The sequence below is a fragment of the Papaver somniferum genome, chromosome 7 (genome assembly GCF_003573695.1).
Source record: "Papaver somniferum cultivar HN1 chromosome 7, ASM357369v1, whole genome shotgun sequence".
In the NCBI taxonomy this organism is placed as follows: domain Eukaryota; kingdom Viridiplantae; phylum Streptophyta; class Magnoliopsida; order Ranunculales; family Papaveraceae; genus Papaver; species Papaver somniferum.
Genome location: NC_039364.1, coordinates 119,506,996 through 119,579,084, shown reverse-complemented (window position 1 = coordinate 119,579,084; position 72,089 = coordinate 119,506,996). Strand labels below are relative to the sequence as shown.

General features: G+C 36.5%; 3 protein-coding genes and 1 pseudogene across 6 annotated transcripts; all 4 read left to right on the top strand.

The window, feature by feature from the left end:
- The first annotated feature begins 38,082 nt into the window (after window positions 1-38,082).
- On the top strand, window positions 38,083-38,961 carry LOC113295124. The gene has a single exon (XM_026543476.1). The coding sequence runs from the start codon at window positions 38,083-38,085 to the stop codon at window positions 38,959-38,961; it is 879 nt and encodes a 292-aa protein (XP_026399261.1).
- A 787-nt stretch (window positions 38,962-39,748) lies between these two features.
- On the top strand, window positions 39,749-43,065 carry LOC113298259 (cysteine-rich receptor-like protein kinase 2). Its single transcript, XM_026546956.1, has 8 exons — window positions 39,749-40,216; window positions 40,552-40,955; window positions 41,052-41,177; window positions 41,263-41,390; window positions 41,491-41,704; window positions 41,865-42,096; window positions 42,184-42,334; window positions 42,437-43,065. Exons 1-8 carry the CDS (start codon window positions 39,825-39,827, stop codon window positions 42,749-42,751), a joined length of 1,962 nt encoding a protein of 653 aa, XP_026402741.1. The 5' UTR covers window positions 39,749-39,824; the 3' UTR covers window positions 42,752-43,065.
- A 5,388-nt stretch (window positions 43,066-48,453) lies between these two features.
- Window positions 48,454-53,594, top strand: LOC113298258 (putative serine/threonine-protein kinase). Of its 4 annotated transcripts, none has more exons than XM_026546954.1 (10): window positions 48,454-48,795; window positions 49,083-49,263; window positions 49,436-50,786; window positions 51,189-51,592; window positions 51,696-51,821; window positions 51,919-52,046; window positions 52,173-52,386; window positions 52,540-52,771; window positions 52,859-52,907; window positions 53,084-53,594. In XM_026546954.1, the coding sequence occupies exons 3-10, from the start codon at window positions 50,260-50,262 to the stop codon at window positions 53,396-53,398; spliced, it is 1,995 nt and encodes a 664-aa protein (XP_026402739.1). In that variant the 5' UTR covers window positions 48,454-48,795; window positions 49,083-49,263; window positions 49,436-50,259; the 3' UTR covers window positions 53,399-53,594. The 4 variants fall into 4 exon arrangements, with proteins under 4 accessions (XP_026402739.1, XP_026402737.1, XP_026402740.1 ...); XM_026546952.1 differs by having other exon boundaries at window positions 48,464-48,795; window positions 52,859-53,009; XM_026546955.1 differs by lacking the exon at window positions 48,454-48,795 and having other exon boundaries at window positions 49,235-49,263; window positions 50,673-50,786; window positions 52,859-53,009.
- Window positions 53,595-53,727: 133 nt separating this feature from the next.
- LOC113298260 lies at window positions 53,728-68,645 on the top strand (annotated as a pseudogene).
- Window positions 68,646-72,089: the final 3,444 nt, after the last annotated feature.

Below are 72,089 nucleotides of genomic sequence, written 5' to 3'. Positions count from 1 at the left end.
CCAGACTTTTAGTAACTCAATCACTTTTTCGATGACAAGAGAGAAGTTTGAGTCTTTCTGATCATTTCCTTGTTTGTTGATGCAGGGTTGAGGTTTGTGCATTTCAGGATTGGTTATCCTTTCTTTGCGCTTCCGAAGGATCCTGGGAGATTGGAAAAGTATGCTTCAGCAACAACGTTCATGGAAGGTTGGAGGTTGTATTGTCTGTTGAAGAGACACGAGGTTCTCAGTCTAGGTCTTTCTCTTTCCAGTAAAGCATGCGCGGTAGTTACTGATTGCTTGGATGCTTCATGAAGTTCTGAGAAAGTATGGAATCGCAGATTCTCCAGCAAGGATATGTAGATTGGGATCATTCTGTTGTGTTCATGCTCTCCTAATGCCTCCATGAATCGACATACATGTTCTCGAGCGTTCCATGTTCCGTTGTAGTGTGGACGTTGGGGAAGTGTAGCTCTTCGGGAGAGGAATATTTTGCGTAGCAACAGGATATGGAAATTGATGACGATGAATCGGTGTCTTGTATTTTAATTAATCCTCTATAAAGCGTTCCAGGACTTCACGGGTGATGAAGCCTGCAGGTTCCTTCGTTGATGGATTGTCTACAGCCTTGTGGACTTCATCATCGTCTACTACATGGATCCGAGTGGCTTCAGGATCAGCAGTCGAAGATGTTTCTTTGACATTTTCTTTCTCTTGAGTTTTCTCTGAAATCTTATCAGTGAGAGTCTTGAGAAAATTGAACAGATCCTTTTGTGTTGCAGCTCTTCTTTCCATTTTCTTTTTACTGTCTCTTCTCTTTTTATTCTCTCATCTCTGCAACTCTATTGTTCTTCCGTAAGTTCTGCTACTATAATTCTTCCCTCTTCAATATTCTTACTTTTTATTCATTCCCATACTCTGTATTCAAATATGCCTCCAAGTGGCCATAAACATGAGAAAAACTTAAAAGACGTCCAAAAAGATCTTGCTGAGAAAGGTTTCACAATTTCTACCATTCCTGGTGAAAGTGCCAAGTCAATTATTTCTATCAAACTTTTATCTGATCAATATTGTGATGATCAATCAATCATAATTTTGCTAGGTCAAATTCTCGCAGGTCTCCCATTCCTCTTTATGACCCAGATATTCCCCTGTTCTATGAAATTCTCGCTCACTCAGGATTTTCGCGAGCTATCTTCCAATTGAGTGGGGATTGCATCCGTCTGATGCTCGAGTTCGTTAACTGTGGTGCTGGTAAAGGATGTCTGTACTCCAAAGAACTTAGGGATCCTAAAAATATCTGAGAAATACACAGTAGCGAGTTTCTTTGAAAATTATGAATTGATATCCATGAAGAAAGAGAATACTCGCTGGGGTATTCGTTTGAAAAGGAAAGATAACATTGATGAAGCTAAAATACTCGTGCAAGACATCGATTGGCATTCTGGTAAGAACACAACTCCTCGCCAATCCAAAGATGATAAATGGTGTGTTTTTCCCTTGATGCTAAAAATACCTTACATTGCTGGGTCAAATGTTTGTAGTTGCAGGAAATCCTACAACACACCCCTTGTATTATCATGACTATGATTTCTAGATCTAAACTTATTTGATATGAAAATAAAGATAAAGATAATGAAAATAGAAAATAAGATACAAGATTTACGTGGTTCGATCAATTTGATCTACATCCACGGGGTTAGGTTTCACTATGATCATTGAATTACATATGAATTACATTGAGACTCCATTAATGAGTATTTGAAGATCTCTCTCTCTCTGGTTTTTGGGGAAGAATAAGAAGATAATAATAATACAAGTTACTTTTCTCTCTTCTACCTTTCTATTTATATAGGATGCTACCTAGTGGATGACAACTCACATATAGTGGAGTACAGCTCATATTATCTCGCACCCAAACTACATTCTCGCAAGCTTCGCTACCTTCTCGCAAACTCTCTCTATAATTTCGCAGGCTCTATCTATAATTTCACAAATTCTTACTGTTGTGCGATATTCGGATCCTACATCTTGCCTCTTTTTCCTTGAATATTGCTTGAAAAGCGATCTTTAAGGAAAAATCCACCTTGTTGTAGTCGTTGGAGGAACGAGCAAAAGAATATTGGACTTGAAAAGTACGTACTTGCCTCTATTCTTTTGTGAAGTTCCGGAATGTTGCGAAGTAAATAAGAAGTATCATCTTTTGAAGTATGCGAAGTATGAAGTATCCTTGAAGAAGTATAAGAAGCATGAAGTATCCTTCCTTGAATGAGAATAATAAGTATAACCTCTATTCATGCGAAATTATTACTCCATTTTTGGTGATTCTTGCCGAGAAGATAAAGAACATAAAATGTTTTCTTGGTAATCCATAGTTTCCTCTGTTCTTTATCTATGAGGGTAGAATCTTTGAGAAAATGTTGAATGTGCGAATTGTTTCTTCATTCTCATATTTCCTGTCTCATGTTTTGTGCTCATGCGATAGTATAATCTCTTCAAGTTGCTTATAATTGTGCGAAATAATTGAGCGAAATGATCATATCGTTCGGAATAATCACATTCTGCGAAATAATCACATTCTGCAAAATTCTGACACATTCTGAATAATCCTACGAAACTCTGAATAATCCTACGAAACTCTGAATAATCCTACGAAACTCTGAATAATCCTATGAAATTCTGTATAATCCTATGAAATTCTATATAATCCTGCGAAATTCTGAAAAATCCTGCGAAATTCTGAATAATTCTACGAAATTCTGTGATATTATTGCGAAGTTCTGCAATATTATTCCGTACAGTTTTGTAAAGTATTTGTGCGAATATAATGCTTATGTGATGATTGTGTTATGAAATGTGTATGCGATGTTTATGCTATGGAATGCTTATGCAATGCTTTTATGATGTGAGTATGATGTTTGTATGATGAGAATGCTTATCTATTGCAATGTATAGCTAATGTTTGCGTTACTTATCTCATTTTGCACGCTAAAATTGATGTAGATTTAAATTGCCTCCATTCTCCATTTCTTTGGCTTTTTCTTTAGTGTATGCATCCCTCTTCGTGTAGTTATTGTTCCTCACAAGTTCTTACTTGTGTTTCATCTTTCCTTTTTCCTGCACTATTAGTATCTCATAACAGTATGATCATAATATCAAGTCTGCGGCATTTTCACTGCCTCAGTTTCATTTCCATGTACATATTCGCAAGCTTGTTTGCTTACATATAATCATTCTCGCAAGCTTACTTGCTTACTCATTTTCTTATGTGGTCTTATTTGACTTCCTAGTTAAAGGTCTTATTTTGCCACCTCTTGTCATTGCGACAAAATCGCAGGACGTCTTTGCACTTTCATGCAAAAACCCATTGATCTTGCCTTAACTTTTTCTTTTGTATTATTGCCTCTTCGGGATTCTTGCGACAATATGACAGGCCTAAAATTCTTGCGAAAATAAAGCCCCATGACATTGCCGTCTTGCGACGAAATCGCAGGACGTCTTCACACTTTCATGTAATGACCCATTGATCTCGTCTTATCTTTTTCTCTAGTATTATTGCCTCTTCAGGATTGTTGCACAAATATGACAAGCCTTAATACCCTTGCGAGTAAAAAGCCTCATGACATTTGCGTCTTAAGACACTTATCAGCTCCCTAATGGAGGGTGCGGCCCTTATCTCCCCCCTGGTTGCCCCTTCAAGGAGGCGTACTTCTACCATACAAGGTTATCTCCTCCCATCCGGTCTTTACAACAACTAGTTGTTTTCGCAGCCTCTTATCCCTTTTACCTATAGGGCTTATGGTTACGAGACTGCACCCTAAGTGGGGTTTTCTTCGGGCCGAGTGCAGTATAAGCCAAGACTTGTCAAGAATGGAAAGGACGCTTCAAACGCCCCTGGCATTCTTGACTCAACCGTGTACCTCGGCGCCTTGATCAGAATGCAGGAAATCCTACAACACACTCCTTATATTATCATGACTATGATTTCTAGATCTAAACTTATTTGATATGAAAATAAAGATAAAGATAATGAAAATAGAAAATAAGACACAAGATTTACGTGGTTCGATCAATTTGATCTACATCCACGGGGTTAGGTTTCACTATGATCATTAAATTACATATGAATTACATTGAGACTCCATTAATGAGTATTTGGAGCTCTCTCTCTCTCTGGTTTTTGGGGAAGAATAAGAAGATAATAATAATAATACAAGTTACTTTTCTCTCTCCTACCTTTCTCTTTATATAGGATGCTACCTAGTGGATGACAGCTCACATATAGTGGAGTACAACTCATATTATCTCGCGCCCAAACTACATTCTCGCAAGCTTCGCTACCTTCTCGCAAACTCTCTCTATAATTTCACAGGCTCTATCTATAATTTCACAAATTCTTACTGTTGTGCGATATTCGGATCCTACAATGTTCTTCCTGAGAATCTCACTACCTATCAACCTTGGGTATTCTCTTGGCCCGAGAAGGAAAAATAGGTATGTTTCTTCCAGTTTCGCTCACTTTATATTTCTTCATTTGTATTTATTCTTTTGTTCGCTGACTCTTGCGACATTTTACAGATCCAAAAACTGAAAGATAGTTATAACAGGACTAGGAAGACTAGTACCTTGTTAGCTCTTCGCTCATACACAGATGAGGTAAGAAATATTCTCTTATGATTTTAAACAGTATACTGTTGCTTCCATTTCTTATTTCTATCTGTGTGTGAAGATTATTGTTGAAATAGAAGAACCTTCCAATGTTGCGAACACTGGTGATAAAGGCAAAGGTGCTCTTCGCAGGGAAAAACCAACTTCTCCTCCTTCAAAGAAAAGAAAAGTCTGTTCTTCCTCTCCTTCAAATATTCCTTCTCATGAAAACTCCGAGAATGATGAGGATAATGATGACCTTGCTGCAAATGAAGATTCTCCATCTGAATCTTCTATGGCTAAGCTCTCTGGCCTCTTTTCTGATTCTTTGCAAGGAATGGGAGATAGTCAATTCGCTAACACCTGTAAAGCTCTCGCTACAATTTGCGATGTTCCTTTGTTGGATGGTGATAATTCTCTTCACGGAGTTTCTAGATCAGTGACTCCCAATTTCCTGCATTCTCTTAATAGTCTGGTATGCTTTCATCCTTTTACTTCTTCATTGTTGTAACTCAACATCTCTTTCTATTTTAATACTTTTTATATTTTCTCGCGGGCTGGAAAAGCTTCTTTCGCTGTTGCCTCAGATCTAGAGAGGAGACGCGAAAATCTTGAAAAGAAGAATCTTCAATTTCGCACAAAGAATGAGGAACTGGAAGCTGAAGTCAAATGTCTTCGCGAGAAAAACAGACAACTAGAAATTGATTCTTCTTCGTATAAGAACAAAATCTCTAGTCTTCATCAAGCTAATAATCAGCTCTATGGTATGTTACTTTTCTCCTTTCCTTTCATTCATTCATCATGTTGTTTTATCTTATTTATTTGATCCTTTTTGCAGACATTTATGATCTTTCTGATGAAGCTACCATTCTTCGTTCATTTCCTAATGCCTTGGATAATGAGACCATTCGTGAGCGTCTTAATAAATCTTTAAATAGTTTCTCAAATGATAAAATTTCATCTCTTTCTCTGAATGAACTAAGATCCAAATTTCGCCTCTTAGAAATTGACCATAGATCTACATTAGGCTTAGCCAACCGATTTAAGCGTCTCCTTCTTAATTCTAAAGATAAAATCAATGAGTTGAGAACCAAAATTAGCAGTCTCATAGATGATAAGGATCGCATCTCTGATCAAGGTGCTAAGTCTTTGGCGAAATTCCAAGAAGCCCTTCTTGAAGTTCAACTTGAACGAGATGAAGCTAACCGCAAGAATACCAAGCTCTGCGAAAGAGAAAACCAAATTCGTTCTCGTCTTCTTATAAATAATGAGGATGAATTCGCTTGGGATGCGAAAATCTTAGACGATGCCAGAAAAGATTTAGGTGTAAATGTTAGTCTCCAAGTTGAGCATACATCCTTGATTAGAGATATGATTTCTGACAGAGAAGGTTATTAACTGTTCTCCAATACTAATCTTTTGTTTCTTATGAATTTTCACCAAGTTATTAATTGATTGCATGTTGCTCGCAGATTCTGAAAGTAGATATCGCAAAAGGATTGAGGAACTTGAAGATGAAAAGGTGGAATTCGCAAAGAATCTTTCTTCTCGCAACGACAAGTATTCTAGATTAAAGAATCAAATCAAGATCACTGTTGCGAACTTTAAGAATGATGATATGCATTTTCGCAATCAAACTATTCAAATGGTTTGTAATGACCATAGTATTCCTCATTCTGATTATCCTTGTCTCTTGGAGGAGATCCCAAAGAACATTCCCAGTCTGATTATTTCTGATAGCGAAGCTGATGATGAAGAATCTGATGGTGATGAAGGTTCTGATGGAGATGAAAGTTCTGATGCAGACGAAGAAGGAAACAAGTCTGATGAAGATGATGAAGGATCAACTAAGAAGTATTCTTTGTTTCTTTCTTTAATCTTCTGTAATACTTGTACATTTATTCCTCCTTTCTGTATATCGAATTCTTTTGGTTTTCCATATTCCTTAATATATGAGTTTCTTTCATTTTGACCTGCATTCATTAAAACAATTCTTCCTTGCAATATGGTTAATCAATATAATCATTAATTTTTTAATTTTTGCGTAAATCTATCATGTGGAGACAAATAACATTTTATAATTTCATTCATTCCCATACTTGCCTCTGGTATTTGTATCCAAATGAGAGATTTTGCAGATTTTTCTTATTTTGTGCCTCAACTTCGCAGTTGTTTATTTATAATTTCGCAATCTTATGCGAAGTGAATTTTGATTCTTTTCAAAATCTCATTCCTGTGTGGTCTTATTTTGCCTTCCTAATTAAAGGTCTTATTATGCCACCTCTTGTCATTGCGACAAAATCGCAGGACGTTCTTGCACTTTCATGCAAAAACCCACTGATCTTGCCTTAACTTTTTCTTCTGTATTATGGCCTCTTCAGGAATGTTGCGACAATATGATAGGCCTAAACATTCTTGCGAAAATAAAGCCCCATGACATTTCCGTCTTGCGACGAAATCGCATGACGTCTTCGCACTTTCATGCGAAAACCCATTGATCTCTTCTTATCTTTTTCTTTTGTATTATTGCCTCTTCAGGATTGTTGCAAAAATATGACAAGCCTTAATACCATTGCGATTAAAAAGCCTCATGACATTTGCGTCTTAAGACACTTATCAGCTCCCTAATGGAGGGTGCCGCCCTTATCTTCCCCCTGGTTTCCCCTTCAAGGAGGCGTACTTCTACCATACAAGGTTAGCTCCTCCAATCCAGTCTTAACAACAACCAGTTGTTTTAGCAGCCTCTTATCCGTTTTACCTATAGGGCTTATGGTTACGAGACTGCACCCTAAGTGGGGTTTTTTTCGGGCCGAGTGCAGTATAAGCCAAGACTTGTCAAGAATGGAAAGGTACACTTCAAACTCCCCTGGCACTCTTGACTCAACCGTGTACCTCGGCGCCTTGATCAGATTCTGCACTCCTTGGGAGAGTTCTTATTACCTTAGTCGCCCAACCTAAATCATATGCTTAAGATGAGAATCCAAGGTGCCTCTCCCGGATGGGCTTTATTGACCCCAAATCTCCATAACTCAGGTTTCGGTGGCGGTGTAGCCTTTCCCTGAGCCATGCAACATGTACCCCCTTATATGACGTACTTTAGGTATTACATTTGCCTCTTGCGAAATTGTATTCGCGAACTAGGGTGTACGCCATAAAGGTTCGCCCCTTTCTCTTTTGTCATTGTTCTCTGATTGTGTTTTATGGAATTCATTATCTCTACGAGATTCTTGCACATCATCATATTGTATTTGCATTTCTCAATCTCAATTTTGTCATTCAATAAAATGTATTTTTGAGAATTTTATTTATTGCGAGAGTGTCGCAACAAATCAATCATTTATACATTACCTTTGCTATCCTCTGCTTCTTTGTTATTTTATGCTACTGTTTCCTTGGTAGCGTTATGTTTACCATTTTTTATTCTGAGCTAGCATTAGTTTCGCAACATCTCTTCTTCTTTTATTTCAATTTCATCCACCATCAACCTCTCACTTCTTTGTGTCTCTTTGATTTTGTGTCGCCAATTTTCCTTCTTTTTTGCTCTTCCTTCGCAAGATTCTATCTCAGTTTCGTAACACCTCTTTCCTTCAACCCAATCTCCTTTTATGATTCCTAAACCGCTGGGGTGAGGGAATTTAATGCACTGGTGGAAAGTTTAAGCTACACCTAGAATCTCATGTAGCCAAGGTAGACCAATTAATGCATTGTAGGGTGATTCTACATCAACAACACATAATAGGATTTCAGAAGATATTCCCTTCAATGGAATTCGCATAGTAACCTCCCCTTTAGGATTGTTGGCAGTACCATTAAAACCATATATCTTATATGTTGATGGTATAAGATCATCATCTCTTCCTCCCATAGTTTTATAAGTATGATAAAATAAGATGTTCACAGAGCTTCCTGTATCGATTAGAATCCTATTAATTGCCCACGAATCTTCAGCTTCAGCTTCATCATCCTCATCTTCTTTTGGTTTTGGATTAATTTCTAATTTTACTACCAATGGATTATCATGTACCTCTTCACCTTCAGGGATTTCTTCTGAGGTAAAAGAAATAATTTGTTTCTGCCATTCCTCTAGTGGCGAGATTTTCGCAATATTCATAATTTCTCTTCCATCGTTATCTCTTGCGAACACTCTACTCAAAACATTGTCATGAAAATCTTCAATTGTCTTGTATGAATGTACGATAGAGTGACAGAATATATTCTTTGCTTTTGCACCAACTTCTATGAAGAATGTTTCCTTCTTTTTCATCGTGTTTATTTTGTGATGTTCTGGTGGTGGTGGAAATGGTTGAGATTGTAGGTGCCTTACCAAAAAGTGGTTTAGTTTTCCTTGATCTATCATTCTCAGAATAATTCATTTTATATTTCTGCAATCATTTGTAGTATGTCCATGAAAATGATGATAGAACAAAACTCATGACTTCTGTGGTTTGGAGGTGGTTCCGTTCCCATGCTCCATGGTGTTGGTATATTCTCCATCAAGATTATAGCTTCCCATATTTTTTCCACACTTGCATTTAGAGGTGGCATCTTGATTTCTTCTCATACTACCTTGTGACCTCCTTGTCCTCTATTATAATTTTGTCTTTGACCTCCATAAGTTTCTTGTGGCTGATCGAGTCTTTGAATCTTGTTATTTCCACCACGATTGTAGAAATTTCTTTCTCCTTCATACTCCTCTTGATCTCGGCTTCCCATAGCCACCAGTTTCTGCTGATTGTTACCCGTCACCTTCTCTTGTTGTACTTGCGAAGTATTCGCCACTGTATTTATTAGCTTCGGTAATAAGCTTGCATTCGCTGTTTGTGAACTGGTGTTCGCAACCGGATATGATTCCATTTCATTTTGCCTTTCCTCTAGAGCAATATATTCTTCCTGAAGTTCCCGCAATTTAGTCATTGTGATTGTATTCTTGACTATGAAAATTTGGATATACAATAGGTTGGTTGCAAACATAGCAATGATAAATGATAAGATAAGATATCTCTCATCTACACGGCCAGCCATTTCGCTACACATAGTCCTCCATCTTTTAGTTAGGTGCTTCAAACTTTCGCCAATCCTTTGTTTTAATCCAAACACGTCTTCAATACCAGGTCGCGAAGAATTATTACTTATATATGCTCCCAGGAATGTAGTCTGCAAATGATTGAAGGATGTTATTATATTCTTTGGTAGACCTTCGAACCATTTTAACGCCTCCCCTGTTAAGCTGGATGCGAAATAATTGCATAATACAACATCATGATTTTTCCATTGCAACATGCACCTCACGTAGGCTTTAATGTGTTGAATTGCACAAGTTGTTCCATCAAAAATGCTGGTTAATGCGGGCAAATTGCATTTCAGTGGTATTCCTCCTAGTTGTACTTCCCTTGTAAATGGAGTTTTCGCAGATTCTTCTATAGCTTCATCCAATTGTCTTCTGCCTACTTCTCCTCTATTATTTAGCATTCCTCTCATTTCTTCTAACTCTTTCAAGAATTGTTTATTTACACCTGAATTTTGATCCATTGGTCTTTTTAATTTCGCCTCCCTTCTTCAGCGTTCATGTATTTCTTCTCTCGCGAAATTTTGCATTTCTTCTCCATTATCCTCATCTCGTCTTCTTCTGCGAGTCTCTTCTTCATCTCTATCTTGAATTCACATATGATTATGTCTCTCATTTTCCCCTTCATGATTTTGTTCATTTCTTATTAATTCCATTTGTTGTCTTTCAGCCATCCTCTGTATTCTATCATACTCTTCATTGATATTACCGTTATTCCGGTTTTGTATACGCCTTCTTTCTCGATTGTCGTGATTGTTCTGGCGATTTGTCTCCTGAAGCTCCTGTTCTTCCATTTCCGCTCTCAATCTTTCCCGTTCGCAAATTAAACGTGCTTGTTCAACATAATGTCTTTCAATTTCTTCTTCAATCGTCTGTTGGTTTCTTTGAGTTTCTCTTTCATGTAAAATTCTCCTTCCTTCCTCTCGATTTCCTTCGCCATCTTGGTCATTTCGTCCCTGACGTTGTCCGTTCTCTTGATTTCTACCATTTTGCCTATCATCAAAAGTTTCATTTTGTGGAACGTAACGATCATCAGTTCTTTCTCTATTTTCACGATATTCTTCATTAGGATTTGATATTTCTTCTTGAATATTGTTTCCAACATTAATTGTGGGTGAGTATCGCCTCATTTCTCTTCTAGTCGATCTTGAATATGATTTTGTAATACTTCTCGATCTTCTACTCTGTAGTCTCATATTTTCCATCCTCAATTCGTGATTTTGCTTTGTTAAATTCGCACGTTCTTTTGCCTCAGCTCTTCTTTCTTCGTGTATTCTTCGTCTCAACGTTTCTAACGCTCCAATTTCCTCATCTACATGAATTATTCCTTCATCTGCTTCTTGATTTCTCTCTCCTATTTACACCCCTCATATGATTTCATTAACACTCAACTCATTTTTATTAATAATCTTAACTTTATTGATGAATCTTTGAATAATCTTACAAGAAAAGATAAAGGAATCAAGAATAACCACTGCTCTAGATTTTCTCTCTCCTATTTACTTATTTCTCACTCAAAAAAGATCTCTCTTTTTCCTTTACAACTGAACGACTATTTATAGGGAAATACATAATGGATGACAGCTAATTTGTCCTTTATTTTCGGATATGGCTTGCTACATTCTCGCAACCTTACAAATGTTAATCTCGCAAACTCTCTAATTTTCGCAGAACCATCACATTTTTCTCATGATTTTAGCTGACGTCGTTTATTATGTCATTTCTGAAATTGTTCTGAGACGTTGTTGTGTTATTGATAATTTCGCTGAGGCATTATTGCTGCGAGATTCTGATCCTACAGGTGTGTTGAAGGTTTCTGCAATATTGGTGAACTGCTGAAGTTGAGTTTTGTGAATAAGTTTTATCGAGTTGTTGACAGATGATAATGATAATCGATGATATTCTGATGTCCTCGATTTATACTTATTTATATTGCAAGAATGATGTACCACCGATCCCTGTAAGTGTGACGGTTTCTTGAGTGAAAGAGTGGGAAAGTGGGAGATCGTGGTAAATTCAGTTCCACGTCGTGTGGAGACTTGACTGATCGTGCACCCACTACTTTGCTAACTCCTTCAACCGTTTACACGACTTACGCACATTTCTCGTTGTGGATGAATCCACGTGTCGTAGACCGCCAGACCAAAACCCTAAGTGATATCCCCCATTTGTGACGTGATTGATTTCTCACGAATCGTGGAGTTTGCAAGGCAGATGTGTATTAGTTAGTCAGTTGTTGACTAATTAGACAATGGGTCTAGGTTTGTTGAATCGAGCATAAGTGGTAAATGCTCAGCGATTCATGGATTGAACATGTAGTTCTCAGAGATGTCAATGAATTACTGACCAGAGCGACTGAGCAAGTATTGCTAAACTCAACGAATTGCTGAATATTAAGAGTTTGATGAGCAACTGAGCAAGTACTGCTCAATTCGACGAATTTGATAATTTTGACGTGCAACTGAGCTGGTGTTGCTCAATTCAACAAAATACTGAATATTGGTAATTTGACGTGCAATTGAGCAAGTGTTGCTCAATTCGAAAAACTACTGATGAATTACTGAATATTGATGGTTGGATCAATACTCGAGCAACTGAGCAAGTATTGCTCAATTTGATGAATTATTTAATGGTGCCATGACCCAATAAAATATTAATCAAAAATATTGGTGAATTACCGAATATTATTAATTTGGATGTTGATTGCTGAATCAACATAATTTTGTGTTTGACATTGCTCAGAATGGTGATTCGTGGAGCGTTTGTTTGAAACCCTAATTTTTGATCAATCCTTCAACAATTGGTGAATTGCTGAAAATTGGTCATGAGTGAAGAGGGACCGACCACATGGGATGATGAGCGTCCATGTGGTGCCCAGTGCTCGAGTGAGCACGCACCAGGGTTCTCAGTCAGTTTGAGGGTTGGTGGAAGAAGGATGATTAAATTCCGGTTTCATCATTTATTGAAATATTGTTGTATTCAGCATTAGATGATAAAAACTAGAGATGAGAGATAAAGACCGACCAAGAGAGCATGGGACCGGTTCTTGGTGATCACGGGACCAGTTGTTAGTCATTTGAAGGATTCCCCAATTGGTTGGAGAGAGTTCGGGCCCAGTATGAGCAATTGAGCAAATTAGGTCAGAATTATGAAAACATGTGGGACCGTCTTTGTACAAGCCCTAGGAATGACTCTGGCCGGTCATGAATGAATGCACATGTTTCCGTGGTGTCCGTGTATCCCTACTGAGAGTTTCAGTATTTTCTGATGCACGTTCGAGCAACATCGTGAATTTTCAGAAGAGTTTCATCTTGACTGAGAATTATCGATTTTTGTTGGAATGAGCATGTATGCTCAATTCATCAATATTTTGAAAATATTAAAATAAAATGTTTTAATATTTAGAATTGTCGTGAGAGGCTAGTTAGTCATGTGACTATGTTGGCTTTTGGTTTTTCGTGATTTGAGCAATATTTGAGAAAATACGAAGAAATCATGAATTTTGCTCAAACCCAGGAGTTTCATGAATTGAGGAAAATAATAATTATGAAAGATTAGGGATTGCAAGGTGTGGGACCGACCATGGATAGGGCATGGCCGGACGGCTAGCTTGTCGGTCCCGCATACCTTTCCCTATTTTATTATTTTTCATGAATCCTTGAAGTTATGGAGAATCCACGAGTTTTTGTTGAAACGGAGGAGTTTCATGAGATTAGGGAATAATAATTATAAAAAGCTAAGGATTGTGAGGTGTGGGACCGACCACGGCTCGGGCATGGCCGGCCGGCTGGGTTGCCCAGTCCCGCACACCTTTCCTTATTTTATAATACTTTTCGTGAATCCACGAAGTTATGGAGAATTCACGAGTTTTGCAAAAACAATGAAAGTTGCTAAAACCAAGGAGTTTCCATGAGTTCATGAAATAACAAAAAACAAAGAAAATAACGAGAGAGGCATGGACCGACCATGGCTACAGCACGGCCTGCCGGCCGGCTGGTGGGCCCATCCTGAGCGCCTCTTATAATTTTATTATTATTTATTATTTTCTCCTGTTCTGCGAAGGATTCCTCATTATTTCATATTTTTGGACGCTCGTTCGTGCATCCGGGTGCCCAGTCGTGCATCATTGTCGAGTACACTCGCACCATTTTTTGTGCGGCTTACTCAGTGATGGTCCAGATGCCCGGTTATTGAGTACTTATTACTAATTTATGAAATTCAGCGGAGAATAATTCATGAAACTGAGTAATAAAAATGAATAGTTGTTTATTATTAATTCATAGGATCAGCTGTGGATTCGACTACGAATTCAGAATAATAAAGTACACATTACCATCCTATGGGATCATGGGTTCGACCATAGAATCAGAGTAATTAAAATTATCTATCATCATTTCATGAGATCAGCTGTGGATTCGATCATGAAGTCGGAATAACGAGATAATGTAGTAGTTTTATTGCCATTCTATGAGATCAAGCCGTGGATTCGATCATGGAATCAGAGCAATTGTTATTGCCATTCCATGAGATCAGCCCGTGGATTCGACCATGGAATAGGAGCAACAATAGATTATTCTGGGAATTCAGTGGTCAATGTCGCGGCAGAATTAATCTATTGCAGAAAGAATATTATCCAGTTAAGGCGTCACATCCGTTCTGAATGGTGTATAGTCAGGGAGTCACGGTGTTGTTTACGACCTGAAGGCGTTAGTGCTCTCAATCTACGGAGAACCACCCGAATCTATACACGGTCTCTCCACATAGTCAGGGAACGGTGAGTGTCACCGATGTCCTGAAGGCGTCCGCCGCCCAACTATTCTTCTATGTGGAGGTGGGTCTCTCTCATGCAGTCAGGGAATAGTGAGTGTCACCGACGTCTTGAAGGCGTTAAGCTCTCAATCTACGGAGAACCGCCCAATTATATTATTCTGCATAGAGGTCATGATGAAATGCCAGGGATCGAATTGCTCAGCTGGTGGGGTTTTTCTAAAACATATTCATCATGGCTTCGTAAAATATGAATCGTTGCATGCCTGAAGGCCGTGTCAAAAACATGCCTCATGATTTTACGGTTTTGCCCTTTGTTGAAAATCCACCATCAACAATAAGATTCATCCGTTGTGGGGGTGGAGGTATAAACATCGTTTATTTTGGGCGTACGCCATCAGACACACTTTATAAGTTCGCCCCACTACACACTCTACACCATCAGGCGCACTTTATACACACACCTCACTCAAACGTAACTTATATTTGCGCCTCATTGAACGCGCGGAAAATATACATCCGTCTCAGCTCAAACATAAGTTATATTTGTGTCTGGTATCGAACGTATTTTTAACTTCCGCTCGACCAACTTTAGTTTTGGTTCGGATTTCAGACCAAATATTAGATTTTTGGTGTTAGTCTACTTTTTACTCTTTACTCAGTCCCACTGTGTTTAGTTTCTTGACCAAATTTTTAGTTTTGGTGGTTCATTGTGGACGCTCTTAAATACCAGTCATCTTCAAAAATTTACAGGTCAAGCCAACATCGTGCTAGAGACTTTGGAATCATTTTTTTTTTAAAGTATTCGCAAGTGCTTCCCATCTTTCTCCACAATATTTCATCTCTAAATCTCATGGTGTCTGAACTTTTTAAGGTCGTTGGTCGTTTGCCGAGACTCAATACGTTTTACCCATAAAAAGTGACCTTGCTCAAACAATCATACTCTTTTAAGGTTAATGGAATACTAGCTAAACTTGAAATGAGGGATCCACTATCATGACAAATTTTTCCTTTAGCCAATTTATTGTTAAATTCTATTATGCGGATAATGATGAGAACTAACTAATTTATATATACATTTTGTTAGTAGTGCCCTGGACCATTCTCATTTAACTGCTTTCCCACCTACCATAGTTGAAAATTTTGTAATCCAATAATGATTACATTGTACACCATAAACTTATTTAGTTTCCAATTTCGAATTGTACAATGTCATGCTATAAAACATCTAGACGTTATCCCGGCAGCCCACGTGGTGTCTTCATTGAATGGATGATTTGTCCAAGTAAAAACCGGAATATACAAGAAGAATCCAATTTCTTGCATACTCCTTTAAAGAGTGTGCAAAAAACAAAACGATTCTACTGGCCGTTATTAAAAACCGTTATCTAAATAACAAAAACATCTTTTATTAATTTTTTTAATTTTAATGCTAATCCAAGAATGGTAACAAGATATATATCATTTCTAATAGTACCTAAAATATATGATCTTTAGTAAAACAGAGAATGGTAAAGTCGGATGAATCTCGATAGGTGCCTTAAAAAATTCGCTCACGAAGAACAATTCTGTAAATGTGCCACGAAAGGTAAATGATCTCTACAGTTCTACTTCTCTAAGGCTGTGTTTAATAGGAATTAATTTCATATAATTAGCCATCTTTCCATGGAAATAACTTGTTTTCCGTCGTTTGGTCAAAAATATGTTTCCATAGAATTGCAATAAAAGCGTGGCCTAAAGTATGTTTTAAACTCAATTCCGTAGAATTCCTTGGAAAGTCTTTCCTTGCCTCCCCCAGGAAACTGATTCCATGGAAACACTTTCCATGGAATTGTTTCCTTTCTATGTATCAAACACAACCTAGATTATTTCCCTAGATAGCAGGTGAGCCAATTGGTTGCTGGAGACTGAAAGCTCTTAGTCCCAAGAGTTCCTTGGATAACAAAAATTCGGTTGCTATTTTAAGAGAATTGATAACTAAAGTGGTCACAGCTTCTTCAGCTTTATGACATTATACCAAAAATAGGAGATTCATCGTATCCACATCAAAAGTCTTAAGACCATTTATATGCATATGATTTGCAATAGTTAGAGAAGCACTTTTTGCAGTCAAAAAATTTGTAGCTGGCACCTCTGCAAAGGATTATGAGTTCAGGCATCAAATCTTCACAGTGCAATTCAAATATCTCAAACTGGAGCATCTCAATCAGATTTTCATAGATGAAGCAATAGGTTTTATGGGTACAAAAATCTCGACTATCCCTGAAAACTGTCGACCAAGATATGGCAATACTGTGAAGGATAGGATAGAAATTGATCTAAAAAAGCCATTACATCGTGGAGGATGGTGGAAGACTGCTAATGGAGGAGAAGAATGGATTAGATATCATCGGAATCTTCAACCAAAGAAGATCTGTGACAAGTGTTTTATTATTGATACAACTCGTGCTTGAATATTTCTTGGCTTTTATATCTCGACAATCTCACCTCAGCTGAATACGAAGAAATTCTAAACAATGAAGCTGATGTCGGTGAAAGTGTTAATGATGAAAGAAGCATGTCTAACCCTATGTAAGAGTTGATGAAAGAAGATGTTGAAACTGAAGAACTCAGACAGTCAAAAAGAATGAGAAACTCAGTTCTCAACCAAGAAACTTCCATGAACCCTCACAACATCCATGCCCTACCCCCAAATACTGCTGCCATTAGTACATCATATGAATACATCTGGAGGAATGGTTAATAATGATTCAGAAACCATGCAAGCTGAACCTACAAATGGACATGAAGGCACTGTGCAGGCAATTTCATCCACGCAAGATGTGAACATGCCAATGATGTCTTGAGAGCTGAAGCAGTAGAATGCAGGGGATTAATGCAACCACTAAAAGTAGCAGAAAAGTTAGGAGTACAATTTGCTTGTTTCGAGATGGACGCACAACTAGTTATTAAGGAAGTCAATGAAAATATTCAATCAGCTGCCTGGGAGAATCATTCAATCATATCAGATATCAAACACATACTGGCAAGGCACCCAAACTGGATTTGCAAATGTATAAGTAGGAAGGTTAATTTACCAGCTGATAAGTTGGCTAAACATGCCAGAGTTTATTCAATTTCTAAATTTTGGTTTGATTGTCCTCCAAGATTTATTGCGGGCGCAATATTGGAGGATATGAACAATGCAGTTACTTTAAATTCTAATTAATAATATCCCCTGTTTTGAATTATTTTATTTTTTTTGCAATACTACTATATATTAAGTTTGCAGTAGTAGTAATATCTTCCCCCACTAAAATTGCTCAAATCGGAAGAATATCAACAGTAAGAAAAAAACTATCTTGTGGAAATACTTAATTAGCGTGATGAACAATCATGATCATCATCACGATTTTGTTAAACGTAAACTAAATAAGAGTTTTCCTTTTATAAAAATACTAGATTTTTGGTAAGATTAGAATTGAAATAAAAATAAAAAAAAAATAATTTTTGTTATTTACATAACCGGCTGTTTAGAACAGCCAATCAAATCATTTTGTTTTGTGCACACTCTTTAAAGGAGTGTGCACTAATACGAGCAGGCGAAAACACCACATTAGAGTGCAAATTTGTGCACCACCGCTCAGGGTGCAAATACCCCGTATTTTTGTTGGTGGTATTTTTATCCATGGTTATTTATCTTTCTTTAACGATAAAATTTTGAATTTGGCTTATCCAACTAGATAGGCAGTATTTTGCCAAGGTGACTTTTCACATACAGACTCTTATTTTTAATGTATTGGTATCATCAAAATTAGTTTAATGAGTCTATTTATTAAGAATATGTTAATGGTGAATTGGAAAAAAGAAATACAAATTTATGAAATTTAGATTATTTTTTTTCGTGAACTCCGCCTTTATAACTTAGATGGAGGAACTATTGTAGATATATAATTAATTACATTGGAAATAAGAGTCTACAATAGCACCACCGTCAAAGTAATTCCGTCTTTTTACGATCCTGAATGCGGTGTAACGATATGCAATCGGCAGCACCACCACCTACAAATAGCACCACCGTCAAAAAGATTGTAATGAAGGGAAAAGTTAAAATTGTGTATCGAGGGATAAATAGGAATGACAGATAGGGAATTTCAATAACATATTTAACTGTGAATCACAATTTAACTTTCTTCCTAAAGGAAGTATGATCATTTTGTTAATAGTTTGTAGCAATATGATGTTTTTGTGAATCAGGTCCTAATAGTGTGACTGTTTTGTACATTTTCCAAGAAAAAACTAGACACACAACCTAATTATAATTGGGGAATTTTATAAAGTACCTTAACTTGGATTATAACGCGTCTGGATACACATCTAAAAATAATTTTTTGACTTCTAAAAGTCAAAAAGAAAAAAAGTTAGTTTGGGGTCAAATTTCAGAACGACTTCAAGAAGCAAAAAGATTGACTTTTTGTGAAGCAAAATATTTTGGCTTCTGACTTCTGTTTCTGGTATCCAAACGCGCTATTAGTAATTTATAAAGTACTCCCACCTTACCATTTCCCTCCGTTTTCTTTTTAATGTCTCAAAGGAAGGTCAAGTGACTCAATTCCTCTCCGAAAACTAAGAAAGTCTGGCACCGGAAGAACATCCCCGGGATAGATAATTTACAAAATAAGAAAGCTTGGACTTTAAGACTTGAAGAGTACTATGATGCTGACCCTTCATTTTTCTTAGCTCACAAGTATGATTTATTGGTTTCCTGTAGTAATCGGTGAAATCCTTTCATCGCAAATGCTCTCAAATAGCACACAAGAAGCACCTGACGGATTAAGAGCTATCAAGAAATGGCAGATAATTTGATTTTTCTTCTTAAGGTCGAGATCATCCTTCGGTTTAATGACGAGGCTACCACGATCATTGTAATTTAGTAGGAATTTATAACTATATAAGTCGGAAATTCCATGTTCCAAATCACGGTCTTTAATGTATTGTAGTACTAGAATAGCAAGTTTGTTGTAGGGCCTATGGCACATAGATGTGCGGCTCAATTAGGTAGTTAGGATTTTCCCATAGTTGTATATAAAGCATACTTTGCTATGTAATACGGTAGATGCCTATCAATAGAATTCCTCTTGTCATTTCTCATATTCTTTGTCTTCTCTCTGTTTTTCCCTCAAAACGTTATCAAGCACGAAGCTTCACCGCCGAGATAATGTTGGGTTTTGTTCATTCTTCTTATTTCTTTGGATCGCAAGGCACGAACTCATCTTTTTTGCATGGTTCTTCAGTTCTTCTTGGATTTTCTGGTTTCAATAGAATACCCCATATTAAGAGGTATGTCTAAAAGATTTCTATTAAAAAAAAATGTCTGTCGTGTATATGATTGATCTCTTCTACATGTTCAATTAATCATTTATCCATATGCTTACTTTGATGTGTGTCCTTATATGATTTGATTAGTAGGCATATGTTTGTACTTATACAATTGATTGATTAGCTTGTTGGTCTCTCGAATTTTTGATTTTTAACATGTCTTTTCTGTTTTGATGATCGTGTATACATATTATTATGGATCTGTTTTGTCCGTCAAAATAAAATAATAATAATAAAATTTGATTGAAATCTATATTATTTTACTATATATATATATATATATATATATATAATTGAATGTCGCCCTTAGATTTGCTATGTGTATTTTTTTTATTCCATTGTTTTTATTTGACCGAGATGATATAACATACCATGTATGCTGATATACTTTTTGCTGTAAGATATATATATATGATCATCATATTTAAATATTATTTTCCTGATAGTGGTGTATCTTTGTCTGTTTTTTTTTGTGATCTATATTAACAGATTGTAGTTAGTACTGTATAGTTGTGTTGTTGTACTATTATTGATGTAATATCTTTTCTTATATTTTAATTTATTTATTTATGTATTATTATATATATATATATGTATATGCAGACATTATGTCCAACATGATTACTATGTATCCATAAAATGGCTCCCATATATATATATATATGCTCAAAGCCCTGTTTTTTTTAACCAGTGGAAAGATGATAAAATCTTAACGCATGTCTCTGATTGATTGAATTTCTTCTCCTTCTTTGCATTAAATTAAATGTCTAATCGTTTTTTTGGAAAGAAATAATAGAAAAAAAAAAACTGATTTTTCTTTTAAAACTGTTTATAACGTATGAATGTGTTTTTATTGTTTGTTTATTTACATTTATTTCATTTAATTATACGTTTGTCTTAATTACTAATTATATTTTCCTTAATTATGTTAATTGGTGTGTAAATTTTATATGGGCATAAATGCCGTAATTACTACCCTTATTTGCTTTGTACCATTACAAGTTTTATACATATTTTATTTTATTTTTTAATTTCTTTTTATTTCTACATTTTTTTCCCTTCCGCATTCACCGGTCCGGTCCACTCGGTCCAACCCATACCGGTCCAATCCAACTCGATCTATCATGTTCCGGCCCGACCCAATCTGGTCCCTGTTCCTGTTGTCCCGCTCTGGTTCCTGATTCCTGTCCTACCGACCAGTTCTGATCCAGTTCAGTCAGCCGAGTCGAGTCTGTTCCAGCACCTGTTCTGTTCCAGCGTGGTCTTGGTTTTCTGGATGTGCACGATCAAGGGTGTTCCGGTTCTGTCTATGTATGGTGGGAACCAAAGCTTGAGGTATGTAACTAATGGAACATCTATTGGGCTTTTGTTTTTGGAATATTCTTTTGTCTTAGATAAGTTCATATTATATAAAGGGTCAATTTCAATCTTGAATTTGATATTGGCTATGGTTGAATGATTATTTATTTATTTTTGTTTGTTCAATTGGTTGTACCAACTCGATTCTAATGTATTCATTTGAGGTTTAAAAGTACCTGAGAACCATTGTTGTATACATGATATTTTCTCCCTAAATTTGAATGTTCTGTGGGATGTAATCCACTTGCTCGACTATTAACGAGTCCATATTTTCAAAAAATACGTTGAAAATAAAATTACATGTATTCTAATTTTTCTGGAAGAACCCACAAAAATTAATGAGTCCATATTTTCAAAAGATACGTTGAAAATAAAATTACATGTATTCTAATTTTTGTTATATGAGTCAGAAAATTTCCATTTTATGTACTTCATCCATGATACTAACGAACCAGTATATGTTAAAGTATGACAACAAGAGAACTATCTTGAGTAATCTATTCAACCTAAAGTAAGTGGTTGACATGTATAGTGAGATTCTCTTGGCCTATTGAGATAAAGAAATTTCTCAAATTAAGCTAAATGTAGAAAAATTAGAAATGGAAAGAACCCCGAAGTAATAAGGGTTAGACGTAATGACTCATATAAAGCATGAGAAAATGGACATATATATCATGGGATGAAGCTAAAATGTAATTCTAGCTTCCATCATGAATGAAAGAGTTGGAAATGCACCTGGTTATAGGTGTTGGTATATACAATGTAATGTGTGAAACATAGTAGCAACCAATTTTCACATCAACTTAAATGGCAACAAGAACTTTGCCTAGCCAATTGACTATTTAATTGAACTAGATCAAATGTCTGCTCTGTTGGAATGGAAAGTACATCATTCCCACGAGACATAAATTCTCTAAAGCATTTGGGATATATCTGGATGAGATGTAACATATATTCATTCTAAAGTAATTGAGTTGAATCCAGCTTTTGTTACATAATAAGACCACACCACTTATTAAATCTCTCAAGACTCAATGTCTAAGCTCTCTAAAGGATAATCACATCTTGTTAAGTGCAAAGGGTATTCATGCGTGAACTATTACCTACCTTTTGGAAAACTGAGAATGGAGTTGATTGCATCTAAATATTATTTTTATTTAATGTGGAAGGAAGCATATTCTTAGAAAATTAATATGTCAATCTAATGAAATGCAAATCACTGGACTTGAACTACTTAATCCATTTTAACCCCAGCAATGAATCGATTGGGATTGATTCATAAAGACTTTGACATAACCATAAGGCACATTGGTTGTGACACGATGTTCCGTTTTGAAAGTACTAACATGGACATCACTTCATTTGAGTGTACAAGACAATGAACTAGTAGAATGCGAAGTTACGACAACTATCACAATCAGTGATTTCTAAAGTTACTAGATTTGCACTTCCTCTACCCATTATGCTTTAAAGTAAGAAAGCACGTCACTCATCTTATAAAGTCTTTGTTTAGTAAAACATGATTGAGACCATCCTGTTTTACTTAGATGCAAATGGAAAATAACTCATTCTTCAAAGAAATAAAGTGTTGTTAGTGAACATATATCCATGCAGAATGCGAACCATTCAAGTAATTTATGGATCTGGTGGATGATTCGACGCGTTGAATCAATTATTACTCACAACAAACGATGCGTTTAATTTGTGTAAAAACCCTAGCACATATTACACAATGCAAAGTGCAAAGGCTCACCACCCTTGTTAATGCTATACAATTTACATCAAAAAGAATTGATGAATATTGCGTATTTAATAGGATCAATATAGAGCATCTTATACCCAATGGTCTCGCGGAGGCTACCATCAAAGGTTACAGATGGTGCCTAAGAATAGGTTATGCGTACCAACCTATCTTTTATTTCTTTGGGGATATGCAATATTACACGCATCTTACTTAATTCGTTTTTAGAACCCAATATTAGTCAACCTTTTATGCGTACCAGTTGGTAGCTGGATTTAAGCCTTACATTCGTGTTCTTACGCATTTTTGGTTGCACTATATATGTGTCATTAAGAATCCACATCGTACTATGATGGGTCTTCAAAATTGTTAAGTAGTTATGTTGGAAATTAGTTCCCAACAATTATCCGCACTTTAAAACTTTTGGCAGGAGATCCCTTACCGCTAGATTTGCGGGTTATCATTTTTATGAGACAGTCTTCCCGTCGTTAGGGGGAGATAAGAAAAAGTATTTTCTAAGGGAACGACATGAATTGTTGTGGTGTGTTCCCACTGTGTCTCATATTGATTCTTGTACCCCACAAAATGTAAATGTGAAGTGACAAAGAATAATCGATTTTAAAATGTATATTGATGTCGCTAAAGTGATGAGATCACACATACCAGCTGCAAACCTACCTGCAAGGTTACAAATTCTCAATAAAGTATATACACCATAGACTAAGGTGTTGCAACTACACTCAGTGGAAGTGTGGTTGAGGCCGTGGCTCCATAAAGGAAGTTGCAGAGGCCACTTGGTTCGATCAATCCTCGCCTAGAAAGGAATTAGGTGAGTAAGGCACAACTTATTTATATCATCAGAAATCATCTCATAAGATTGTCTCTGAATATGTCTATGAATCAAACTGGAGGACGCTCCGAAGTTTTAAATGATTCTAGAGAACAATGAAATCCTGACGGATTATGAGAATGCACATGAGTCAATGGAAGGATCATGTGTGCACAGTGATGATATAATCCATAAATAGTTGCTCCAGAAGTATAGCACAAAGAGATCGAACCATGCTTTATTTTCATTAATTTCAAATAAATGGCATATTTGGCCTAACAATCCAGGTAGAACTTAGCTCTTTGGCAGATATACGGGTATTTGGTGTGGTAGTGCTAACCAACCAAGTGTAAAGCCTATGGGACATACATGATTATTTGTCATAGAGCACGGTGGGAAGAATGAAGTCTCAAATCTAGTATCAAGACTCTCCTAGTGGCGCAAGGTTTCTCACAAAGCCTTGGAATTGTCCTCTTATAATGATCGTTAAAGCGTTCCGCTACTTAGTTAGCTTGGTAATTTCAAAAGGACTTGAAATGCAGCATATGTATGTGGTTATTACGTATCTCTGAAAGAATCAAGAGATAGAAGATATTTACAAAAGTACTTGATAGCCTTTTGTTTCCCAAATCAAGTGACTCTAAACCACAGAGTGCGTTAACAGTTAGATAGAACGCTCACTTATAGATTGAAGCAATCAGGCGGATGTGGTATACTCGTCTAAGTGACTATTTGATTTGGAGGGGATAAACAAGTAAGTTATTTGTACTTGCGTATTCACAAGAAAGTTCCTGATTTGGAATTGTATCTATCTATGTTGATGGTACAAACATGATGGGTACTCTTGATGTAATAGGAGACATTAAAAGCTATTTAAAATCCGAATTTGAGATGAGAAAGCTCGACCGAATACTGAGGTTGTGGTATATTATTCCACCAGTTTGTATATGTTCATTGTCAGGCAATTTAACAAGGACATGCATACTGCTAGCACTCCCATGATTAGTCGAGTTTCAAATGTACATAAATGACCAATTCGTCTAAAGGAAGATGACGAAGTTGTTTCGGGAGATGAACTTTCCTTATCTAAGTATAATAGACGCATTATTGTACTTAACATAATGTACTCGGCCAAATGTTACATCCTCAGTGAACTTGTTAGCTTGATATAGCTCAGCGCCAACGCAACGTTATTGGAATGGTATAGTTAATGTAATCATGTACTTAAAAGTAACCATTTCCATAGATTTGTTTTATCCCTTCAAAGACATAAAAATGAATGCTAATGAAAGTGCAATCCAAAAGTTGTTGATTATGAAGGAACAATAATCTCTTCTCCAACGAAAGTAATCAGGGGGAGATATGGTAGACTATTTTCTAAGTCATTACCAATATTCAGTTTCGAAAAATACATGACTAAAGGAACTGTCTGGAACAACTCTGAAATTAATTAGGGGAGATGCCGAAATCAGGGGGAGGATCCAAGGATATGATGTCGACATATTTTACTTCAAAATTGAAGATGTGTTGTACTCTTTTTCCCTTCGATTGAGAATAGTTTTTCCCAAAGAGTTTTGTTACTCGACAAGGTTTTTTTTAGCGAGACAACACTAAAAGCATCAAGTATGTTGAACGTTGAATGCATAAAGATCACAATGATATTACTGAAAATATCTGAATCAAAGAAGTGAAACGTGATAGTCTGTTAAGCAACATAACTTCCAGAATCAACAACAAGGTCATATAAACATTCAAGTCACCAAAGTAAAGTGTGATAAACTTCTTCTGACTGCATTAGACTAATGAAAATTTTCCGGCATCAGGGGGAGCATCTAATGGTTTGTTGAAATCTTTTCCTTCACCGAGGTTACTTTTTCCCACAGGGTTTTGTTGCTCGGAAAGGTTTTTAATGAGACAACTACAAACACCGGGAAGTAATTTCCCAACTAAGGATATTGTATTTCCCACAAGGATTTCCTGCCTTAGGAGTTGTGAAGCAACTAATCAACTTCAACGGAACAAAGTGATCATCTACAACAGATCACCTTTACTTGCATCTGTCATGTTGTACTCTTTTCCCTTCGTCAAGGTTTTATCCCACTGGGTTTTCCTCGTCAAGGTTTTAATGAGGCAACATATTCGAGTCCAACTATGTTCTAAGTTTTCTTAATATTGTACTCTTTTTATTTAGTTCAGGTTTTGTCCCTCTGGATTTCCATGGCGAAGTTTTAACGAGGCAATTAACTTAGACTCATCGATCTTTGAAGATCGTATTGCATGTGATGAACTACATGTAAAGTAACAGACAACATGTGAAGTACTACATATGAAGAGTTGTACCAAGATTTTATCCCACTAGATTTTTCTTTGTCAAAGTTTTAATGAGGCAATTGATTTTGACACAAGTCATCAAGGAGAGGACGACATTTGAAGAATTACATTCGAAGCACTGCGTATGAAGTTCTATTGAACCGCACAAGGGGGAGTGTTGTAGGGCCTATGGCACATAGATGTGCGGCCCAATTAAGTAGTTAGGGTTTTCCCATGGTTGTATATAAAGCATACTTTGCTATGTAATACGGTAGATGCCTATCAATAGAATTCCTCTTGTCATTTCTCATATTCTTTGTCTTCTCTCTGTTTTTCCCTCAAAAAAGTTTTGTTTTTCTTCTTCTAGAAGAGTTCTATCTAATTAAACGAACCTCGGATCATAATATAAATGAAGTGGAGACGTCAAAGGCCTAATAGTTTAGCCACCAGGTAAGACTGTCACAGTGACACGGAATGTGATGGCAGCCGGCCTACCTATGAACCCTGATTTTGGGCATACTGAAATCTTACTAGGCATACTGCATAAAGACAAAAAAAGGTTGTGAAATAGCAAAATCAGATTACCCCTTAACCCAAATTTTTTTTAATGGCAAATCTTCCCTTTACGTATTAGTGTTAGTAATAATGATTAGTGATTAAATATTTTGTTTAGTGATTAAGATAATTTTCAGAATTATAAAGGTTGTTTAGATGATTTTTTGGATCATGGTTCGGCGAAACAGGTTGAGGTTTGGCTCACATCTATGAGTCGAATCTACCAATTGATGAACGGTTCGGCTCACTGAATCTGTTTACTGCATGCGCCGAACCTATAATTTTCAATTCCAACCCTTTTGCTAGACACTAGTTCGGCTTATATGAAAGTTTCATAGTAAGCCGAATAACATCCTGAATAGCTCGGAAAAAAAATAATTACTGGTTCGACTTATATTTCGAAAATCGTATGAGCCGAACATCAATTTGTTATTTTTTGGGTTAAAATATTGTTATTGGTTCGGCACATATTGAGAATATCGTAATGGCCAAACCTCGTAAATGTGCTAGGTTCGGCACATATTATGATTATTGAATACGCCGAACCCCTATGCATCTCTATCTGTGACTAGGTTCGGCTTGAAATTTCATGAAATTTCATGCCGAACTGTTCATATACACTTACAGGAAGCTTTGTGAAGAACAGTTCGGCTAAAAACGCAACTCAATTTTGAGCCGAATCCAACACTGTAACCGTCATTTAATCGATGAAAAACAACAAATAGGAGATTGGGTTTGTAAAACTTGCTTTCTTATCCTCATTTCCGGAGTTGGAGATGCAGTTGGTTCAATTTCTGGTTCAATTGGTGGTTGATTTTCAGTTTCTACACCTTCTTCTTCAATTGGTTCTTCTTCTTCAATTGATGGATTAAAAGACGATTTGGTTTGCCTAGTCCCTGTTTTTCTTTGTACGAGTCATTATGTGATTGAGTTTAATCGACGATCAAATTTTTACGAATCGACAATTAATCACGATGATGAATTTTTTTTTTTTCGCAGGAGGGGGAAGAGTTCAGCTAGAGGAGGAGGAAGAAGAAGAGATGGTAAGGGAAACTGATTTTGATTTTTTAGAAAACTGATTTTAGATTTTTGTATTAAGGGTATATAGGTAATTGAACTACCCATAGGATACCCCTTATAAGGTCACCCAAGATGGGACTATTGTTTTGTATGCCTAGAAAGATTTAGGTATGCCCAAAATCAGGATCCTGCCTATCCCAACCTCACAATTGGCATACTGTATAGAATTGGAGGGGGACGGAATACTTGGTACAGCCGGCCCATCGCCTTCGCAGATCTTATTTTCATACTTCACCTATACAAAGCCTTCCTTGGTGATCCTATGTGCATTGTTTGTTTGTCATTTTGCATCTGTGTTTCCTCCAAAAAAAAAAAAAAAAATACCTAATTTGCATTATCCCTTTTTAAAACCCCCTTTCTGTTATAACGGCCGTGACCTTCTTCCCTATGATACCATCGACTATTCACATCAGTTCTTCACTTCCGTGGTATCTCTTGTGCTGCACCCGCCGGTTAATCTACATCCAAACTCCATCAAAATAAACAGTATCTTTAATAGATTTTTTTGATGTTTCTGACAGAAATTTGTCTCTCTCAACAACTAACCCTTATACTACTATCAATTTTCAAAACTCAATTTTGATTTTTCAGAATTTATGTTAGGGGAGAAGGTTGATTGCGATTCAGTTGGCAGAAAAAGAGGAAAAAGAGAGAAATGTTATTGTCAAACGAAAAAAAAGGCAAATCACTACGGAGAGTAAGATATCCTTAAACAGTAAAAAGATGATTGGATTATGTGTTTCTGGTAACACATTTGATTGGATTTCGAACATTCATCTTATGGTTTGGGTGATACGGTGACATTTATCACAGCAAGAGATGAAGCATTAAGCCAACTGCAACTTGGGTGGAAAATGAAGACGGAGAAGACAATGTTGAGAAGGGTGGGTTAGCTAATTAAAATTGAGATGAAGATATGAGTATTTGTAAAATTGAGAAGGAGATACCTTTGATTTTGTTTATACCCACTTCGATTTAGCCAATTAAAAACAAGATTTATCTGAAAAACAAAAAAATCCCCAAAACTGGGAACTGTTCTTGGATAAATCTCGATTTCCATCGAGAGATTTTAATCGGATTTTGAATCTAAGTTCAGTTTTGCATCCAGCGATCTATGTTCTTCATACCCATTTAAAGAATTTTTAAAAGCCATAAACTTCAATTTCTGTACCTGTACCGTGAGTCTCTAATGGCGGCGCTTTCAGTGGGAGCCTGGGTTTTGGCAAAAACACAAGAACGGAGGCTACGTTGACTTTCAGTGGTTTCTGGTGGATTTTTCTTAGTTTGAAGGGCAAATCTCAACTTTTGATTTTAGTTTCTCAGTTCAAATCCATAGGCGAACCCAAAACCAGAGGTTAGAAAACAAGTTTCGATATTTAATCTTTGAAGCAATTGTCATATTCAATTCAAGAAGGATATAGGGTTGGTGGTTTTATTTTAAATTGAAGGTTAAGTATTAGTCTTAATAGTTAAATCCAGATTATACTCGACTTTAATCTCTGACATATATAGTCTTATTCATTTTCAACAAGAAGACTTAATCCGTTTCAACTTTTGAAGCCTCACTGGACGTGCAACTTTTGATAATCTCAATTATTATTTGGATCTTTGGATTCAGAAATTTGGAGATAAGGAAATAAAAAATTTCTTACAGGGGGTTAGTCCTCGAGTGATTTCGGGGGAGTCGAGTGTATTTTAAATCTCATGAATTTTGAGAGAGTTTGAGAGAGTGTAGGGAGTTTGAGAGAGTTTTGTGTTTTTGAGTTCAGGGAGTTTGGGGGAGTGTAGGGAGTTTGAGAGAGTTTATTAGAGGGAGTTTGGGGGAGTTTGAGAGAGTTCACTCCTAACTCATTCTCTTTTAAGAAACAATAAACCCTTATTTGCAAATAACATTGATCTTTAATCAAAAATAAATAAATGAAAATGATCATATCTCTGTATCAATAGTATGTTATTTTGTGCAACGAGATAATTTTTTTCCCTTCAATTTAACGGTCTCCATACAATTCTAACTCCCTTTGTTCACGAACATTTTCCCACATATCATCCGCTATACTCTTTCTCCATGCATTAGCTTCTTGACGTTGTTGTTCTTGAGTTTGTTGTGTCAAAATTTCATCGTCATTTACAAGCGTTGATGGATGGCTATCTTCCTCTTCCTCGACCAGAAACTCATCTGAACGGCATTCTTTTCGTAAGAAGTTGTGTATGCCTGCACAAGCTGTCATTATCTCCGCTTGCACCTGATACGGAAATGGAGGTTGAGACTTAAAGATCAAGAAACGAGACTTCACAACACCGAACAATCTTTCAACTACATTCCTCAAAGAAGCATGACGCATGTTAAATAATTCTTCAGCCTTTTTCGCATGATTACCCGTACCAGAAAATTCTTTCAAATGATAACGTTGGCCACGAAATGGTGTTAAACAATATCGTCCGTTTGCAAACCCACCATCCCCCAAGTAATATTTACCTGAATAAAACACAAAAAAAAAACTTCGTCAAGTAGAACCCCAAAATATAACTTAACCAAAAAACTCAAAACTTCACATTAGGTAAAAGTAAAATTACCTTGCGGTATTTTCAGTCCATTTCTTTTTGTCATTGCGTCGTTAAGTATTTTCGAATCATGAGCAGACCCTTCCCATCCACTGAGCATGTATATATGCACTCCAAGTCGAAGTTGCAAACCGCTAACACATTTTGAGTTGTAATTCCATGTCGATTCCGATAAACGGCTGCATTTCTTTTCTCTACCATTGCTGGGATATGTGTACCGTCCATAGCTCCAGTGCAGTCCTTAAAGTAAGGATAAAATCGTGTACTCTCACGAATTTTGAATGGAGTTGCACTTGTTGGCTTAGCCATCATCCTCGGAGCTATAGAATTTAAAGCTCGCAACATCTTGTTGAAGTTTTTACTAACTGTCCACCGAGAGCGACCAAATGTGTCACGTATTGTGCAATATCGTGAACTTTGGCCAACAACGAGTAAAAATGTACCAAGCATTTCTTCAATAGAAACACATCTTGTATCACATAATGATGTAGTTTCTCTAATGATACAACATAGTTTTAGAAAAATATCAGGGTACATCCTATAACTTCTTCGAAAGTCTTATGGGTCTAGACGCAAAAATCTCCTTATATAGTTATATCCAAACAAAGTAATTGGGCGTCTCATTGGTCTTTCAATACGCTGACTTTGTACGTATTGCAATTGCTTGATTATATCCATCAACCATGAATGCACCGCTGAAAGTATATTCAAAAATATGGATAGTTCAAATTCATTATTGCTGCTTACCTCTTCATCATCACTGCTTTCTTCTTCTGTATCAAAGTCTTCATCTTCACTATCAGTAGATAAATCCAAATCAGACATGTTCACCTAAAAGGATGATAAAAGTACTTTTTTTTTATTAGAATCATCATTATTTCAAAAGCATAAAAGTATATGTATATAGAAAATAAGCATATAGAATATAAAGTTCATAAATTCAATCATAGTAACCATAAAGATGTCAACCCATAAAATTAGTAGCAATCAATCCATAACAATAAGTTCTCAACTAGGAGAAAAGAAAAATTAAATACTAATAGTTATGAAGAAAAACGATCAAATGTTGTAACTCTAAAAGCCCATTAAACCTAATAGAAACTTGCAAAGATGACAGGTTTATGCTTTTAACTTTGAACCAATCCACAACTTTCTCTCTTCAGGAGTAAAACATATGAATAAGTTCTTCTTGTGATTGTTGTCCAGCATTTCAATTACTTTCAGCTTATCTTCCAAAGAAATTTCATTCATGCCATAAACAAGATCCCATACTTGGTTATCTTTCTTATCCTTATCAATTCTGCGCATTTCTTTTTCAATTTTGCGGTCTTCTTTATCTTTCGCAATAAGAGCATGCATTGAATCAATAGAAGAAGCAATCGATGAACTGTTGGCAATCAATTTCTCTAGATAATCAGACTTCCCATTAGGATTACTTGATGTAGAAGAGTCACCAATGTCACACCTTGGTCTTTTCTTTGGTGTCGTTTTTCTGACAGGAATTTTCTTTGTGTTCATATCTTGAGTTTCATCTTTATCTTGTTCATCACTTTCCTCTAAGTCATATCCCACGTATGATATGTTAAAAGCATTATCATATTGCTCTTGTTGAGTATAATCAACATCGAAGTAATCATCTTGTTCATCTTCCTTATCACAGGTTCTAGCACTTGTACCCTCATGGGTAAGATCAACTGTAACTTTTCCAGAAGCACATTTATTCCCAAAAACAATAAGCAAGTCACCATAGTCTTTACCATTATCTTCCCTTAAGTTAGTTTGGTTTGGATGACTCTGTTAACATTCAAAAAATAAATAAAGGATAAAGCATGGATTAGAAATCTGCACAAAATAGAAGAAAAAAATATCAAATTTAGTTTTCAGTAAGTAACACATACATACCTCAAAGTAATTGTTCCACATCTCGTCGGATCCAGTAATCATCTTGTTAGCATCATCCCAACCGAATCCAGAAGTACAAGATTTAAACAAATCCTGGTATTGACCAAATCTAGTCTTCAGCCATCTATATTTCCCTTTATAGTTCTCAAAAGATTTGTCACAACCACATGCTTGGTTAAGTTTTGGAAGTATCTCCTCTTCCACTATTCTCTTAGTAAAACATCCACTAGTGTCTTTTTTCTTTTCAAGTGTAGCTTCTACCAACAGTTCCAATAATTTCTCAGTCTCTCGAGTTGTCCATTGTTTGTAATTCGTAGTCACTTCTGTTTCCGGTTCCGTATTCTTATTCTTCCTAACATTCTTTTTCTTCTTTTTGTTTTCAGCAGGTTGGATGGATTTTTCCATTCTATGGTGTGACATGTTAGCTACATTAGTACTTAGACTAATACTAGAACTTAACAAAGCAAGATAGTAATAACACCAAACAGTCTAATGTAAACATGATAAAAAATGTGATACTAGATTACACAGTACTAACACACATAGCTACTTAGCCAAATTGTTAATCAAAGAAAATTCCTTAGCAACTCCTTGCAACAAAAGCACCGTATGAATTGGCTAAAACACGCCAATACGGAATGAAGTACGCCACTGTATTGAACTTTGGCATATAGAATAGAAGAGAAGTATGTGTATAAATAAGAGGACTTAACAAGTGATAGTGATTCTCAATGATACCCATACAAAGTAGCAAGCCAATTAATGCATGATGACATAACAAATTATGAAGATAGCTGTAAAGTAATTTTGTTTCACCGAAACACAGTTTCAGATTGTCCAATCTTTGCAGTACTAATACTTACCTGATCCTCTTGAAATTTTTACGGTACACTTACAACTCAATATTCCACAACACACTCAAAAATCATAGCATTCCAACGGTTCATTAAAAAGATACATTACTCAGAACCCGACTACTTTCAATACGTGCATACAGAATTCAGTTCCGGATTTATCACACTTTGGTGTACTTAAAGTGATCAGAACTTCATGAAATTTCTAAAGTAGGAAACCTTCATATATACAAACATCATACTAAAATTTCAGCTTTGTCCGATAAGCGGAGAATGAGATAATTAGGAATCAGTCCCCTATTCGGGATTTAAACTCAGCAGACCATAGTCATATATTGTGCAAGCTTTGCAGTAGCAAACGTGACCTGATCCGCGTGAAATTTTACTGTACTTCTATAACAAGGTAAACTACGACATACACAAATTTCATCATATTCCAACGGTTGAATTTAAAGATATCATTATAACAAAAGCACCGTATGAATTGGCTAAAACACGCCAATACGGAATGAAGTACGCCACTGTATTGAACTTTGGCATATAGAATAGAAGAGAAGTATGTGTCCAAATAAGATGACTTAAAAATTTATAGTGATTCTCAATGATACCCATGCAAAGTAGCAAGCCAATTAATGCATGATGACATAACAAATTATGAAGATAGCTGTAAAGGAATTCTGTTTCACCGAAACACAGTTTCAGATTGTCCAATCTTTGCAGTACTAATACTTACCTGATCCTCTTAAAAATTTTATGGTACACTTATAACTCAATATTCCACAACATACTCAAAAATCATAGCATTCCAACGGTTCATTAAAAAGATACATTACTCAGAACCCGACTACTTTTAATACGTGCATACAGAATTCAGTTCCGGATTTCTCACACTTTGGTATACCTAAAGTGATCGTAACTTCATGAAATTTCTACAGTAGGAAACCTTCATATATACAAACATCATACTAAATTTTCAGCTTTGTCCGATAAGCAGAGAATGAGATAAATAGGAATCAGTCCCCTATTCGGGATTTAAACTCAGCAGACCATAGTCATATATTGTGCAAGATTTGTAGTAGCAAACATGACCTGATCCGCGTGAAAATTTTATTGTACTTCTATAATAAGGTAAACTACGACATACTCAAATTTCATCATATTCCAACGGTTGAATTTAAAGATATAATTATAATCAAATCATGCAATTTCTTACCAAGATCTTTTGAACCACAAATTAGGGTTTTGACAGAGAGAGAGTACCCACAAAAAAAAATTATACACACAATCAAAATAAACAATCATGGAGATCAAAGATATGAAAAACAATCAAAATAGTACACAAATCAAACTATTATAAACAATCATGGAGATCAAAGAAGAAAAAAAACATACCTGGAAAAAAACGTTTCCTCTTCTTTATCCTATGGTTTTCTACGCACCAAACTCCTTCCCAAATCTCTACTCTTTTGAGATATTTGTTGTGAGACCAAAATACACTAAAAACTCCTTCGAACTCCCCAAAGCAACCAACTCCCTAGTATTATAGGGTTTTATGACTAACAGGGAGTTCAAGAGCTTTTTTTAAACTCCCCAGCGACTAACATGTGTTTTCTAGAGAGTTTAGGAGACTCCTCTAAACTCCCCCACGACTAACGGAGATTTGGAGAGACTCCCTCAAACTCCCTCAGGACTAACAGGAGAAAACCTAAATACATTAAAATCTCTCGAACTCTCCCACAACTAACCCCCTGTTAGAGACAGCTTGTTGGTTGTTTAGTTGGAGGAATTTATATTTGAAGTAATTCTTTTTATTGTTGGAGTCTATTTTTCTTCAAGCTGGAAGATTAGACTTTTGTTAATTTTCAACACCTTTATAGCCGTTGTTCTTGTTGTTCTTGCTGGAGCCTTTGCGAAATTTCCAATCAGGTCAGTTTACATATGCTTCTGATCCTTTTATCTTCAAATCATTATCTTTTAATTTTCATTCTAAATTTACCTATCAACTTCCTCAATTTCCTGTTTTCAATTTCTTTCGATTCTGCAATTTATTGTTAATCACTTGTTTGCTTTTCATTCTATTATCTTTGCTTAATCTCTCCTTAACTTTCATAGTTGGCTAATTTCTGTTTTTATTCACTCTATTTTCTGTCTGACCTCTATCATTTTTTATAAGTTTTATCTTACCTTGAGAAATAGTACTATCTACAAGTTTTTTAAGATGAACTTCTATCCTGGAATGTGCAGGGGATTGGGAAACCCATTACAAAAAACCATCTTAAATATCTTTTAAAGAAGCATAATCCTCACTTTATATTCTTAGCTGAAACCAAATCTTCAAAGGATAGTATGAATATACTTGCCAGGAATCTAAATTTCTTTGACTAGTGTGTTGTCCCTAGAATAGGCCTAGCTGGTGGTTTCCTTATTGCTTGGCATAATAACATCAAGGTTACCTGTATTGCTGAATTTTTTGACATATGTTTCTTTGATGTGTATGACTGCTTTAATAATCATTGGATTGTGATTTGTATGCATGGTTCTCTAAATGATCTAGGAAAGAAATTACAATGGGATAAAATCTTACATTTTTACAAAACTAATCCAAATATCCCTTGGATCATTATAGGTGATTTAAACTTTATTCTGCATATTAATGATAAGCAAGGTGGAAAAAATGATTCTCATGTTAATAAATTCATTCATGATAATATTCAGTCTCTAGGTTTGATGGACCTTAGATTCCAGGGAATACCTTTTACTTGGTCTAATAACAGAGAAGGACATGAAAACATTAAAGAACGTATTGACAGAGTGCTTTCATCTTCTTGTTGGTCTAATATGTTTACTGATGCAATTGTTAGTCATTTTCCTAGAGTTGGGTCTGACCATACTCCGATCTCTTAACATGCAAACCTGTTAAACAATTTGCGCATAAACCTTTTAAGAACCTGGCTGAGTCATGAAATTTTTCTGATATTGTTGCTAAGAATTGGAATTGTAATATTAATGGTTTTTTTGCCTTTAAAATTCATAAAAATCTAAAGAATCTTTCTTATACGCTTTCTAAATGGAACAAAGATGTTTTTGGAAACATCTTTCAAAATATTGATAAACTCAACAAGAAAATGGAATATCTTCATTCCATTAATCCTTTACCACTTGAAATCAAAAATACCCAAAACAATTTGGTTATCTGGTATAACAGAGAGTATGATTATTGGAATCATCTCTCTAAAGATAAATTTATTAAGGATTTTGACAGAAACACTAAAGTTTTCCATCAAACTGCCAACAATAGGAGAAGAGTCAACCATATTCATACTCTTAGGGATGATAGTGGTATTTGGATAGAGGATAATACTCAAATTCATAATATGCTGATAAAACATTTTAAGAGTATAAGTACCTCCTGTAATCCAAAAAACCTTGACATTTTAAGTAGCCTTATTGAGCCATGTATCCAAAATGATGAAAATGTAATGCTCGCAAACATTCCTGATGAATGTGAAATTAAGAATACGCTTTTCAATATGAATCAATGGGGCTCGCCTGGGCCAGATGGATATCCACCTGGGTTTTTTAAAGCTCACTGGGACATTGTAAAAACTGACATTATCAATCTTGTTCAAGATTTTTCAGGAAAAAGTACATTCTTAAAGATTTGAACTACACTTATATAACTCTAATCCCTAAAGTTCAGAATCCTTCCACTCCTAGTGACTTTCGACCGATTAGTTTAAGTAATACTACTTATAAAATTATTTCTAAAATCTTAACTAATAGACTAAAACCTTTACTGCCTAACCTTATTTCTCAAAATCAATCTGCCTTTATTCCTGGCCGTCAAATAACTGACAACATTATTGTTGTTCATGAAATCCTTCATCTGATGAAAATTTCTAAAAACAAAAATGGGAATATGGCTTTAAAAATTGATTTATCTAAGGCTTTTGACAGGATAGAATGGGATTTTCTAAATCAAACCCTTCTTTCTTTTGGTTTCTGTCATGACCGGTGTCATCTTATTATGCAGTGCATTACTACTACTTCCTTTTCTGTTTTGTTAAATGGTGTCCCGGGTGATAAATTTGTCGTGTCTAGAGGTCTCAGGCAAGGGGATCCTCTATCTCCTTACCTGTTTATTATTTGTACGGAGGTTCTTACTAAGCTCCTCTTAAAAGCTGAAAAAGATAAACTAATCTCTGGGATTAAAGTTACTAATACTGCGCCTTCCGTTTCTCACATTTTCTTTGCCGACGATTGTTTTCTTTTTTCTAAAGCTAATCTTAATGAAGCTAAGAATTTAATGAACATCCTTAATACTTTCGGTGAAATGACTGGTCAAGTCATTAACTTTAAGAAATCGGGCATTTATTTTACGCCCAAAATGCATAATAAACACTGTAAAATCATCTCAAAAATCCTTAAAGTTAGAAAAATCTCTAAAAATGACAAGTACCTTGGGACTCCTCTTTTCTTTGATAGAAATAAGGTTAACAACTTTGAACCCTTGCTTAATAAATATTATGGTGCTCTTCAAGGTTAGATTAGGAAAATGTTTAACCATGTTGTCTGTACTGTTCTCATAAAAAATGTGCTTAGATCTTATCCTAATCACCAAATGCAATGTTTGTACTTTCCTAAAAAAACTTTAGATAACTTAGACAAAGTTCAACGTGATTTCTGGTGGCAAAAAAAGAATAAAAAGAAATGTTATTATCCTAAAGCTTGGCCTAGTATAACTAAAGATATTCGTCAAGGTGGACTAGGAATTAGAAATCCTCATAAACATAATCTTGCTCTTATTACCAGATTGGCATGGAGATTACTTCATAATCAGGATCAACTGTGGTCTAGAATTCTAAAACACAAATATTTTAGGAATCACAATCCTTTAAGAAAAAACAGAAAGCATAGGATATCCTGGATTTGGTCTAGTATAAGAAAAGGCCTTGAGGTTATTAAATCGAACTATACTTGGCAGGTTGATAACGGTTTAGGAGTTAATATTTGGTATGATATTTGGCTACCTAATCAAAATAATCCCCTTATTCCTATTATTATTGATGATAATATGCCTAAAACTGTTCATGATTTGATCTGTAATGATGACACATGGGATTTTAACCTTATATCTAAATATGTTGATTATAATTCACATAATGCTATAAATTATGTTGCTATTAACCTTAATATGCATGATAGGATCAGATGGAATTCTACCAAAAATGGTGAACTCACTACTAAGTCTGTTTACAATTTTCTTACTGATCTGAATATTGATAAAAATGAAGCTAAATTTTGGAAGCAAATTTGGAAGTTAAATGTTAAGCCTGAAGTTAATATGTTCTGCTGGAAACTTGTGTATGGTGCTTTAGCTTTAAGACATAGAATGTCTAAGTATGTTACTACTTTGAATTCCTTCTGTTTGTTATGTGATTCAAATGCTGCTGAAGATGAATGTCATCTTTTTGTTAATTGTCCTTTCACTAGGAAAATCTGGGATGCTTTTCATTTGAGTGACATATATAAGCTGCAAGGTTCCTATGATGTTATGATGTGGTTTAACTACTGGATGAACAGCAAAATTCTTACTGAAAAACATGATAAAATATCTTATGTTATATGGTCCATTTCGAAATATAGAAACAATGTGAATTTTGACAATGTTATACCCTTGCCTCAAAAGCTTGTTGATTCCATTAAAATTTATTATCAGAATAAAGTTTATCCTAGTGACAACACTTCTAGGCATGCTTCTCAATCCTTAAGAAATCCTGACACTGATATTCATACCAATTCCAGTCACAACTTTGATTGGTTCATTCCTTTGATGCTTCTTTTTCTGAGGATAATTTCACAATGGGTTATGCTATCTCCATTTTGGATAAAACATGAAGCAAAAAACAATGTGGTGCAGGCAGAAACTGGGCAGCTTGCCCCTAGATGCTGAAGCAAAAGCAGAGCTTGAAGCTCTTAATTGGGTGAAGGAGCTAAACCTCAACAATACTTGTTTTATCAATGATTGTCAGACCTTAATGAAGATCATGAATGGAGTGTCTAGTCCTGAAGACCAGCTTTGGAGAGCCCAAAACTAGCATCAATAGATGCAGATATTCCATATATATATGTAGTTCGGCTTTTTTTTTTGTATAAACCTAGAAAGTTTTTGGATTTCGAAGATAGACTTGCTAAGGAAGTGAGAACTAGGGATATAACATATTACTCTACTGAGAACATGAGCTTATATGATAGAACTAAATTTCTAGAAAGGACTAATCTGAGATTAGATCCTATTATATGTAATATGCACTCTCCTTTATAAATAAATAAAAGTCTTCTTATAGAAAAAACAACTAATGGCGGCGCTGTATCAGATATGGGAGAAGAAGAAAAGGAGGAGGAGATAAGGAGGACCATTCGATGGTTTTTACTTTTCTTTCTTTTTAATTTTAATGCACGTGTCAAAGGATGTAACGTTGTGATGAGGAAAAATTATACACACGGATGTCGCATGAGAGTAAAACTAAAGGGGTTTTACCAATTAACTATTTTAAAAGGGGTAATACAAATTAGGTATCTTTTTTTGTGGGAAACACAAAATCCCCACCTTTTTTATATGGTCAATTTTGGTTTCAGAATTGGATGGTTTTGTCATTTTCATCCATCTCGTTGTATTTTAAGATATTTTCTTGTTGAGCAGACTTATTTTAATACTGAAAAGCTAAAGTAATTGCTTTCTTCATCTCTATAAATAATGCGTATGATCCACTACTCTTCTTGTTCAAATTCTTATTTCTTCTCCAGGGAAACAATATGCCTTTCTTCTGTGCGTTTTCAATAACTCCATTGAATCAACTACTGGTATTATTGTTATTATGCATAATGGTAGTAGTAAATTCAGAACCTCAGATAAACCTATTAGACAAAGGTTGTAGCTTATATAACGCAACAAGACAATCATTATTCTTCTCGAATCGCGATTCGACGTTTTCAGATCTTCGTAAGAAATTGAGTAGTGGTGGTAATATTCGGTTTGCAACTGCAAAAACAGCTATAACGTCTGACCCTGTATATGGGATGGCACAGTGCAGGAATTACCTCTCTACTTCTGACTGTTTATCTTGTTTTTCTGCTGCTGTTTCTCAAATTCGAAATTGTTCGTCTGCTAATGGCGCTAGAGTTATTTACGATGGTTGCTTCTTGAGGTATGAATTCTGTTGTTTCAATCATTACTCTCATTAAAGGCATATATATCTATGACAGTCCATACCTGTGTTGGTTCGGTATATAATGATAAAGAAAGAAATCTAGAATTATTGTTCATTCAACTTTTCAAGGATTTGAGAATGTTTGTCTATCATCTGACCAGCTGCCGTCCTGGCCTATAACTTTTTATTGGCCTTGTTTTTACTAACTAGAGGACCATATCGGTCATCTACCGTTGACTAGAGTCAAAGATCAACTAGAATATTCGGCTACTTGGCTACAACTTATTTTTTGAGAAAAATAAAAAGCGATTAATTGGTTGGTCATGATATAGGTACGAGAGCAATGGATTTTATGATCAGACAACACTCCCCGGTAACTTCGGTACTTGTGGTAACAAAACTGCATCACAAGCAGGTGCTTTCAATACATCAGTTGATGGGTTGCTATCAGACCTTGTCATTGCAACGCCAAAAATAGTAGGGTATTTTGCAGCAACAAAGAGAGAAATAGCCAGTGGGAGTAACAATTTTGTATACGGTGTGGCACAATGTGCTGCAACAGTGAGTGAAACTGGATGTATAGATTGCTTAGCTGTGGCACTAAAAAATATAGCAAGTTGCCCTCCTAATACTGAAGGGAGAGCAGTGGATGCAGGATGCTTTTTGAGGTATTCGAATACGGCGTTCTTCAGCGACAACCAAACAATGGAACTCGCACCTTTCTTGAAGACAAAAGGTAAAAAATGGTTATACTGAACCAAATTAGTACGTAGTGTGTGTACTCCTCGATGTAACTTACGCTCATAACGGGCGTGATATGGAATTACTGCAGGAGTTTCAACCAAAAAGAAAGCTGTCATTGGAGGCGTCGTTGGAGGGGTTGCTTTCATATTGTCTCTGGTTGCTGTCATTATATTATTGAAGTTACTCAAACGAAGACCTAAGGAGGCTCGTAAAGGTAACAGATGAATGCTTTCATTTAGAAGCTAAGGTACTAAAAATGTTCACTAGGTGTAACTGGAACGAAAAAACAAATTTTGCAGGGAATATTTTAGGGGCAACTGAGTTAAGAGGACCGGAGGTCTTCGGTTATAAAGATCTTAAATCTGCAACAAGAAATTTTAGTGAAGAAAATAAACTTGGAGAAGGAGGATTTGGAGATGTTTACAAGGTACTGTTTTTCCTTTGACATTTTAAATTACCTCTTGCAGTTTCACTCACATTGGGAAAACAAGAGTTGAGTCATTTTGAGTTGTTATGTTATGGTGCAGGGTATTTTAAGGAATGGGAAAATTGTTGCAGTCAAGAAACTTGCATTCATCCAGTCTAGCAGAGCAAAAATAGATTTCGATAGCGAAGTGAAGCTAATTAGTAATGTCCATCATCGGAATCTTGTTCGACTTCTTGGTTGTTGTAGTAAAAGCCAAGAACTAATATTGGTTTATGAATACATGGCAAATAGCAGCCTTGACAAATTCTTATACGGTATTATCTTCATTCTGAATTACTAAACACCATAACCAAATATTATTACCGCTAACAGTTAATATTTAAAATTGTAAGAGATGCACCTCCTGAAATGCAGAATGAAAACACTGGTGCTATTTCATCTATACTGATAAATAAGGTTTGCAACGCTTCACAGGTGAGAAGCGAGGGACGCTAAATTGGAAGCAGCGATTTGATATAATTGTTGGCATTGCCCGAGGACTATCATATCTGCATCACGAGTTTCATGTTTGTATTATACACCGGGATGTAAAGTCCAGTAATATACTTCTAGATGATGATTTCCAACCTAAAATTGCCGATTTCGGTTTGGCAAGACTTCTTCCAGAGGATCAAAGTCATCTAAGCACTAAATTCGCCGGAACCTTGTAAGTCGAAAGCTAAATGAAAATTTATGGGCTTTGGTGTAGCTAGACTTTTTCAATTTGAAAGCTGAAATGTAATTGTCATGTCAGGGGTTACACGGCACCAGAGTACGCAATCCATGGTCAGTTATCTGAGAAGGTTGACACTTACAGCTATGGTGTAGTTCTTCTTGAAATCATAAGCGGTCGAAAGAGCAACGATATAAAACTTGAACCTATGACTCAGTACCTTCTAGAATGGGTAATTTTCTAAATTTTACATTTCAACTTCATCTGTATTTGGATCAATATCTTTCTTTTGGTCGTTTTGTACTTATTTTGATCTAATTGATGGTTTAATCAGGCTTGGAGATGTTACGAGGACGAGACATTGATGGATTTAGTAGATAAAGATTTAGACGCAAATGAGTACGAACCGCACGAAGTAAAGAAAGTATTAGAGATTGCTTTGACATGTACACAGTCATCAGTTTCACTGAGACCAACAATGTCTGAAGTTGTTGTTATGTTGTTAAGCAGAGACTCCCAAAAGTTAAGTCCAACTAGACCTACATTCATTGATGCGTTTAGTAGGGTTCGAGGAGATACGTCCACGTCAACCGCTGGTTCATCCACGTCCAATGCCACTGTTTCATTTACTGAAGTCTCGAGCCGGTGACAATTGATATGTATTTCTACTGAAGTGTTCCATTTTAAGTCTAATCCGAACGCCTAGTGAAGGTGTACAGACATTGGTTACTCGTAAAAGCAGTGTGTAGAGTACTTACAATTTGGAATGTTTAATATGGGATTGAATAACATCCTTATGATTCAGTGTGGGGGAAATGGGATTAAACTGAGGCAATATAGCTTCCCCAATAAATATCACTCACCGCGTATGGTCTCTAACTTGTATATGTAGGGGAGAAAATAGTGAATTGGTTATGGATTCGATTAAGTAGTCAAACTAATAGCCAACATGTTTTGTTCTAAGACAGATTTAGCATCCCAAATTAATTACTCCCTCCGTTCCTAAATAATAGGCTGGTTTTTTTAAATAGATGTTTAAAAAAAATAGGCTGGTTTCCTAATTTGGAAAGTCAAATGTTACTTTAGTTTTCTGGGACCACTTTTCTCTTAACTTCTTTTGATGACAAGTGTCATGTGGACCATTTCACTTTACTTCTTTTGCTGACAAGTGTCATGGGGACCATTTCCCTTCACTTCTTTTATTGACAAGTGTCATGAGGACCACTTTCAATGACTAGTTCTCTTAATTTCCTTAATTTTCTTTAAAAACAAAACCAACCTATTAATTAGAAACGGAGGGAGTAATAAAATATGATTTCAGGTGAATTTCCTCTGTCGTGGTTAAAAGCTGAATCAAGCTCTCTTTTTAGAGCTTCTGGGCCCACCAAAAATATTTTAACCAATAAGACTCTTTGGTTGTTTCCCACCACTAAACTATGGTATTTTCGGCTTATTTCTTTATGCCCGTAATCATCACAACCTTAATTATTTCTCGCTTCTTTCCATCGCGTGTTCTCCTCTTTCACTCTCTTTCTTGAACCTTTGCGGTGTAGCTCTCGCTTCTTTCTCCTCTTTCACTCTCTTTCTTGAACCTTTGCGATGAACTGTTCCTGTAAGGGTTCTGACCCCTTGAACCTTTGCAATGTATTTCTCGCTTCTTTCCATCGCGTGTTCTCCTTTTCACTCTCTTTCTTGAACCTTTGCGATGAACTGTTTCTGCAAGGGTTCCGACCCCTTGAACCTTTGCGATCGCGTGTTCTCCTCTTTCACTCTCTTTCTTGACGAGTTGCGATCGCGTGTTCTCCTCTTTCACTCTCTTTCTTGAACCCTTGCGATGAACCGTTTCCGTAAGGATTTCGACCCCAACTCGTCATAAGCCCATGGGTAGAACTCAACTCGAAAACCGGCGGACTAAATGAGGAACGATTTTTTGGGGACCATGGTTTTTTTTGGGGGACCATGGTCCTATTAGGCCACCTATCATACAATGTTAAGGGATGTCCTAAAATCAGATGAGATTACTAATTTGGCCCTTACCCTAATTAAATTAACCCTAACCTAATAACTACATCTAACTTAATCAAAAAGAAAAACCTAAATATAATCCTAATCTAACCTAGCCGCACAAAAAAAAAAAAACAGTTTTGAGGAACTGTTCTCCTCTTCTTCTTTCCTCTTCCCCCATTTCAACATCATCTTCATCGATTAATCGTCGATTCATAAAATTTTCATCGTCGATTAATCAATCGACTATAAGAATGGTTCTTCGAAAGAAAACCAATAGACTCCCAGGAACAGGTCCCCCATTAGGACATCTAGCAAATCAGCCAAGTGATTTTGAGATTCATAAAGAAGTGGAAGAGCCAAGTGAATCCATAATCCAATATAATAGACGCAGTAAGAAGCCTGATTCTGCCATGGGACTGATTCGCAGGTATTTTCCAACAAACCCATACTTTTAATTTGATTTTGATTCGTTTAATTGAATAGAAATCATCAAAATAGGGTTTGAATGGGAGTTACAATGCGTTGTTCGGTTAGGACGAATTTCTAGAAAACCCTAGTTTGTTAACCGAACTTCCTGAAAGGAAGAACACGAAGAACAGTTCGGTTTTATAGGATTCAAAACCGGGTCACTGAACTTCCAGTTCCGTTAGTTCGTAAAAAAGCCTAAAACTTTTTTCTAACCGAACTTCACCAGTTTTGCAACAATTTTTTTCCACTTGTAACCGAACTGTGCAATTTTGCCCGCTATTTTGAGTTTTTATGTAACCGAACTGAGCTATCTTGTTCGGTTGGTTCGCATAATATTCTAAAACTATTTAGTAACCGAACTTTACCAAAAAATAAATAAATTTCAATATAACCGAACTATGTTATTTTGCCCTATATGTTGAGTTTCAATTTAACCGAACTTGTCCAACTATGTTGTGTTGCATACATGTGGAGTTCGGTTTATTCGCAAAAAACCTTGACAAACCGAACTCTTAACTATTAGTTACCAATGTTGAGTTCGGTTTATTCGCAAAAAAACTTGACAAACCGAACTGTTCAGTATTTGCACACATGTGGAGTTCGGTTTGATCGCAAAAAAACCTTGACAAACCGAACTCTTTACTATTAGTGACCAATGTTGAGTTCGGTTTATTCGCAAAAAACCTTGACAAACCGAACTCTTCAGTATTTGCACACATGTGGAGTTCGGTGTGTTCGCAAAAATAATACCAGGTAACCGAACATTGCACTGTAACTTTTGAAATATTGTTGTTGCTTAGTTCGGTTAGTTGACCAAATCTGCGAAAAAACCGAACTTTTAGACTGCCCTGTTCGGTTTTGTCTATGCATTTCCTATGTAACCGAACTCTGTATTTTGAAATTTGAATGACACAAATTTCAAGTAACGGCTATTTTTCTTGCCGTTATACACCTCTTTGGTTATAAGTATGTGTCTCATAGTTAACATTTTGTCTCAAAATCTTCTAAAAATGGCAGCTAATAGTGCTAAATTTACTCTAGATGAAGATCTCTCTCTTTGAAGAAACTACAAACTATACTATCCAAAGAGGGGTGAAGAACTTTTAAGAAGTTCGGTTTGTTCGTTATTCTGCGGGATCAATCGACCTTTTAGTTCGGTAGTATCTCAAATATATGTATGCCAAAGTGTTTATAGTTGTTGGTAAAAGCATAAACGAAGCGCTCTTTGTGCGGTTCCAACCATTGCTTCACCACATACGTTATTATATCCTCCGGATATTCGGGGCTAAACCAATGTTCTCTAAATTCGGCAAGATTTAGATAATACTCTTGTTCGGTGAGAGACCAAGTCAATGCCTCCCATTCCCCGGAGAAGGCAACCCATTTAGCGTGATTTATGACTTATTGTTTATCGAATTCCTCTTTTGTATCCGCTTGTTCATCTTCCGGTAGCTTACTAATCTCTTCCAATCCTTTCCTTTTAGGTGGACAAAGTTGAGGCTTGCACCTATTCATCACATTGCACCATATATGAAATGTACAAAGCATATTATGTGCTAATGGGAAGACTTTCTCTATTGCGTTCATCAATGCTACGTCATTGTCCATCACGATAACCTCGGGGATCTCATCATCTCGGTAGATCGCCTTCACTTGTTGTAGCGCCCAAGTGTAACTTGGTTCTTGCTCGTCCTTTAGAAAACAAAAAGCAACGGTAAACGGTGACTTCGTCGACGTACGACCAACAATGGCATCTCGTATTTGTTTGTCTTGTAAGTGCAATCCATTATAAGAACTTCATGGAATGATTGAGCCAATTGAACACTCTTCGGATGGGCAATGAAGAGATGAGTTATTTCTTCTTCCGGACCTACCTTCTTTTGAACCGCGTAGCCTTTCTCTTGAGCCAAAAATAATAATTGTTGCATTACTTTTCTATCCTTCCATTCATTCCTTTTAATCGTCTCAATTGCATTGTAAATGGTGTACAAAGATGATACGTTACCCAAGTTATCTTGCTTTAATAAGCGAAGCATTGTGGAAGGTGGAATACACAATTTCCTATACTCGGCTATTTTTTCCATTTCTCGAGGAGTGAGCCTTGCGGCCATTGCATGCCCTTCAAGATCATCCGGACGAGGGTGGTTATGACGACCTACCACCTTATCCATAGCTAGAAACCATTTCGTCGTTAATTTGCTCTTGCTAAATACTATCTTGAACGAACATTTGATTTTCTTTGAGCACGTTGTGTTCTTCCTCGTCGTCTTTCCTTTATACTCATAACCCTTCCTCTTGTGACTAACATCGGGATCTCCACTTCTCTCGCAAACCATTTCAAAACGAGTGTTGCTTTCTTTTCCATTCAAAACCAAGACGCAATTGACTCTCTTGGCATGTTCTCTAACCCAATTCTTCGCATCAATAGGTAAGTCAAATACCAACTCATTCGCATAGTGAGTAGATGTATCTTCGAACAACATACCAATCGGAGAAGGTTGATCATGCATTGGTATAGGTTGGGATTCCATCTACAAGAAATGTAACAACATCAATGCAATCACAAATAAGTTCGGTCACATAATAATTTTATCGGGAAAACCGAACTCATTGTTCGGTTGGTTAAGCAAGTTGCAAAGCAACCGAACAAATAAAAGGAATCGAGTTCGGTAACATGTGAATTTTATCGCAACAACCGAACTAATAAAAGGAACAGAGTTCAGTTACTTTATATTTTATGTAGATAACCGAACTAGACACTTGAACTTCAGATTTTTTTTGTTTGTTAAGTTCGATTGCTTATGCTGTTAGGTTTAAGTTTGCGAAACAACCGAACTTATTAAACATAGTTCGGTTAGATAGTTGGTACATGCAGTTTGCGAACCAACCGAACTGTATACACTTAGTTAAACTTTATTTTTACGTAAAATTCGGTTAGTTGCGAACCAACCAAACATAACACTGCATCTCAGAAATTCCATTAATATGGAGTTCGGTAACCTGCGTGTTTGGATAAAGAAACCAAACTACATCTTCAAATGAGTTCGGTTACTTATTCATCTCACAAGGCAACCAAACTACACCTTCGAAACAGTTCGGTTACATGTTCTTCGTATAATGTAACCGAACTGTGCAAAATCCAGTTTAAAAATTTACATTTTTGGAGAAGTTTTTACCAATTCAACATACATTATCTAAGTTTGGAGCATACCTGTTCACCCAAATACTCTTCCTCCGGTTGTGGTTGATAAAATCCATCATTTTCATCTTGAGTTTCATTTTGGGGAAGAATACAATCACCATCTAAGAAGTAAGCCAAATCCGGATCATTTTGAAGATTAACAAATATTTTAGGAGAGGATGGAGATGAAGAATCAGATGAGTTTTCATTACTTGAATACTCAAAGGGGGTGAATTGGATTTTTTTTTTATTTTCCATGTTTTTCTCCTTCATCTTCTCTAACTCTACTCTCACAATAATTCTACTCAACTAATAATAAACCCATCTTTTAATTTAATCTCACTAATTATTTTTAACTAAATCATTTCACTAATCATAACCTAAATTAATTAAGAGGGTAGATTAGGTATTAAATAAATAACTAGATATGAGGTAATCTAGAATTACTTCTAATGTCTATACCCAAAATAAAACCATGGTCCCCAAAAAATCCATGATCCCCAAAAAATCGTTCTAAATCAGGGAACCCATTGACTTATAAACTAACCAATTAAGCTCCATCTACCAATGTGGGCCTAGGGTCCCAACAGTTTCAAACCAACCCATTTTTCAGTCAGAATTGTTCTTATGTTTTTGATTGCAGGATAATCAATAGCAACATCTAACAAAAAAAAATTTAATGACCACGTATCGTTTGTAAATACTCTTTTTAATTTTGCTATTTTTGGTGAAATCAAACCTTTGTTTTTTTTTTACATCTAAAGTTCTTCCATCGAGATTGTCTGCTCTTAAGATTACAGAGATTACTTGTTCTGTTTTTACATTTAGTTATTTGTGTTACCAGAAAACCCTAATTTATAATGGGTTCGTTCTGCTTGCCATGGTCGAAGATCGAGTGACACCCAAAATTGTACCAGTTGTAGGACCTAATTTCTCAATTTTTTTCTCTGATTTTTGAAATTGTTTTGTATATTGCCGAAGGGAGGAACAACATAGCTTTATGGTACAGAAAAAAATCCTCATGCATATCTTAGAAGGTATTGGCTTTTATCTCTCTCAAAGAACCTACTGTAAAAATTCCTCAAGTATTTTTCTAAATACTGATTCAGACTTCTTTTTGATTTGATTTTTGAGCTTGTTAATTAGATATCTATTGCTCTTTATTAGGGTAAAATCTTTTGAATCAATCTTAAGTTTTGTTATGTTACTTATGTACTTCCTAAGAAGCAAAAACGCTCAGTTGTTACTGTTTTGTATAGTTTTCTTCCTCTTGTGTTGGTTAACAATTCTTTTTCAATAACCAATTGTTGTTTTCTGATTGTAGGATTAATTAAAGAACTTGCTGTGGATATTCTATAATTTGATAGAGCTCGATATGGAGAAAGTGATCCAAACCCTGAAATATCAGTGAAGAGTAATGCAATTTTCAGGGACTTGCTGATGAGTTAGAACTTGGTTCAAAATCTGACATCATTGGGATTCCTATGGTTGTGCATACCAAATAGGTACCAAGTTTACTGTTTCTGTCTTAATTCTTGATTCGATTTTTTGAATTTTAAGTGTTATGGTTGCTACATACTCATTCCTGCATAGGCACCATCATTTGTGAAACATCCGAATCCGGATCATCAAATGGATGTGCATAAAATTTTGTCCTGTCATTTTCATTAACTGAAGGGATGCAAAAGCACAAGGCATAGGCATACCACCACACGTTTCAGTGAAGACGGGAAACAATGGAAGATCAGTTAATAAAGCACTTGCAAAGTGAAAACATTGGGCATCACAAACATTTGCAGCCTATATATACTTTTACCCTTATGAAGTAGCAAGTTGATGAGGATAAAGATAATGCGGTGATAGGGGACTGTTGGCTTGGATTGGTGTTCTAGAATTGACCAGTGAACACAGTTGCCTTAAGGGAACTTGAATTCTGAGATTTTCTTTTTTGTGGAAATTTGTTCTTTGTTTCTCAATATGGGAATGTTCGTCAAAGTCAGATTTATAATTTTGAATAGGATATTACCACTACTGTCAGTTGAAGAAACTCAGATTCATTTAATGACCTCTGCTAATAGTAGTACTTGGATTTTGGGGACAACTACAGCTAGTAAATATGAAATTTTCTATTCCAAGGTACCATAAACATAGATCAAGACCATATTAGCATGTCATGGAATCCACGTAGAAAGGAATAAACGTATTCAATAGGCATCACTCCTATGCAACTAAGGGAAAACTACCAACAGCCACCACACAAATTAAACAGACAAACAAAGAGATTCCTGTCAAGAACTTGATCATCCAACCTAAAATGTGGTTAAAATTAACACCCTCATCCACTCGAAAGCGAATGACTGAAATTATACAAGTCACCCAATTAAGAACCCTTCATTTGTGACTTGTATAATTTCGGCCATTCACTATTTCGCTTTCAGGTGGATGAGTGGCGAAAAAAATCATAGAATTATTGTTCTCCAGGAAAAGTCTTCTTGCTTAATATGCAACTTCCCTCTTTGATATCGTTCTATAAATATTCTGATCCAATCTTCTACAATATTTTAATTATACAACATATTTTTCCTAAAATTCCACTGCAATCAGAATACCAAGTGGTATTAGTAGTTACCATGCATTTCATTTTTATGTACCCGGTAACCTTATGGAATCATCTACTGCCGCTGATAACAGTACTAGTAGTACTGTTAGTAGTAGTAAATTCAGAACCTCAAATAAATCTTTTAGATAGAGGTTGTAGTTTATATAATGCTACAAGACAATCTTTATTCTTGTCGAATCGTGATTCGACGTTTTCAGATCTTCGTAAGAAATTGAGCAGCGGTGATAATATTCGGTTTGCAACTGCAAAAACAGCTATAACGTCTGACCCTGTATATGGGATGGCTCAGTGCAGGAATTACCTCTCTACTTCTGATTGTTTATCTTGTTTTTCTGCTGCTGTTTCTCAAATTCGAAATTGTTCGTCTGCTAATGGCGCTAGAGTTATTTACGATGGTTGCTTCTTGAGGTATGTATTTTCTTGTTTCAATCATTTGAATCATTTCAGTCTTCATACTAATCATTACTTTCAGTGGAAATCTAGAATTATTGTTAACGGTAGATCAATGACAGTCCATACTCCATACCTGGGTTGGTTTGGTATATAATGATAAAGAAAGAAATCTAGAATTATTGTTCATTCAACTTTTCAAGGATTTGAGAATGTTGTCTGTCATCTGACCAGCTGCTGTCCTGGCCTATAACTTTTCATTGTCTTTGTTTTTACTAACTAGAGGACCATATCAGTCATCTACCGTTGACCAGAGTCAAACCTCAACTAGAATATTCTGCTACATAGCTACTACATGTAGCACTTTTATTTATTTTCTGAGAAAAATAAAAAGCAATTAATTGGTTGGTCATGATATAGGTACGAGAGCAATGTGTTTTATGATCAGACAACACTCCTTGGTAACTTCGGTACTTGTGGTAACAAAACTGCATCACAAGCAGGTGCTTTTAATACATCAGTTGATGGGTTGCTATCAGACCTTGTCATTGCAACGCCAAAGATAGTAGGGTATTTTGCAGCAACAAAGAGAGAAATAGCCAGTGGGAGTAACAATTTTGTATACAGTGTGGCACAATGTGCTGCAACAGTGAGCGAAACTGGATGTGTAAATTGCTTAGCGGTGGCACTCAAAAATATAGCAAGTTGCCCTCCTCATATTGAAGGGAGAGCAGTGGATGCAGGATGTTTTTTGAGGTATTCAAATACAGCGTTCTTCAGCAACAACCAAACAATGGACCTCGCACCTTTCTTGAAGACAAAAGGTAAGAAATTGTTGTACTGAACCAAATTAGTATGCATCGTGTACTCCTCGATGTAATATGTGTCACCTATGCTCATAACGGGCGTGACATGGAATTACTGCAGGAGGTTCAACCAAAAAGAAAGCTGTCATTGGATTCGTCGTTGGAGGGGCTGCTTTCATATTGTCCCTGATTGCTGTCATTACATTATTTATGTTATTCAAACGAAGACCGAAGAAGGCTCGTAAAGGTAACATATAAATGCTTTCATTTAGAAGCCAAGGTACTAAAAACGTTAACTAGGTAACTAACTGGAACAAACTGTACAAAAAAAATATATTTTGCAGGGAATATTTTAGGGGCAACTGAGTTAAGAGGACCAGAGGTCTTCGGTTATAAAGATCTTAAATCTGCAACAAGAAATTTTAGTGAAGAAAATAAACTTGGAGAAGGAGGATTTGGAGATGTTTACAAGGTACTGTTTTTTCTGTGACATTTTAAGTTGTACTACTAATCTTTCAAATAGAATTATCTGTTGCAGTTTGACTCACATTGGGAAAACAAGAATTGAGTCATTTCGAGTTGTTATATCATGGTGCAGGGTATTTTAAAGAATGAGAAAATTGTTGCAGTCAAGAAACTTGCATTCATCCAGTCTAGCAGAGCGAAGATAGATTTCGATAGCGAAGTGAAGCTAATTAGTAATGTCCATCACCGGAACCTTGTTCGGCTTCTTGGTTGTTGTAGTAAAAGCCAAGTATTAATATTGGTTTATGAATACATGGCAAACAGCAGCCTTGACAAATTCTTATACGGTATTATCTTCATTCTGAATTACTTAACACCATAACCAAATATTATTACCGCTAATAGTTAAAATTGTAAGAGCTGCACTTCCTGAAATGCAAAATGAAAATGCTTGTGCTATTTCATTTATATTGATGTATAAAGTTTGCAACGCTTCACAGGTGAGAAGCGAGGGACGCTAAATTGGAAGCAGCGATTTGATATAATTCTTGGCATTGCCCGGGGACTATCATATCTACATCACGAGTTTCATGTTTGTATTATACACCGGGATATAAAGTCCAGTAATATACTTTTAGATGATGATTTCCAACCTAAAATTGCCGATTTCGGTTTGGCAAGACTTCTTCCAGAGGATCAAAGTCATCTTAGCACTAAATTCGCCGGAACCTTGTAAGTTCAAAGCTAAATGAATATTTATGGGCCTTGGTGAAGCTAGACTTTTTCAATTTGAAAGCTGAAATGTAATTGTCATGCCAGGGGTTACACGGCACCAGAGTACGCAATCCATGGTCAGTTATCCGAGAAGGTTGACACTTACAGCTATGGTGTAGTTCTTCTTGAAATCATAAGTGGTCGAAAGATCAACGATATAAAACTTGAACCTATTACTCAGTACCTTCTTGAATGGGTAATTTTCTAAATTTTACATTTCAACTTCATCTGTCACAGTACTTAATTTGTTGTAATTGATGGCTTAAACAGGCTTGGAGATGTTACGAGGATGAGACACTGATGGATTTGGTTGATAAAGATTTAGACGCAAATGAGTACGAACCACACGAAGTAAAGAAAGTTCTAGAGATTGCTTTGATATGTACACAGTCCTCGGTTTCACTGAGACCAACAATGTCTGAAGTCGTTGTTATGTTGTTAAGCAGAGATTCCCAAAAGTTAAGACCAACTAAACCTACATTCATTGATGCGTTTAGTAGGGTTCGTGGAGATACGTCGACGTCAACCGCTGGTTCATCCACATCTAACGCCACTATGTCATTTACTGAAGTCTCCAGTCGCTGAAAATTGATAGTTGCTACTAAATCGTCCCTTGACAAATCAACTTGCTCAAGAGTGTCGGTTTTTTAATTTTTGATTATTCTCAAAGGCCGTGTGTATTAATTACGATTTGGAAAGTCTAATATGTGAAGACGTGTTTATGATTCAAAGTATGGGAGAAATATGGGAATAAATTTTTTTTTGCAGCTGCAAAATATTACATTTTGAAGGCACCATAGGACAAGCAACAACCATTTATAATATCTTGGAATCGACATAGAAAAGGACGGTACTGGGTGCCATATTAACTGGGGTAAGATGACTATCATTCCTATGCGACAAAGGGAACACAACCAACAGCCGCCATCGGCCCACCTGCCCACAAAACCAGCAGTCAAGAACTTAATGGTCGTACCTATAATATGGTTAAAGCAACGTTTGCCACTCATTCATTTGAAAGCGAATGCTCGTAATTATACAAGTCCACTTGGTTCCTTCCTGCAGGAGAAGTCCTCCAACTTAATATTCAACTTCCCACTCTATTATCATTCTATAAATATTTTGATCCAATATTTTTACAAAATTTTAATTCTAGGATGTTTCTTTCCTTTGAACGCCAATGAAATTAGAATACTAATAGAGTGATAGTTTACCATGCATTTCATTTTTATGTACTCGGTAACAATATGGAATCATCTATTACCACTAGTGACTGTACTAGTACTGTTTTTAGTAGTGAATGCAGAACATCAAACAAATCTATTAGGCATAGGTTGTAGTACATGGAATGTAACGAGAGCCTCCGCGTTCCTCTCAAATCGGCGAAGCGTTGTTTCGAGATCTTAGAGAGAAACTGAGTAGTAGTCGATTTGCAACTGCAGAAATTTCTATTATAAAATCTGATCCTGTTTATGGATTGGCACAGTGTAGGAACTATCTTTCATCTTCTGATTGTTTAACTTGTTTTTCTACTGCTGTTACTCAAATTCAAAACTGTTCGTCTGCTAATGGTGCTAGGATCACTTACGATGGTTGCTTCTTGAGGTACGAAAGCATTAGCTTCTTTGATCGAACAACACCTCAGGGTAATTCTGGTGCTTGCAATAACAAAACCTCATCTCAAGGAGATCTGTTCAAAACATCAGTTAACGGACTGTTATCAGATCTTCTTGTTGCAACACCGAATGTCAAAGGGTTCTTTGCAGCAACAAGGAAAATCGTTACTGGGAGAAACAATTTTGTATATGGTGTGGCACAGTGTGTTATAACGGTGGATGAGAAAGGATGTAAAGATTGCTTAACCGTAGCACACAAAAGTATAGAAATTTGCGCTCCTAGTACTGGTGCAAGAGCAGTGGATGCAGGATGTTTTATGAGGTATTCAGATAAGGCGTTCTTCAGCGCTAACCAAACTATGGATCTCACACCCTTTTTAAAAGCAAAAGGAGGGAAGTTATTCTATCTAAATCAAATATTGTGCAGATAGTTGTACTAGTTCTGAAGTGTCTGTTTACTCCTAATTTTCCCTATTTCTTTATTAGGAAAATAGTTTCTAATATGGTATCCGAATGAGAGGTTTCTAACTTCTAAGGTTGTAATGGTAATATTCATAGTCAGTGAAAATGGAATCATTGCAGGGCCAAGCAAAAAGAAAGCGATAATAGGAGGTGTTGCTGGAGGGGTGGCTCTCATTATAGCTGTAGTGGTATTCATTGTGTTGTTTCGCTTGTCCAGACGAAATAAGGCTCGTAAAGGTAACCAATAACTTTTTCAGTTGAACTGCAAATAACCTTTAAAGATATGTAGCCTTGTGAGACAACTTGCTAGCATTACATGTTCTAAATGATGAAAAAGATGCCCATTTATATTACAGGGAATATATTAGGTGCGACAGAATTAAGAGGGCCAGTAAATTTCGGTTACAAAGATCTCAAATCTGCAACAGGAAGTTTTAGTGAAGCTAACAAACTTGGAGAAGGAGGATTTGGAGATGTTTACAAGGTTTATATGTTTGCATTGTTGCTTTTATGAATTGCTAAATTATTAATATGACACAGTTTCATGTCAGTAATAACAATATGGTTTAACTGTATGACAATGTGGTGTTGGAGAAAATGTAACAACAATCGTATTAATAGAGAAAAAAATACTTAGCTCAAAACCAACGCTTGACTGATGTTCATGGAGATGCACAAATAATTGTAGCAGGAACTAGTAGAGGCACGTATGAGATACGCTGACCTAAAGGCAATATCGCGTGCTACTCCTCTGAGATGCTATAGCAGTTGGCGAGTCACCTCCAGGATACAACTACTGATAGTACCCCTCAATTGTAGCATACAAAGAAGGTACTCTAAGAGCTTGACAGAGATTTAAGAAGAAAATGAAATAGTTACAAAGAAATTAAAACAGTAGCAGGGAATAATAAGAGAGGAAGAAGCTACTTCTTCTCTGTTGTATGTTTTAAAACTGAGCTTAACAACTCCTTTTATAGTCAGTCAAAAGTTCACCCGTTACTAACAAAGAAAGATTCCCATGCGTATAAAAACATTTTCTAACTTCTGACTAAAGCTGAAAAGCAACAGACAAAACAATATCTGACTTCTGACAAAAGCTGAAATGAAAAACAATTATAAGACTTATGCTTTTGTCAGTCAAAGCACGCGTGTCAGACAAAAAACAGAGTGAGTTTCTTCATGTGTGTGACAAAACACGTACAAACAAAAGGCTAAGAGATTCTTCTACATGTGCAGAAAGCACGAATTAAAATTTCAGTAAAAAGATAGGATCTTATTGAACCCACACCCACACCCGAACCGAACCGACAGCGGCGGCGTGCGTGCTTCGGTGCGAAGCACCGCGCGCACAGGAAAGGCAACCTTTCCCTAGTCTAGGTATTCTCCCTCACACAAAAGTGTGTTGACCCAAAGGGCCATGCCCTTTAGCCAATTTTATGGTATTTAAGTTTAAAACTCTTTAGATTTTAGTCTATGCGAGACAATTGTTTTATCTATTCACATGAAAAACAATTAGTGGGCAATAGGTCTAGGGATCAAATCATAGTCCATGCACATTTGGTTTTACAAAACAAATACCCGTTTTTTCATACAATCCCCCACATGAATGATAAAACATGTCGACAAAAATACGAGAAAACAGAATACATCAAAAAATAAGCTAAGGTGTCCCAGAGATTGAACCTTAACTTAGTGAGAGGTTACCGGAACTGCTTGTTGAAACGGTGAACACAATGTCTTGAACCGCCAACAGTGAATCCAATTCAGAAATAACAACCACGCCTGATGTTTCAAAGAAAAGCTGCCAAGCTCTTTCCGTTGTTCCCGTTTTGGCCGTGGGCTAAATCCCGGACTTAATGAATGCCTCTAGAGAATCAGCTCAAATTCTCATAGGAAGCGGCCCCACTTCCAACATCCACATAGGTGAGTCCATTAAGAGTGTCCTGCTACACCCCGCTTTAAGCAAAGCCATGGTACTCATTAAGATCTCAACGGATCATCCTAAATCATGCAGGTAGCACTATCACACAGTTACACCATAGGGATGGACTAAGATAGTGTTGTCCCGACATCACCAAAAATTAGTTGTCTCATTGGACATTGATCTTGGAGCTCCATTCACAAGGTTGAGTATCCTTCATGGCGATTTATTCTATGAGCTTAAGTCCCATCCCCCTCGATGTGGATCTAACTACCTCTCTAGATAATCCTTTCGTCAAAGGATCTGCAATATTCTCTTTAGACCTCACAAAGTCTATAGAGATGATACCAGTAGAGAGTATTTGTTTCAATGTCTTGTGTCTTCTTTGTAGATGTATAGACTTTCCGTTGTATACACTATTCTTTGCGCAACCAATAGCATCTTGACTGTCACAGTGGATTGCGATCGAAGACACAGGCTTGGGCCAGAGTGGAATTCCTCCCAGGAAACCTCGTATCCATTCAGCTTCCTCTCCAGCTTTCCCCAAGGCTATAAACTCAGACTCCATGGTGGATCGAGCTATACATGTCTGTTTGGAAGACTTCCATGACACAGACGCACCTCCAAGTGTGAAGATGTACCCACTAGTGGATTTGCACTCATCTGAGTCTGATATCCAGTTAGCATCACAATACCCTTCTAGCACAGCAGGATACTTCCCAAAACTTAAGCCATAGTTTGAAGTTCCTCTCAGGTACCGTAGAACTCTGTAGAGAGCATTCCAGTGATCCTGCCCAGGGTTGCAAGTGTACCTGCTCAATCCACTCACAGTGTAGGTAATGTCAGGTCTTGTGCAGTTCATCAAATACATAAGACTGCCAATAATGCGAGAATACTCAAGTTGAGAAATTCCCTCACCCTTGTTCTTTTTCAAGTTACAATTGGGATCATAAGGAGTAGATACAGGTTTAGCATTTTCAAAATTAAATCTCTTAAGTACAGTTTCAGCATAATGAGATTGACTAAGACTATATCCATAAGACGTCTTTCTGATTTTCATCCCTAAGATTACATCTGCGGGGCGTAAGTCTTTCATGTCAAAATTTTCGTTAAGCATGCTTTTAGTGGTATTAATAATATCAAGGTTACTGCCTAATATGAGCATATCATCAACATACAGGCACACAATAACATGAGAATCATCCACAGATTTAATGTAAACACATTTATCAGATTCATTAACCTTGAAGCCATTAGATATCATTACATGATCAAATTTTTCATGCCACTGTTTAGGTGCTTGTTTTAAACCATACAGATATTTGTTCAATTTGCATACTTTGTCTTCAAACCCTTTCATAACAAAACCTTCAGGTTGGTCCATATAAATTTCTTCATTCAATTCACCATATAAAAATGCAGTTTTAACATCCATCTGATGTATATGCAAATCATAAATAGAAGCAATAGAAATCAGCATCCTAATAGAAGTGATTCTTGTGACCGGTGAATATGATCAAAGAAATCTAATCCTTCCCGTTGTCTATAGCCCTTAGCTACCAACCTAGCTTTGTGTTTTTCTATAGTTCCATCTGTTCTAAGCTTCCTTTTGAAGACCCATTTGCAACCTATGGTTTTACTACCAGGAGGTAAGTTTACAAGCTCCCAAGTTTCGTTTTGTTGAATGGAATCCCACTCATTAATCGAAGCTTCTTCCTAGAAGGGAGCTTCCGGAGAAGTCATAGCTTCCTTATAGGTTTGGGGTTCAGACTCTACATTAAGAGTCACAAAATCTGGACCGAAACTTTTCTCAGTTCTAACCCTCTTACTTCTTCTAGGTTCGGTCTCATCATCTCGATACGGGGGCTGACTAGTTGAAGGAATATCTGAGAGGTCATCGTGGACCCTTTTGCGAGGTCCAGACCCTAAAGGAAAAATGTGTTCAAAAAACACTACATTTCTAGATTCCATTATGGTGTTTCGACCAATGACCATGAACCTATAATCACTAGTGTGCTCAGGATAGCCCAGGAAAACACAATCCACAGTTTTAGGTTCTATTTTTGTTTTCTTGGAGTGAGGAATGGCCACCTTGGCAAAACACCCCCACACTTTAAAGAATGCATAAGAAGGTTATCTACCTATCCATAACTCATAAGGAGTTTTGTCATATTTCTTAAATGGAACTCCGTTCAAGATATATTAAGCAGAGAGAATTGCTTCCCCCCACAAGTTCGTAGGTACCCCTGAACTAGCTAACATAGCGTTCAACATATCTATGAGTGTTCGGTTTTTCCTTTCAGCTACTCCATTCGACTCAGGTGAATAAGGTGCAGTAGTTTCATGAATGATGCCATTAAGTTTGCAAAATTCTCCTATACGTATCACATATTCACCGCCTCGGTCTGACCTAAGAGTTTTAATTGTAACACCTCTTTGGTTTTCTACTTCAAGTTTATATAATTTGAAAGCGTCTAAGGCTTCATCTTTACTTCTAAGAAGATAAACCTGACAGTATCGTGAGTAATCATCGATAAAAGTGATGTACCATTTTTTACCACCTCTAGTTGGTGTTGAATTCAAATCTCCTAAATCCGAGTGGATTAGTTCTAGGGGAGTTGTACTACGTTCAACCTTTTTGTTAAAGGGTTTTCTTGCATATTTAGATTCAAAACAAATTTCACATTTATGACCTCTATCAATGTTTATTTTAGGAATGCAACCTAAATTAGCAAGTCTTTCAATGGATTTGAAATTAACATGTCCTAGTCTATCATGCCATACATGTGAGGAGTCACAAACATAAGCAGAAGAAGATGCATTAACATTCAAGTTCAAAGAAAGTACACTAAGCTTAATCATGTTTTCAGTGACATAACCTTTTCCTACGAAGTCACCACCCTTAGAGATTACAACTTTGTTAGACTCAGCTACAAATTTAAAACCTTTACCAAGTAAGATGGTTTCTGAGATAAGATTCTTGCATATGTCCGGGACGTGATACACGTCATTCAATGCGAGAGTTTTTCCTGAAGTGAGCTTCAATTCAACCTTGCCTTCCCACCACTTTTGCGGTGGAAGAGTTACCCATAAACAATTTCTCATCGTCTCCTACTTTGTCATAGGAGGAGAAAGCATTTCTGAACTTACAGACATGCCTGGTGGCTCCAGAATCTAACCACCAGTCTCTCACATTGGTCACATTTGAGACAAGGTTGACTTCAGACACCATGTCAGTAAAATATCCAGAATCATCTACTATGTTTGCCTTATTTTTTTGTTTAGGATCATTTTTGGTCTTTTTAGGCGCCCTACAGTCTTTTGGCCATATGACCGGTCTTACCACAGTTGTAGCAGTCACCTTTGATGGTGTTTTTGGAGACACCACCCTTGGTTTAAGATGGTTACCTTTGGAGTTACGACGTTTGTTACCATTTTTGCTGGATGCAGATTTTCCATCATGCTCTTTCTTTGTTGCAGCATTATCATTTAGGACACTAGCTTTGTTGGACATGTCTTTGCTCATCATCAGGCTCTTGTCCTTGCAGCACAGTAGTTTTTCAACTTAGATCTTTTTCCCCAGCTCTATCATGGTGATTTCACGATTCTTGTGTCACAGCCTCCTCTTGTACTAGTTCCATGAGGGTGGAAGCTTTTCAATCACTGCAGATACTTGTAGAGCTTCATCAATATGCATGCCTTCACCAAGAATTTCGTTGATGATTAGCTTGATTTCGATGAATTGTTCTACTACAGGCTTTTCATCAGTCATCTTATATTCCAGGAACCTAGCCACCAAGAACTTCTTGCTTCCAGCAGCCTCAACAAGATATTTTTCTTCCAGGGCTTCCCATAAATCAAAAGCAGTAAAATTTTCTTTTTCATTATGAAAGTCGTACAAGGAGTCATCGAGACAGTTAAGAATATGGTTTTTACACATGTACTTCTTCCTAGTCCACCTATCCAGTCTATCTCATAACCACGATCATGAAGCCTTCTCGAGGGTCTTTCTAAGGCAACTTCATCTAACCTTTGCTCTTTTAAGAAGAATAACATTTTGGACTGCCATCGTTTAAAGTCTTTTCCACTAAACTTTGGGGGTTTGTCTACAATACTCTTTCCCATGTTATTACAGCAAAAATATAGTAATGAAGGATATTGCCTTTAGATTGCTGGAGAAAATGTAATAACAGTCGTAATAATAGAGAAAAAAATACTTAGCTCAAAACCAACGCTTGACTGATGTTCATGGAGATGCACAGATAATTGTACCAGGAACTAGTAGAGGCACGTATGAGATATGCTGACCTAAAGGCAATATCGCCTGCTACTCCTCTAAGATGCTATAGCAGTTGACGAGTCACCTCCAGGATACAACTACTGATAGTACCCCTCAATTGTAGCATACAAAGAAGGTACTCTAAGAGCTTGGCAGAGATTTAAGAAGAAAATGAAATAGTTACAGAGAAACTAAAACAGTAGCAGAGAATAATAAGAGAGGAAGAAGCTACTTCTTCTCTGTTGTATGTTTTAAAACTGAGCTTAACAACTCCTTTTATAGTCAGTCAAAAATTCACCGGTTACTAACAAAGAAAGATTCCCATGCGTATAAAAACATTTTCTGACTTTTGACTAAAGCTGAAAAGCAACAGATAAAACAGTATCTGACTTCTGACAAAAGCTGAAATGAAAAGCAGTGATAAGACTTATGCTTTTGTTAGTAAAAGCACGCGTGTCAGAAAAAAACAGAGTGAGATTCTCCATGTGTGTGAAAAAACACGTACAAACAAAAGGCTAAGAGATTCTTCTACATGTGAAGAAAGCACGAATGAAAATTTCGGTAAAAAGATAGGATCTTATTGAACCCACACCCGAACCCGAACTAGACCCGACCGACTGGACGGCGGCGTGCGTGCTTCGGTGCGAAGCACCGCCCGTACGGGAAAGGAAACCTTGCCCTAGTCTAGGTCTTCTCCCTCACACAAAAGTGTGTTGACCCAAAGGGCCATGCCCTTTAGCCAATTCTATGGTATTTAAGTCTAAAACTCTTTAGATTTTAGTCTATGTGGGACTATTGTTTTATTTATTCACATGAAAAAACAATTAGTGGGTAATAGGTCTAGGGATCAAATCATAGTCCATGCACATTTGGTTTTACAAAACAAAAACCCGTTTTTTCCAACAATCCCCCACATGAATGATAAAACATGTCGACAAAAATACGAGAAAACAGAATACATCAAAATATAGGCTAAGGTGTCCCAGAGATTGAACCTTAACTTAGTGAGAGGTTAGTGGAACTGCTCGTTGAAACGGTGAACACAATGTCTTGAACCGCCAACAGTGAATGCAATTCAGAAATAACAACCATGCCTAATGTCTCAAAGAAAAGCTGCCAAGCTCTTGCCATTGTGCCCGTTTTGGCCGTGGGCTAAATCCCGGACTTAATGAATGCCTCTAGAGAATCAGCTCAAATTCTCATAGGAAGCGGCCCCACTTCCAACATCCCCATAGGTGAGTCCATTAAGAGTGTCCTGCTACACCCCGCTTTAAGAAAATCCATGGTACTCATTAAGATCTCAATGGATCATCCTAAATCATGCATGTAGCACTATCACACAGTTACACCATAGGGAGAGACTAAGATAGTGTTGTCCCGACATCACCAAAAATTAGTTGTCTCATTGAACCTTGATCTTGGATCTCCATTCACAAGGTTGAGTATCCTTCATGGCGATTTATTCTATGAGCTTAAGTCCCATCCCCCTCGATGTGGATCTAACTACCTCTCTAGATAATCCTTTCGTCAAAGGATCTGCAATATTCTCTTTAGACCTCACAAAGTCTATAGAGATGATACTAGTAGAGAGTAGTTGTTTCACTGTCTTGTGTCTTCTTTGTAGATGTATATACTTTCCGTTGTATACACTATTCTTTGCGTAACCAATAGCATCTTAACTGTCACAGTGGATTGCGATCGAAGACACAGGCTTGGGCCAGAGTGGAATTCCTCCCAGGAAACCTCGTATCCATTCAGCTTCCTCTCCAGCTTTCTCCAAGGCTATAAACTCAGACTCCATGGTGGATCGAAATATACATGTCTGTTTGGAAGACTTCCATGACACAGACGCACCTCCAAGTGTGAATATGTACCCACTAGTGGATTTGCACTCATCTGAGTCTGATATCCAGTTAGCATCACAATACCCTTCTAGCACAGCAGGATACTTCCCAAAAATTAAGCAATAGTTTGAAGTTCCTTTCAGGTATCGTAGAACTCTGTAGAGAACATTCCAGTGATCCTGCCCAGGGTTGCAAGTGTACCTGCTCAATCTACTCACAGTGTAGGCAATGTCAGGTCTTGTGCAGTTCATCAAATACATAAGACTGCCAATAATGCGAGAATACTCAAGTTGAGAAATTCCCTCATCCTTGTTCTTTTGCAAGTTACAATTGGGATCATAAGGAGTATATACAGGTTTAGAATTTTCATGATTAAATCTCTTAAGTACAGTTTCATCATAATGAGATTGACTAAGACTATATCCATCACACGTCTTTCTGATTTTCATCCCTAAGATTACATCTGCAGGGCCTAAGTCTTTCATTGCAAAATTTTCGTTAAGCATGCTTTTAGTGGTATTAATAATATCAAGGTTACTTCCTAATATGATCATATCATCAACATACAGGCACACAACAACATGAGAATCATCCACAGATTTAATGTAAACACATTTTTCAGATTCATTAACCTTGAAGACATTAGATATCATTACATGATCAAAATATTCATGCCACTGTTTAGGTGCTTGTTTTAAACCATACAGAGATTTGTTCAATTTGCATACTTTGTCTTCAAACCCTTTCACAACAAAACCTTCAGGTTGGTCCATATAAATTTCTTCATTCAATTCTCCATATAAAAATGCAGTTTTAACATCCATCTGATGTATATGCAAATCGTAAATAGAAGCAATAGCAATCACCATCCTAATAGAAGTGATTCTTGTGACCGGTGAATAGGTATCAAAGAAATATAATCCTTCCTGTTGTCTATAGACCTTAGCTACCAACCTAGCTTTGTGTTTTTCTATAGTTCCATCTGTTCTAAGCTTCCTTTTGAAGACCCACTTGCAACCTATGGTTTTACTACCAGGAGGTAAGTTTACAAGCTCCCAAGTTTGCGTTTTGTTGAATGGAATCCCACTCATTAATCGAAGCTTCTTCCCATAAGGGAGCTTCGGGAGAAGTCATAGCTTCCTTATAGATTTGGGGTTCAGACTCTACAGTAAGATTCACAAAATCTGGACCATACTTCTTCTAGGTTCGGTCTCATCATCTAGATACGGGGGCTGACTAGTTGAAGGAACATCTGAGAGGTCATCGTGGACCCTTTTGCGAGGTCCATACCCTAAAGGAAAAATGTGTTCAAAAAACACTGCATCTCTAGATTCGATTATGGTGTTCTGACCAATGACCATGAACCTATAAGCACTAGTGTGCTAAGGATAGCCTAGGAAAACACAATCCACAGTGTTAGGTCCTATTTTGGTTTTCTTGGATCGAGGATTGGCCACCTTGGCCAAACACCCCCACACTTTAAAGAATGCATAGGAAGGTTGTCTACCTCTCCATAACTCATATGGAGTTTTGTCAGATTTCTTAAATGGAACTCGGTTCAAGATATAGCAAGCAGAGAGAATTGCTTCCCCCCACAAGTTCGTAGGTAGCCCTGAACTAGCTAACATAGCGTTCACCATATCTATGAGCGTTCGGTTTTTCCTTTCAGCTACTCCATTCGACTCAGGTGAAGAAGGTGAAGTAGTTTCATAAATGATGCCATTAAGTTTGCAAAATTCTCCTATAGGTATCACATACTCACCGCCTCGGTCTGACCTAAGAGTTTTAATTGTAACACCTCTTTGGTTTTCTACTTCAAGTTTATATAATTTGAAAGCGTCTAAGGCTTCATCTTTACTTCTAAGAAGATAAACCTGACAGTATCGTGAGTAATCATCGATAAAAGTGATGTACCATTTTTTACCACCTCTAGTTGGTGTTGATTTCAAATCTCCTAAATCCGAGTGGATTAGTTCTAGGGGAGTTGTACTACGTTCAACCTTTTTGTTAAAGGGTTTTCTTGCATATTTAGATTCAACACAAATTTCACATTTATGACCTATGTCAATGTTTATTTTAGGAATGCAGCCTAAATTAGCAAGTCTTTCAATGGATTTGAAATTAACATGTCCTAGTCTATCATGCCATACATGTGAGGAGTCACAAACATAAGCAGAAGAAGATGCATTAACATTCAATTTCAAAGAAAGTACACTAAGCTTAATCATGTTTTCAGTGACATAACCTTTTCCTACGAAGTCACCACCCTTAGAGATTACAACTTTGTTAGACTCAGCTACAAATTTAAAACCTTTACCAAGTAAGATGGTTTCTGAGATAAGATTCTTGCATATGTCCGGGACGTGATACACGTCATTCAATGCGAGAGTTTTTCCTGAAGTGAGCTTCAATTCAACCTTGCCTTTTCCCACCACTTTCGCGGTGGAAGAGTTACCCATAAACAATTTCTCATCGTCTCCTACTTTGTCATAGGAGGAGAAAGCATTTCTGAACTTGCAGACATGCCTGGTGGCTCCAGAATCTAACCACCAGTCTCTCACATTGGTCACATTTGAGACAAGGTTGACTTCAGACACCATGCCAGTAAAATATCCAGAATCATCTACTATGTTTTCCTTATTTTTTTGTTTAGGATCATTTTTGGTCTTTTTAGGCGCCCTACAGTCTTTGGCCATATGACCGGTCTTACCACAGTTGTAGCAGTCACCTTTGATGGTGTTTTTGGAGACACCACCCTTTGGTTTAAGATGGTTACCTTTGGAGTTACGACGTTTGTGACGTTTGTGACCATTTTTGCTCGATGCAGATTTTCCATCATGCTCTTTTTTTTGTTGCAGCATTATTATTTAGGACATGAGATTTGTTGGACATGTCTTTGCTCAGCATCAGGCTCTTGTCCTTGCAGCACAGTAGTTCTTCAACTTAGATCTTTTTCCCCAACTCTATCATGGTGATTTCACGATTCTTGTGTCACAGCCTCCTCTTGTACTCGTTCCATGAGGGTGAAAGCTTTTCAATCACTGTAGATACTTATAGAGCTTCATCAATATGCATGCCTTCAGCAAGAATTTCGTTGATGATTAGCTGGAGTTCGATGAATTGTTTTACTACAAGCTTTTCATCAGTCATCTTATATTTCAGGAACCTAGCCACCAAGAACTTCTTGCTTCCAGCAGCCTCAACAAGATATTTTTCTTCCAAGGCTTCCCATAAATCAAAAGTAGTAAAATTTTCTTTTGCATTATAAAAGTCGTACAAGGAGTCATCCAGGCAGTTAATAAAATGGTTTTTGCACATGTAATTCTTCCTAGTCCACCTATCCAGTCTATCTCATAACCACGGTCATGAAGACTTCTCGAGGGTCTTTCTAAGGCAACTTCATCTAACCTTTGGTCTTTTAAGAAGAATAACATTTTGGACTTCCATCGTTTAAAGTCTTTTCCACTAAACTTTGGTGGGTTTGTCTACACTACTCTTTCCCATGTTGTTACAGCAAAAATATAGTAATGAAGGATATTGCCTTTAGATTGTTGGAGAAAATGTAACAACAATCGTAATAATAGAGAAAAAAATACTTAGCTCAAAACCAACGCTTGACTGATGTTCATGGAGATGCACAGATAATTGTACCAAGAACTAGTAGAGGCACGTATGAGATACGCTGACCTAAAGGCAATATCGCCTGCTACTCCTATGAGATGCTATAGCAGTTGGCGAGTCACCTCCAAGATACAACTACTGATAGTACCCCTCAATTGTAGCATACAAAGAAGGTACTCTAAGAGCTTGACAGAGATTTAACAAGAAAATGAAATAGTTAGAGAGAAAGTAAAACAATAGCAGAGAATAATAAGAGAGGAAGAAGCTACTTCTTCTCTGTTGTATGTTTTAAAACTGAGCTTAACAACTCCTTTTATAGTTAGTCAAAAATTCACCCGTTACTAACAAAGAAAGATTCCCATGCATATAAAACATTTTCTGACTTCTGACTAAAGCTGAAAAGCAACAGACAAAACAGTATCTGACTTCTGACAAAAGCTGAAATGAAAAGCAGTGATAAGACTTATGCTTTTGTCAGTCAAAGCACGCGTGTCAGACAAAAAACAGAGTGAGATTCTTCATGTGTGTGACAAAACACGTACAAACAAAAGGCTAAGGCAACCTTGCCCTAGTCTAGGTCTTCTCCCTCACACAAAAGTGTGTTGACCCAAAGGGCCATGCCCTTTAGCCAATTCTATGGTATTTAAGTCTAAAACTCTTTAGATTTTAGTGTATGTGGCACTATTGTTTTATCTATTCACATGAAAAAACAATTAGTGGACAATAGGTCTAGGATCAAATCATAGTCCATGCACATTTGGTTTTACAAAACAAAAACCCGTTTTTTCCAACATGTGGTACCGCTGCAGGGAACTTCAAGGAATGGGAATATTATTGCAGTCAAGAAATTGGCATTTGTTGAATCATGGAGAGCAAAGATAGATTTCGAAAGCGAAGTGAAACTTATAAGTAACGTTCATCATCGAAACCTTATTCGACTTCTTGGTTGTTGCAACAAGCGCCAAGAACTGTTACTGGTCTATGAGTACATGGCAAACAGCAGTCTGGACAAATTCTTATACGGTATACTCATTATTCAAGAATGGTAGAGACGATAGCTCATGTGCTAGATGAAAAGAATAGTTCTTGTGCAGCTCCGCGTGAATTAAATGCGGAGTCATGGACTTCAAACTGTGTCGATAGTCCAGGTTTTTAACTCTATGACTCATAATTCTTGCAATGCTGTAATGCTTCTCACAGGTGAGAGAAGAGGGAGCCTAAACTGGAAACAGCGGTTTTCTATAGTTGTTGGCATTGCTCGAGGACTTTCGTATTTGCATCATGAGTTCCATTCTTGCATTATACATCGCCATATAAAATCTAGTAATATACTTCTTGACGATGATTTCCAACCCAAAATTGCTGATTTTGGTTTAGCAAGACTTCTTCCAGAGGATCAAAGTCATCTAGTTACCAAATTCGCCGGTACCTTGTAAGTGGAAAATAACAAGAAACTCATTTGATTCCGGTTTCGAGTGACTTCATCAACTTTTATTATTTGCAATTGTTATACCAGGGGTTATACAGCACCAGAGTATGCAATACACGGACAGTTATCCGAGAAGGTCGATACGTACAGCTACGGTGTAGTACTACTTGAAATAGTTAGCGGTCGAAAGAGTAATGACATAAACCTCGAACCAGTCATAGCTCAGTATCTCCTCGAATGGGTTAGTTCCTTGAAACTGCAATTTCAACATCCATATTTGATTAGTTTTATATCCTTGTATTTGTATGCTATTTGATATGGTCTGAATTATTGTACTAACAGGCATGGAGATGTTTCGAGGGAGAAACTTTGATGGACTTGGTAGATAAAGACCTAGACCCCAATGAATATAACCCACAAGACGTGAAGAAAGTTATAGAGATTGCTTTATCGTGTACACAATCCTCAGTTTCACTGAGACCATCAATGTCTGAAGTTGTTGTTATGTTGTTAAGTAGAGACTCCCTGGAGCTTAGACCAATTAGACCTACCTTCATTGATGCTTCTAACAGGGTTCGTGGAGACACACCTATAACGAACACTACTGGTTCATCCATATCCAACGCCACTATTTGTTTGACTGAAGTATCTTGTCGATGACATGTAGTAGTCACTAAATTGTGTCATTTGTAAAGGTCTTGATCTGAGACTTCACAGAGCCTAAGACTTACTTACAGTACTCATACTTCTAATGGGGTTCGTGGAGACACGTATACGCTTACTTATGGTTCATAGACATTCAAAAATAAAGTGTTTAATTTTTTGAAATCCAAAGTCAGTGACATGAAATAAATGTTAAGTTGTTCCGATGTTAATTCCGATCTAAAATCTATTGGTATAAAGAGCATGTTTATGTTACAATTAAGAAATCTGATGTGTGAAACTTATTTGCGTGGGTTAGAGTAACTGTTACTACGTGGTCTTGGACTCTTCATTTCTCTGTGTTGAAACTGTTGCCCCCCATCCAATGAGTAAGTGGGCAGCTATGTTTTTCGATTCAGTCATGAAGAAGATGCCCACTAAGTATGGTATGACGCAACGTGATCTGACTTTGTGGCAAAACAATAAAATTAAGCACACTCGAGACTATTTGCTGGTTGTTCGAATAGAAGGACTTGCCCAAAAACTTGGAGCTCCGCATTTCAGTGCCATTCTTGGGTATAGATTAGGTGTGCCTTTACTTTTTAAGGATAGCCGATGTCCCTGTTGTGGGAATAGAATAGATGAATTTGGTGATCACAATGTACGTTGTTCACACGAAGTTGGCCTTAAATCTCGCCATGACCTTGTGCGTGACACCTTGGCAGATATGTGTTTCCGTGTTGGGGTGCAGGCCAAAACTAAGGTTTCATTGGGTTTCCTCGCACGTGATGGGGGTGAAGCTAGACCTGCAGATATCCTTGTTTATAATTGGGATAGTGGGCGTGATATATGTTTTGATGTAACTGGTATTTCATCTTTTATTGGCAGTAGGGTGCAAAAAATTACACCCGGTGAAGCTATTTTCCATGCAGCAAGCGTAATAAATATCTTGACATTTGTTCCTCTCATGGATATAGTTTTGGCACTTTGACTTTCACGACATTGGGCGAGCTTGGTGAGGAGACTATGGTTTTCTTGAAACGGCTTAAGAATTATTTAGCTAGGCATGATTCTAATTCCAAAATAGGCAAATTTTTGTTTCATAGGTCAGGTGTTGCGATTCATAGGGAGGAGGGAGCTCAGATCGTTGCTCGGTTCCCAGCCGTTATCATGCCTTCTGATAATTATATTTTATGATTATTTTTTTTGTAAAAGGAAATTGATTTTTTTTCTCAATATTAAGATAAAAGGAATTTTCTTTTGAAAACAAAAATTACTATCTAGTTTTACTATTTTTATCATTCATAACTGCATTTCCTATACTTCATATAAATTTGAACACCTTCATTATAAAATTTTAATACTCCTTCCGTCCCCTATACAGGGGACGGAGAAGTAGAATTCTTTTTGAATAAGAATGTTTTTGGTTTTTATAAATTTTCCTAATGTTGCCTGATTTATCCTCGTCAGTTCCAATATATTTATCTAGGAAATATGGAAAATATCAATAGGATAGGGTTTCTATCCCACTAAAGTACTAAAAAAGTGAAATTGTTCTTGGGAATTACTAAAGACATTAACTAAGCTTCTTAATGTCATACTTTTTAATAAGGGTAAATATGGAAAAGACCACATTAGAATTGGTTTTATGCCTTTCTATTGGGGCTAGAGAATATTACTTCTCCGCCTTTATATTGGGGACAGAGGGAGTAGCCAACTTCCTGAATTTCAGATTTCATAATTGCTTCTCCTACACCTCACCTAAATTTTAATACCTTCATTACACCTCTTGATAATGGCGCCTCCTTCACAATTACACTATGAAATCACCATTATCACACCCTTTACTAATATTGCTCACTTCATCTCTATCAAAATTAATGAAACTGATAATTTGGTCTGAAAATCTCAACTCTCCTCCATTATTATCAGTATTGATTTATTTGGATACCTAGATGGTTCTCTCCTTGCACCTTCAGAAACAATTAAAGTTGCAGATGTGGATGAACCAAATCCTTCTTATATTAAATAGCTGAAATGGGTTCATCGTGTTAATAGTTGCTTGAATGCTTTCTTCTCAGCTCCTATCACCACTGATTATCTTGTTGTCATATAAGCGCCCAGGTCTGGAAATACTTAGCCACTATTTTTACAAATCATTTTTCTGCTAGAACGTCTATGCTGAGAAATCAGTTTCATAGTATTCATCGTGGATCTTTATCTATTTCTACTTATCTTCATGAGATCAAGTCGATTACTGAGTCTTTGGCCGCTACTAATGAGGGTATACCTGATTGAGATCTTGTTATGTACGTGTTAAATTGTTTGGGTAAATAATAATTTTCAACTCGAATTTTTCTAAATTGGGAGTATAAGTCTCAAATAGACTACATCTGTTTCCGAATTATGCTACATTTGTTTCAAGAGAAGTGACATTTTGAATTTATTTTTTTCATTTTAAACTAAGGTTGCTATTCAGAATCGTGATACTAAGATCTCATTTGGATGCTTTTATTAGTAGTTCTTAAATCTTGTATATTCCTAGAGAACATCTTACGGAATCCTGTAGCAGTATATTCACAAAAGTGTGGAGAGATCATGATTTTCATTCTCAATATAGTTTACTCCTCTTTTGCAAGAGTTGAGAGCTTAACCTATGAGAAAATATAAGAAATATGTTCTAATCACCAGAGTATGATAGAAAAGAACAAATATCACAAAATAAGCAATACACATATATATAATCCATGAAAATTAGGTATTGCAAGTCATCTTCCAAAATAAAATTTGAAATAGCTAAAGTTACACATAAGAACTACTCCAGAAGCCAGTGTTTCTCCTTAAAAAATAAAAATAAATTCTTACAATGAGTTAACTAGTAAAAACTAATAAAAGCATCCAAACCTAGCATACAGACTCGGACTTCATCAATCTCCTCATACCTTTCAAGAACGCCATCATAGAACGAGTCACTGAGATCCTTGATCCGTTTAACATGGGAGAGACGATGTTCGTGAGTTAAGATTCTCACCTTTAGGTTTACAATCCGAACAAACTCCCTAGCTTTCTTACATTCAATGGTGAGCTTCTTATGGTTTCTGATCATGACCTTTGGTTTCTCAAGAATTTTGGTTTGACCATCTATCAAGTGATTCAATTGCACCTGAAGATTTGCAATTTCAACCTTAGAATCATTGCAAGAATTTGTTAGATCCTTTATAGATTCTGTATGCCAGGAATTTTTTTCTCTCATCATAGCCATTATTTTCTTAAGGCACCTTGCAAGAAACTTTCTTATTTGATGTCTTCTTTAAGGATGATAGTTTCATGAGGTCTCTTCGAGTTGCCCATTGTTTTGATGAACATAGTTGAAGATATCTAACAACTATATATAATGTTCTTGACTAAGAGTTAGAAGAAGCTTAGCAAACCACTTACTTACTCGAAAAGGCATCTACAAGG

Excerpts from the sequence above, each read along its gene's own strand:
- LOC113295124 (XM_026543476.1), top strand. The coding sequence starts at position 38,083 with ATGCCTAAAACTGTTCATGATTTGATCTGTAATGATGACACATGGGAT.
- LOC113298259 (XM_026546956.1), top strand. The coding sequence starts at position 39,825 with ATGCCTTTCTTCTGTGCGTTTTCAATAACTCCATTGAATCAACTACTG. Across the intron at positions 41,705-41,864 it reads CCTTGACAAATTCTTATACG|GTGAGAAGCGAGGGACGCTA; the intron begins GTATTATCTTCA and ends AACGCTTCACAG. Across the intron at positions 42,097-42,183 it reads ACTAAATTCGCCGGAACCTT|GGGTTACACGGCACCAGAGT; the intron begins GTAAGTCGAAAG and ends TTGTCATGTCAG.
- LOC113298258 (XM_026546952.1), top strand. The coding sequence starts at position 50,260 with ATGCAACTTCCCTCTTTGATATCGTTCTATAAATATTCTGATCCAATC. Across the intron at positions 51,822-51,918 it reads ACCGAAGAAGGCTCGTAAAG|GGAATATTTTAGGGGCAACT; the intron begins GTAACATATAAA and ends TATATTTTGCAG. Across the intron at positions 52,387-52,539 it reads CCTTGACAAATTCTTATACG|GTGAGAAGCGAGGGACGCTA; the intron begins GTATTATCTTCA and ends AACGCTTCACAG.